Below are 60,122 nucleotides of genomic sequence, written 5' to 3' on the forward strand. Positions count from 1 at the left end.
TGGGATTCAGGTGACCATATATTCACAAGGCGGGTGGAAAGGAATCCCAACCTGAACATTATGACCAAACGGCCCGCTGCACAGAAAGGAATCCCAACCTGAGCACGACCTGCCGTGCGGATATGGTAAAGTGTCGGTCCAATGCACAACAACTGCACATTGTGATTCCATTTTCATTTAAAGGGGTATTTCACACAAAAAAACAATGCTGGTTTATTTTGCACACACATCCAAAAATTCTAAACAGTTTTGCACACATTCATTTAGTTTGACATTTAGTTATTGAGAGTAAATTAGTTTTAATATGGCCACTAGTGATGTCATCAGGGACATTGAATCCTTGTTGCATTATTTACCTTATATTACATTGAGCTATAATTAACACAACGCTGATGACATCACTGGTGGCCATATTCAAACTTATTTACTCCCAATAACTCAAACTAAATAAATTAATGTGTGCTAAACAGTTTTTGGTTTTGGGAAATTAGCATTGTTTTTTGGTGAATTTATTGGATTTGTGTTCGAGACAACAGGTTTAATACAGATGTATTACCATGACAATGCAGTAATTCACCAACACTAGCAGTGTAGTTGATAATAACTTTATTGAGTTAATAATTATCATCATTTATTATCATCATTTAGAAAGTGTAGGAGAAGCAAGATCATTGGCTAAAACACAGCTTGATTGTGCCTTAAGGAGAGGCGGACTTTGGCTTTAAAATAAAAAAGGCACTTGGCACAAATTAAGAGTACTTGACCGACACTGATCAGCAGTCAGTTCTGCGTTTGACACGACAACAGAAAACAAGTTAATATTTGGGTTTAACAGACTGATCAGTGACCAGTGTGTATAATCAACCTCTGAGATGCGGATACAAGGAAGGCACTTACAGACAGGTGGGATAAGGTACAGACTAGAGGCCTTGCACACAATGTTTGTGTCGTTCTCTTTCTTCCAGCATGGCCGCCTGTAACCATTGTTAACAACAACTTGTGGTAAAACACTGGGAAAGCACGGCATTCTACTGTGACTTGTTTACAAGATACAGTAACGACACACCAAATGATTATCTTTTTATTGATATATTTCTCACATATCAACGGTTGTTCTGCGCATAGCAACTGTCGTCTCTTCCATCGTCATGTACACAACAACGGTTGCCATGTTACGGGCAGTTGGAGAACTACAGACATCCCGTGGGGCGGGGCCTCGACTGGGGCCTTCTCATTGGATAAACAGCATGACACACAGGAAGTGCGTCTGTAGTCACAGATGCAAACACAGCAGGGGGGGGGGGATTTAAAACCCAACACCGCAGAAAGAAACACTTGGAATAAGAGTACAAAATTATATACGAATGACACCGATCGTTAGAACACCCTCCTGCGTCTTCTTAATTGATCATCTTTTGCAGATCTCAAGAGCCCGATTGCTTAATTCATTAGTAAACACCTTGGATCGCTCAACCGTCCTGAATTCAAGAAATGAGTTGTTGCCGTCTTTCCATCCCTAAGGCAACTGTTCCCATGCCAACCACAGATAAAGGGGATAGAAAAAAAAAAGGAGAATAAAGGGAATACAAAAAGAGTTTGGTCTTCAACCAATTGCATTAATTACCTTTAGGTTCTTGAGATTCAAAGTAACACAAACCATAACGTTACCATTTATATATAGTCACTGTGTGAATGGTGTGTGTGTGTGAGAATGGTGTGTGTGAGTGAGAATGGTGTGTGTGTGTGTGAGAATGGTGTGTGTGTGTGTGTGTGTCCACGTGAGCGAGAGAGTGTGAGACACCGGGTTGACGTCAGTCTGTCAAGTGGTCCTAAGTGCATCTTTCCAACGAGAGTGGAAAGTTTGAGACGTCAGTCTCGCACTGAATGCATCTTTATATCAAGCACATGTAAAATGGTGCGTTTATATAGAGAGCTTTTATCCAAAGCGCTTTACAATTTGTTCCTCACTTTTTTACACCTCACACACACCGACGGGCGGAGGCGACCACGCAAGGTGCCGGCCTGCTCATCGGGAGCAATTAGGGGTTAAGTGTCTTGCTCAAGGACACTTCGACGCGCTGCCCGGGAGGAGCGGGAATCGAACCGGGAACCTCCGGATTACCAGACGACTGCTCTACCTCCCGAGCCACTGTCGCCCCATGTCATGTGAAACACTATGCATGAGCCTGTGTATGTGTGTGTGTGTGTGTGTGCATGTGTGTGCATGTGTGTGCGCTCTTCGCCATCCTTTACCATAATAGACTAACTAGAAAAGCAGGCTATTGGCCGTCAGCCAAACACATGATTCTACCATATATGGGCGTCGCCAAATAGTGACTTTACACAGACAGACAGACGGAGAGAGAAACACATAATCAATGTAAATGTAATCAAGCAAACATCTTGCACAAAATTTTACCCGAGAAAAAGTGTAGACTAATATCAGTAATTACATAATGCATGCAAGCCGGCTGCTCAGGCTGGCGGTCTGGGACCCGTGTCACTGGCCTCTCGCACAGACGGGGAGACGAGCTCAGACATGACGTCAGGTGGAGAGGAGCGGGAAGAGTGCAGTTGTGGTAAATACAAACACATCAGCCGTCCCCTCCTCCCACCCACACCCACCCACTCACTCCACACTCACCAACTCACTCCACACTCACCAACTCACTCACTCACAACACACTCACACACGCTCTCTGGACTCACAACACACACACACACACGCTCTCAGGACTCACAACACACACACACACACACACACACACACAGATGGACTCACAACACACACACACACAGATGGACTCACAACACACACACACAGATGGACTCACAACACTCACACACACAGATGGACTCACAACACTCACACACACAGATGGACTCACAACACACACACACAGATGGACTCACAACACTCACACACACAGATGGACTCACAACACACACTCACACACACAGATGGACTCACAACACTCACACACACAGATGGACTCACAACACTCACACACACAGATGGACTCACAACACACACACACAGATGGACTCACAACACACACACAGATGGACTCACAACACTCACACACACACACAGATGGACTTTTATTCTGAACGTAACTCATACGGAATATTCTATGATTTTGGGCCGAGGAAGATTATGGAGATGGTGGGTGATGAAGAAAAAGGGGGGGGGGGGTCAGTCGGACCAATCGTCGTCATCGAACTCGGAGGAGTCGTCCTCACTGTCGCTGCACTCCACTGCGATGCGGCGCGACAAGATGGCCGCCACGTCGTTGCCGGAGTCGTCCCTCTTCTCCTGCTCTCGCTGCTCCTCTACCTTACGCAGGTTGAAGCCTGGGGGGGGGGGGGGGGAGAGAGAGGGGAGAGAGAGGGGGGAGAGGGGGATAGAGAGAGAGAGGGGGAGGGAGAGCGAGAGAGGGGGGGGAGGGAGAGGGGAGAGAGAGGGGGGGAGAGGGGGAGAGAGAGGGGGGGAGAGAGAGAGAGGGGGGAGAGAGAGGAGAGAGGGGGGGGGAGAGAGAGAGAGGGGAGAGAGAGAGGGGGGGAAGAGAGAGCAGGGAGGGAGAGAGAGAGAGCGAGGGGGGAGAGAGAGAGACAGAGAGAGAGACAGAGAAAGAGGGGGGAGAGAGACAGGGGGGACGAGACAGAGAGAGAGAGACAGAGAGAGGGGGGGAGAGAGAGACAGGGGGGAAGAGACAGAGAGAGAGAGCGAGAGGGAGAGAGGGGGGAGGGTGGGGGGAGAGAGAGAGACAGAGAGAGGCGTTAGTGGAGTTACATAGTCATTTATGAACGATCGCACTGGTGGTAACATGTGCACACACACTCACCAAATAAAAATGAACAAATAAAAAGAAACCAATCTTCTTACAGTCTTTTACTATTAGGTACTTTGTCTATACTACTAAGTAGCTACTATGTTACTATACCTATACTACTATACTAATATATATATACAACTATGTTACTATACCTATACTACTATACTAATATATATATACAACTATGTTACTATACCTATTCTACTATACTAATATATATATATACAACTATGTTACTATACCTATACTACTATGTAACTATACCTATACTACTACCTACTATACTAATATGTGTATACTACTATGTAACTATACCTATACTACTACCTACTATACTAATATGTCTATACTACTATGTAACTATACCTATACTACTACATACTATGCTAATATGTTTATACTACTATGTACTAATACTATGTTACTATACCTATATTACCTATACTACTACCAGGTGAACTCTGAACCCGGTGTGTACTCACAATATGTCTATACTACTATGTACTATGTTACTACTAATGTCTATACTACTATGTACTATGTTACTACTAATGTCTATACTACTATGCTACATAAGAAAGCTATTAAAAAGGTTATTACACTTCTGTCTATATATTTCTCACATTTGAATATTTCTCTTTTGTTTTTGCACATAGCAACCGTGGTCTCTTCCAACATGGAGGACGTATGAACAGTGCCTCACCTTGTCTGATGGCCTGCAGCAGGTCAGTCTATAGGGGTCGTGCTCACCTTGTCTGATGGCCTGCAGCAGGTCAGTCTATAGGGGTCGTGCTCACCTTGTCTGATGGCCTGCAGCAGGTCAGTCTATAGGGGTCGTGCTCACCTTGTCTGATGGCCTGCAGCAGGTCAGTCTATAGGGGTCGTGCTCACCTTGTCTGATGGCCTGCAGCAGGTCAGTCTATAGGGGTCGTGCTCACCTTGTCTGATGGCCTGCAGCAGGTCAGTCTTGGGGTCGTGCTCACCTTGTCTGATGGCCTGCAGCAGGTCAGTCTTGGGGTCGTGCTCACCTTGTCTGATGGCCTGCAGCAGGTCAGTCTTGGGGTCGTGCTCACCTTGTCTGATGGCCTGCAGCAGGTCAGTCTATAGGGGTCGTGCTCACCTTGTCTGATGGCCTGCAGCAGGTCAGTCTATAGGGGTCGTGCTCACCTTGTCTGATGGCCTGCAGCAGGTCAGTCTATAGGGGTCGTGCTCACCTTGTCTGATGGCCTGCAGCAGGTCAGTCTATAGGGGTCGTGCTCACCTTGTCTGATGGCCTGCAGCAGGTCAGTCTATAGGGGTCGTGCTCACCTTGTCTGATGGCCTGCAGCAGGTCAGTCTATAGGGGTCGTGCTCACCTTGTCTGATGGCCTGCAGCAGGTCAGTCTATAGGGGTCGTGCTCACCTTGTCTGATGGCCTGCAGCAGGTCAGTCTATAGGGGTCGTGCTCACCTTGTCTGATGGCCTGCAGCAGGTCAGTCTATAGCAGTGCATGTGAGCGGATCGGAGCGTGAGCGGCGCGGGGCGCGGAGCGGCCGGTTTTGACGTGAGCGAGGAGTGGGTTTTAAAATGAGTCGGCGCGACGTCCGGAGCGAGAGTTCTCCTCCGCTCCAATCCACTCCAGGCCGCTCACAGTGGTTTAACACTGTTGATGTAATATATACATGCAGTACAATGTCAAAGCAACAGATGGCGATGTACAAACATGAAGGCCATTTTCAACCAATGAGAAGGGTTCAGGCTTCGTCACTGTAGAGACGCCCACCATAGATATCTATGACGCCCACACTCACTCTCCTGTTAGAAAAGGTATCGACGCCATTGTTGTTGACGTTAGCTTACATGCTAACGTTAATGGCAGCGACCATAGCATTGTGGCTCGGCTAGCCTATCATCGCTTAATAGAACTAGTGAATGGATAAACAACGTTATTTAACATTGCAGAATGGCTACAATTACAATGCGGCTCAATACAAACAATTGTTAAGGGGCCCAGGGGGTGTAGACTGTTGTAGTTTGAGCTCATTTACACCATGCTCCAAAAAAGAAAAAGAAAAACTGCCGAGCGATCTGGCGCGGGGAGCGCTCGATTCAAGGTGAGTGGGGAGCGAGCGGAGAGCGACTTGGGGGCGGGGTCAACATGAGCGATTAGCGGAGCGGACCAAGCTTTAAAGAGCGAAGAGCGGATTTCTCGGCCGCGCCGATCCGCTCACGTGGTCTGGTCTATAGGGGTCGTGCTCACCTTGTCTGATGGCCTGCAGCAGGTCAGTCTATAGGGGTCGTGCTCACCTTGTCTGATGGCCTGCAGCAGGTCAGTCTTGGGGTCGTGCTCAGGCTCTGGCTGCACTTTGGGCACAGAGCTGGGAGCCGAGGAGGGGGGAGGGGGAGCCGGCGGGCCGGAGGCAGAGGGAGGAGGGCCGGGGGGAGGCGGCGGGGGAGGGGGAGGCGGAGGGCCGCCACCCTGGGGCGGGGCGGGGGGAGGCGGAGGACAGATGGACGTCATGGACGGCGGAGGAGGCGGTGCGGGGGGAGAGGGATAGGCACCTGGGGAGGAGGAGAGGGGAGGCGGGGAGGGGGGAGAGTCGTAGCCGGGGGGCGGCGGGGGGGCTCCGAAGCCAGAGGAGGGCGGAGGGGGAGGAGGGGCGGGGGGAGGGGCAGGGGGAGGGGCGGGAGGAGGAGCGACGTTAGGGCGGGGGCCGGCCACGAGGGAGGTCATGGGAGGGGCGGGAGGGGGGTGGGAGGGACTTAGCACGCTGACGCGCTTCTGGGTCGGTGCTCCGTACTGTCCGTCAGCATACCTGCCAATGAGAATACAGAAGTGAGACAGAGCGACATGTAACAACCTAACTATAGGGAGGTGGAGTCTGACGTCACTTTAGTTTCCAGCGCGGTCCACCTGTATAGGGATTTATCATTGGGAACATTTATTATCGGCTATTGTAATAATTCTGCCTCATGAACATTCAAGTTTCAAGTTTCTTTAATAGTTGTCATACAGAAGTACAGAATACTTTTATACAAAATGCTTCTTACTGTTACGCTCCAGAGACTGTGCAAGACAAGATAAGTATGAAATAAAATAACATAGTATAGCATGTAAATTAGAAGTAAAAAAAAATGAGGTCACAGTATAGACATATGTACAATGTTCGATGCAGAATAGACGTAACTGAGTTACCATATAATATACAATACTGTGCAGTGTACTAATACAATACTATATAGTGCAAGGCAGAAATGGGATGAGGTGCAATTTAGGTACAATTTACAGTGGGTGTACGAGTTGTAGTGCAAATCCTTTATCAATAAATATAAAGTGTGTTTGTGTGGTTTAAGTGAGTGTGTGCGTGTGGGTGTGTGTGCTGTGTGCATTTGATGGTTGTTGCATAGTGTTTATTGTTCGTTTATCAGCCTGATGGCCTGGGGATAGAAGCTTCTTCTGAGTCTTTCTGTGCTCGCCTTAAGACTCCGGTATCGCTTGCCTGACCGCAGCAGTTCAAAGAGGCAGTTGTTCGGGTGGCTCGAGTCCTTAATAATTCTCTTAGCCTTCCCCCTGCACCGCTTGTTGTAAATGTTCTGGAGGGTGGGAAGCCCCCCTCCAATTGTGCGTTCGGCTGAACGTGTCACTCTTTGTAGTCTGCTACGGTCTTGTGCAGTGCTATTCCCAAACCAGGAGGTGATGTTGCCAGTCAGGATGCTCTCTATTGTACATGAGTAGAAGTTCCTAAGGATCTTCTGACTGACTTGGAACTTCCTTAGGCGCCTGAGGAAGTAGAGGCGTTGTCGTGCCTTCTTCACAACACTGTCAATGTGTGTGGTCCATGTCAAGTCCTCGGATATGTGGGCTCCGAGGTACTTGAAACTGTTCACTCTCTCAACCGGTGCCCCGTTGATGCTGAGGGGGCTGTAGTCCTTGACCCCCGACCTCCTGAAGTCCACAATCATCTCTTTTGTTTTGCCGACGTTCAGGGAGAGGCAGTTCTCCTGACACCACTGTGACAGATTCTCTACCTCTTCCAGGTAGGCCCTCTCGTCGTTGGCAGAGATCAGGCCCACCACTACTGTGTCATCAGCAAATTTGATGATTGTGTTGTTGTTCCGCTGTGCCACGCAGTCATGTGTGTACAGGGAGTAGAGGAGGGGACTCAGAACACAGCCCTGGGGGGCCCCTATGTTGAGCGTGATGGATGAGGAGGTGCAGTTGCCTGCTCTTACCACCTGGGGTCTGCCCGTCAGGAAGTCCAGGACCCACTGGCAGAGGTCATAGTTCAAGCCCAGGTCCCTGAGCTTGGCTATGAGTTTGGAGGGGACTATGGTATTGAATGCTGAGCTGTATTCGATGAACAGCATTCTCACATAGTTCCCCTGCCTCTTGTCCAGGTGTGATGCTGCTGTGTGCAGCACATGGGCTATGGCGTCCTCCGTGGACCTGTTGGGGCGATATGCAAATTGCAGGGGGTCCAGGTTGATGGGGAGGGAGGAACAGATGTAGCCCTTCACTAGCTTCTCAAAGCACTTCATGGCTATGGAGGTGAGGGCTACAGGGCGGTAGTCGTTCAGGCAAGCGGGCGTAGATTTTTTGGGTACAGGGATGATGGTGGACTTCTTCAGACAGGTGGGGATGACAGCCTGTTCCAAGGACAGGTTGAAGATGTCAGTGAATACCGGGGCCAGTTGGTCGGCACAGACTTTTAGGACGCGGCCGGGGATGCCGTCCGGTCCTGCTGCCTTCCTGATATTCACTTTTTTAAAGATCCGTCTCACCTCATGCTCTGTTACCCTGAATACTGAGTCTCCATCAGCAGACCCCCCCCCCCCCCATTGCCGTGGTTTGTAGGCTGGTGTTGTTATTCACAGCCTCAAACCTTGCATAGAAGGAATTGAGATCATTTGCTAAGGAGATGTCACTGTTCAGTTTGAGGGGGGTGCCTTTGTAATCCGTCATTGTTCTGAGGCCCTGCCACATGCCTCTAGAGTCAGCCTGTTCAAACTGAAGTTCAACTTTATCCCTGTAACGCCGTTTTGCCTCTATTACTGCTCTCCTGACGTTGTATCTTGCCGTCTTGTGTTCTTCCATGTTGCCTGTCACCTGTCATTGGCATGCTTTCCATTTTTGCACAAAATGAGTTCCCTTCCATCACTAACATTATTGTTTAAGCATTTTTGGTTGAAATAAAATGTGTTATATGGTTGGTTTAATTTGTCCTTAAAAAAAGAACTACACTTACCAGTAGAACGCCTGTCGTTCAGTGCCGTCGCCTAATACACGTCACGGCCATTGACAGTTGCGCTGATACCGAGCTAACTAGTTATCAGTGAAATCTAAAATACCTAACGTTAGTTAACATTATCTGATCAGATTATTTTTCCAGCCTGGGGTTAAAGGAAAACTCCAACATTTTGGGAAATTAGCTTATTTAACATCTTCCCTGGAGTTTTCCGCTGCTATAAACGTCGCACTTTTATTTTGAAAACCCCAGAAAGGAAGTCATTATATTTGCTTTACCATCCTGTTCTGTGTTAGCTCCGGTTAGCTCCGAGCGTCCAGTAGTTAGTAGTATATTATCAATACCAGCCATTGGATTACTGTTTTCTAAATTGGGGAGGCTTTTAATCGTCAAGGTAAGAGGATTTTAAGTCATGGTATCCATAAACTTCAGTGGCGAATTCTCAGGGCCTTCAAGGTATTCAGAGAAGGCCCTGTGAGCCTCAGAAGAAAGAAAATATGAATTTTAAAAATTACTTTTTTTATTTTTATTTTTTTATTTTTTTTAATCAAATGTATTAAAATAGTTTGTGTTGCTAATCTGTTAAAACCGCACAGTTTCACTCGCCATAGTTGTTTTCGACCCATTCACTGCGCATTAGAGCGTTTTTGTACAGGAGAAAATAACAGCCAATCGGAGATTTCTTTTCACAAGTCTCTAGGCAGACTTTCCTCCATCGGGTATTCTAGCTCGACCTGCCCAATAAACCTTAACAGGAGCCCAGGTGTGGAGTGACAGTTTGATCAGCCAATCACATTTGGAGCTGTAGTCAATGGGCGTAGTCTTTTAGATGCCAAGGTATTCTAGAGTCTGGCTGCGTCGGCCAATCAGAGCGCAAAACGGCAAACGCGGACTACCTTAGTATCAAGCAAGACAACACGAGACAAACTGAAACATGGCAGCAGCAAATGATACCGTCGATGTTGTTGCGGATTTATTAACAGTTACCTTTTCAAGAAGAACATTCAATGAAAAGATGGACATTGTCAAAAAAGGCCGCCCAACCCCAGAAGGATGAAGCATGAAGCAGCTATATAAACTGACGTGTTTAGTTGTAACTATCCCTGTCACCACCTCAACCGTGGAAAGGACATTTTCTGCCCTCAAGCGCATTAAAACATATGCGAGGAATACAACCGGACAAGCCCGACTCTCTGCATTATCCTCCATGTCAATTGAAAAAGAAATGCTCCTGGATCTGAAAAGGACTGATCAGCTGTATGACCGGGTCATTGAAAAGTTCACCCAAACGGACAGGAGGATGGATTTCGTCTTCAGGTGAACCACGTCAAAATGGTGAGTGAAACAAATTAATTTATATTGATTATATTGATCTGCCGCTGCGCATTTTATTTCCACACAAATATATGTCTGTCTTGAAATATTGGCTGGGCTGCTGTGCGTTTCATTTGGTAATTCTTGACTTGATCTTTCTTTGCATACCGTAACTTCCCTCTAAGCACAATTTGAATTGTATTAAAATAGTTACATTTGTTTCATTGTTGAGTCACCATGCATGTCTAATAATGACAACTCGCTGGGAGGCGGAGATCGGCATTGGTTTCAGCGATCACGCAACGTGAACCACACGATAATGTTGCCGTCTCTCTCTGCTTTCTCAATTCTTCGCTTGATATAATTAATACAAATGTCCAATATAACGGAATTCGTTAGCTCATACAAATGTGATTATAACAGACTGCTGTTTAGTGTCGGGCCGACTGCCCACAGAACGGTCTATTTTATTTCAAGTCAGCAGCAGCAGCACGGAGTATCGAGGGACTTATTTTATTTGGAATATAATAATAATAATAATATATAATATTATGAAGGCCCGGTTAACTCCGGTACGCTTCGCCACTGATAAACTTCAATCGGTTTGGATCCTTTGAAGGAATGAGAATATCAACAAACCTGTAGGGAACGTCAGGCTACTGTCCTGCCTCACTTCCAGTGATGAAGCTAAGCTATGCTAACGGAGCGACTGTTCCCAAAGCTAAATGCACGCACAGAGACAAAAAAGGTATGTATCTTCTTGTCTAACTCCAGGGAAGATGTTAAATAAGCTAATTTCCCAAAATGTTGGAGTTTTCCTTTAATGTAAATAGTTAATATAAATGTAAATAGCGTGTTGCATCAAGCTAACAGTAACGTTAACTATACCCATAGCTAACGTTACCTAGCTAAACGTACTAGACGTTAACAATGTCTACTGCCGTGTCCATAAGTTCCCTGGCAGCATACTTTGTTGGCGAGGACAAAAGTATACAAAGAGGAGAGAACCATTTTAAACCCAACTATATTCTGAATATTGCATAAATATTTGTAACGTTAGTCAAGTTTGCAATTCATGTCTAGCTAAAGCACTAGTGTTGGGTGAAACAGACACTAGCCACAGATTCAGGGTCAGTTATTTTCCAACAAATTTTTGTACAAATTGTTAAGGTTATGGAATGTAAGGGAAATCTGATCCTAGGTCTGCGACTAAAGCCAGGAGTCTAACGCTGTTCTGTATCGTATGGCTCTCGCTCGGCGTCACTCTCTGCACTGTCCTCGCACACGTGCACGCGCACTGAATAAAGACCACAATGTACCTTTAATCCCAATATTTGTCTGACCACACCCCTATCAGCTTACCCATATAAGCAGGGGTGGGGCCACCCACTCGCCTCCTTCTCGCTTTCACCACAAGGAAGTGCCTCGGTAGATCCCCACTTGAAGTGATGTGATGGTAGGAGAAGAGTTGGAAAACAAGGATACGTTGACATCATATCTTTATTTTCTCTCACTATTTTCGAGAAAATACGGCGATATTGTCTTCGTACTGGAGTGTCTGGAAGATGATGATCATTCTAAAAATCCTCCACCGGTTTTCGTATTGGGAGTTCGCGCCGTTACATGCCTTTCCAACTGCAGTCCTTGCTGTGTGCTGGTTTGCGGTAAAGACACAGCTGGGCTGTAGGACGCGCCGCTGTTGTGAGAAGCGGTGGGTTCCAGGTTTGGTGAGTTATGTTTTTGCTGGCAAGCTCCACTTGTCTGTTAGTGCTATGGGGGCTAGTTGACAATGTTTATGAAAACCGGCCCCAGACTAGGGTCCTTTGTTCAGCCTCTTAGGCGACAGAAGACCTTGGTCTGAAGCCCATTATAGTTTAACTAGTGGGCCACGACCATTAACACTGGTGATCCCTGTGTTTTCTGGACGAGTGGATGTTTTCTCTGTCACCGTGAGCCCCATCTTTCATATCCAAATGAGAGTATTCCTCACGAGGAAATATGGGCATAGATGTTCGGTAGCGGAAGATCTGTGTTCAAGTCAGCTACAGGCCGTTTGGGTATTGTGCTGGCTCCGTCGGGTGTTGGTAAAATCACCGTTGTAAAACTGTGTTAACATCTTGTTTCTCTTTTCTCTTAAAAAGTGAGGAGGGTTTCAGAACGGCGGCCTGTCTGAGTGAGTGTTATATCATTGTGTACAAGTTCAGGTGATAGCTGTTTAGCTTACGTACTAGTGGTGGCCTACTGTTAGCCAGTCAGCTGTTAGCTGCGGCGCTAGCCTGCTGTGATCACTAGGTGGCCTACCTGGCTAGGCTAGGAAACGTTAGCTTGCTGCTATCGGCCGAGGCCCAGCGCGGGGTGGCTCCGGCCCCTCGCGCGCCGCCGCGGTTCCCAACTCCCCTCTCCCTCACGGGGAGAGGCGGGGGGGATTCGAAGCTCCCCTCTGGTTGCGTGCGCCGTTCGCTCGGCGTCTCGCGGGCAGGGGCGGTAGCGACCGACGGTTAGAGCGGCCGTTAGCTTAATGCTACTCTGTTGAACATGCTTTGATTATAACATGTTTTAAACACTCTTGACTACGACGTCATCTTTGACAGAGGATGTTCGTCGAACCTGCCCTGGGCCAGGACGGCAAGGACTGCGTCAACAAGAGGGACCGTAGCGACGGGATGGAGCGGCGACGCTGCCCAGATCGACAACACAGGACGGCTGTGTTTACTACGGTGCCTTGAGACTGCACTTCGCTTGATCTACGCTCCGGGTAGGCAAGGTTTGGCCAGACCTTGTACACTTCTTCTGGCTTTCCCTTCTAAATGTTTTGTAAATAACGATGTTTTCCAAAAACGAGTGTTGCTGCACTACATTTAGGATACGACGCGAGTTATGTGTGAATTGTCTTGTCACTGGTATTTAGCTTCTCCATGCAAATCGGGTTGTTGTTACAGATGTGAAAATGATCTGGTTTGTTGTGTTGAGAAACATCATGTGTGTTTATATGTACCGTGTACTCACAACTAAGGGGGTTAACTAACCTATAAAGCTATGCTTAGTGACAAATGAGTAAAGAATGATTCTTTTCTCAGCCTGTAATGACAATGAACAGTGTGTTCACATATTTACAGGTTTTCCTGTTTTAACTGGCCGTATTAAGGGTAAAGTAGGAGGATTGTGTTTCCCCCCGGTTCCCTGGGGACTTCTTCATCCTCCTCTCAGACATGTTGTTGCACTACATTGTGTCACTGTGTGGTAGGGATACGATGTAACCCTTAGCTTGATTGCTGAGGTTGTGCTAAAACTGCTGGAGAAACTTTATTTTCCTAAAAGAAAAGATTGTTTGGTCGCTTTCGTGTGTTTTTAGCAAGGCCTGTGGCCAATACTAATCGAGAATTATGTATTCTCTCATTATGAAAAACGGCGTTCCTCTGTAGAGTGTTTTTGCCATTTTTTGTAGGTGATGATGGGTTGTGTGTGTCATGTGACCTACAACTGGGTTGGACTGGCCACAGAAGCACATGTGTAAGTTTGGTACTCTTGGAGAGCCCTCTCTATTCTGTGTTTTTTCCTTAGTAAATATCAGATAGCAGGTTAGCTCATGCGCTGTGTGAAGCTGTCAGACGCTTCATAGAGCTGACTATGACTGTGTCACTTTTTTTTGTCATTACATCGTATCATGGGTGTGGGGTCGTAAAGGGGTGAACTGGTAACTTTTCCTTCCCCTTTTTTCTGTTGGTCAGGGGTAAACCCACCTGTCCTTCAAGGTTCCTGTCACGTTGCGGTTCGGCACGTTACAGGGTGAGGGGGGAGGGGGGGGGGGGGATATTGGGCGTGTGCACCGCAGAAATTCCCCCGCCATAGAGTACGTCACCGTTGGTAGGATTTCCGTGTGCTGTTCAGGTCCATGTGATGGATCTGTTTCGGGGGGTGGTCAGGGCTCCTCCTCACCAAGCTCCTATTCGGGCCTTCTGTGAGTTGGGACTCCTTCCGTGAGGAGGGAGCCTCCTCCTCAGATTGTCAAGGTGAGTGGACCCTCTAGAAGGAGTCCTACTCTATTGTGTATGTATTCGATTCAATTCGATTATTGAGTGTGTATGGGTTCAGTGCCTCCTCCCCGGAGAGCCCTAAAACCAATTTTTTACATGGCTCAAGGTGCAATATATATTCTTTTCAATCTGTACAGCTCGCGTGGGAAGTCTCTCTGGGGATTCCCGTCTCCTTCCTATGGGAGGGTGGTGGGATGTAAAAATGTGAAATTTTTTTACCCCCGGCTGTGTAGACTGCGATACATACTGTTGGTGCTTCCTTCTTTTCTACTAAAAAGAGTTGGAGTTAGGAAGTATCACACCCCTCTTGTCGTTCCCCTGGGCGCCTTGGGGATTCAATGACAGGTCTAAATAGCCTGTTCATTGATGTGGGTGTGTCCCGACGCACGTATAGTGCTAGCTCGGGGTGTTCTGTAAACAGGCGACTGACTGGCACGCCTTGGTTGCTTGAGGTTAAAACGGCGTTTTTATAAAGCAACTGGGATGGAGGTTTTTCCTCTTCCGACGACCAAATCCAACGACCTGGTTTGGTTATCGACGGATTCTCGTTCATATCTGGGGGATGATGACGGAATGGATCTGAACATATGTAGAGGGGTCTCACGCCCTGGGGGTGGGCCACCGGGCGCGGTTCGCCCGAACGTCTGGGTGACGCCTTCTTTTCATGTTTAAGATCAACACGCATATCTGCCCCTTCTCCTGGAGTAGGCATGTCGGCGTGGTTAGGGCACGGGACTGGTTCTGGTCACGCTGGTCCGGATCAGTTGAACCCGTTGTCCGCCAGGGATGCAGATCTGCTGTTCTGGTACCCTGAGGGACTTGGGCTTTTTTCAGGGGGAAAAATGCCAGGTCGGTCCGGGTGTCACAGGGTTAAGCGCTATGGAGACCCTGGTTGGGTAAATCTTTCACTCAGCACTGTCGTAATGGCTTACGGCCATGCCGACCTGTACACGCTCGATCTCGTCAGATCTCGGCCGCTACACAGGTTGGTCCTGGTTAGTACTTGGTTGGGAGACCGCCTGGGAATACCAAGTACGGTGTGCTTGGGGCTGGTTCTCCATTCTTTTTCGCTCCTCTCTCACGCATGGCGAAGAGGGGCCTGTTGGGGTGGTCTTTGACCTCCTCTGGTGACCCTGTGCTTCCCGTATCACCGGGCCCGGTCCGAAGTCATGTTTTGTCGACCCGTAGGCCTGGGTTAACCCTTTTCTGAAAACTGAAACACTTGTACTGCGGTATAGCCGGTGTATACCCGCAGGTGTGTTTGAGTTTTTTTCTTGAGGGGTTATAGGAACAACCACCGCATTGGGTAACACCAAGGTGGTTGATTCCCTGGTGTGTTGGAGCAGTGTCAACTCCCGGGTTCACCGGTTGAGGGTGCCCCTGCACGTTCATGACGTCTGCCAATCGTGTCAGCCTTCTCTGCCTCAACCCCTCTGGGTGGGGGCTTTTTAAATGGAGGCTTGGTCATGCAACAACGCCAGCTTACGCCCCTTCCGCCGGGGCGGCTGTGTTCAGCTGTCCCCTCTGGCGCCTGTCTCGTCCGCAGTCTCCAGGCTAGGGTTAACAGCCTGTTGCCTGGTTTTTCCCCGGTGCGCTGCCTGCTTCCGTTGGTTAACCTTTTTTGTGTGCTTACGGCCATGCTGACTGCCTGTTCTGCAGGGTCAGTGTGCCAGGCGGTGTACTATTGGGGGGACAGGGCCCGCTCGGCTGAGGAGCCTTTGTCCAAATACGCTGGCGATGTGGGGGGCGGGGTCACTAAGTGCCCACCTGGTGGGGTCTTGATGCTGGCATCATGGACTTCTCCGGGCCCCCGTTCCAGGGGGTCCAGTCCCTTTGGTGGGTCTGGGTCTTCCTTCGCGCTCCGCTGCTACGGCCTTGCCACGGGGTTGGGTTTGCCCTTGACCCCGTGATTCTGGGGGCAGTAACGAGGTTGTTCCCTCCGTTCGTTCCCGGGTGGCATGCGGGTTGTGCGTGTGTGTAGTCGTGGGGTCAAGCCACGGTCTGCTCACCCTGTGCGTTGAGTTGCTTGAGTGCCTCTTCGCACGGTCGGGTCCGTCGCCCTCCCGTGAAGCCCCCAATAGGGGGGGTGCCCTCCATTAGGGGGGGTCGGGGGGGCTCGGCCCTCCCTGTTCTGATGGTTGTGGGGGGCTTTCAGCGGGGTGTATTTGTCGGCCGATGGCTCTCGCTCAGCCTCCCTTGTGCAGAGAGTGACGCCGAGCGAGAGCCATACGATACAGAACGTTAGGTTATGACTATAACCAAGTTCTGTTAGTATGGTGACGCTCGGCGTCCGACGCCGCTGCAGCCCTTGATCTCGCCTTGTGGTGAAAGCTTGGGAAGGAGGCGAGTGGGTGGCCCCACCCCTGCTTATATGGGTAAGCTGATAGGGGTGTGGTCAGACAAATATTGGGATTAAAGGTACATTGTGGTCTTTATTCAGTGCGCATGCACGTGTGCGAGGACAGTGCAGAGAGTGACGCCGAGCGTCACCATACTAACAGAACTTGGTTATAGTCATAACCTAACGTTAGTCAGCAGCGCCAAAGTGAAGTGTAGTTCCTCAGTGAACGAAAATGTAAACAGTTATTTTGCTACTTTTACGATTAACACTATGATCGCCGTGGACGAGTTTACACGTCATTCCTAGCCATGCTCATTCTGCCGAAGACGCCGTAACTCGTCTTTGATGTCAATATTTCAGAAATCTGTCATCGAAATCATATTTCCTTTCCGGAGCCATGAGACACACTGCAAAGCTCCACTCAACTCTCTAGCGGTTCAAGAGCGCCATCTGGTGGCCGATCGCCAACCGGAAATTAACCTTTGAACCGGTAGTGCTCATCCATATGTGGTCCGGGCACTCGCTATCGTTAGAGAGACTCCGTATTGACACAGTGAACATCGATCGGTGCAAATAACTCGAAAAAACAACATGATTTGGACGTATATACTATTATACAACCTGGAAATGGATCTGGCATTTCTCCATCCCATAATAGAAAAAATTCTGTTCCACGCTCATCTGCCAGCGGCGCGAGGAAGCCACGGTAAGATTCAGCGTTATATTCTAACGTGTTCCATGTAAACTGCTATGATGAACATATGACCCACTCTGGATGAATCATCTAACGCTGCCCACGGAATTATAACCGATCCCCCGCACATCCGGTCATCATCAGATGATGCGTAGAAACTTCTAGAACCACGTCCAGTTGAAATTTTTTATCTCGCTGGTCCGGGTGTCACAGGGTTAAGCGCTATGGAGACCCTGGTTGGGTAAATCTTTTACTCAGCACTGTCGTAATGGCTTACGGCCATGCCGACCTGTACACGCTCGATCTCGTCAGATCTCGGCCGCTACACAGGTTGGTCCTGGTTAGTACTTGGTTGGGAGACCGCCTGGGAATACCAAGTACGGTGTGCTTGGGGCTGGTTCTCCATTCTTTTTCGCTCCTCTCTCACGCATGGCGAAGAGGGGCCTGTTGGGGTGGTCTTTGACCTCCTCTGGTGACCCTGTGCTTCCCGTATCACCGGGCCCGGTCCGAAGTCATGTTTTGTCGACCCGTAGGCCTGGGTTAACCCTTTTCTGAAAACTGAAACACTTGTACTGCGGTATAGCCGGTGTATACCCGCAGGTGTGTTTGAGTTTTTTTCTTGAGGGGTTATAGGAACAACCACCGCATTGGGTAACACCAAGGTGGTTGATTCCCTGGTGTGTTGGAGCAGTGTCAACTCCCGGGTTCACCGGTTGAGGGTGCCCCTGCACGTTCATGACGTCTGCCAATCGTGTCAGCCTTCTCTGCCTCAACCCCTCTGGGTGGGGGCTTTTTAAATGGAGGCTTGGTCATGCAACAACGCCAGCTTACGCCCCTTCCGCCGGGGCGGCTGTGTTCAGCTGTCCCCTCTGGCGCCTGTCTCGTCCGCAGTCTCCAGGCTAGGGTTAACAGCCTGTTGCCTGGTTTTTCCCCGGTGCGCTGCCTGCTTCCGTTGGTTAACCTTTTTTGTGTGCTTACGGCCATGCTGACTGCCTGTTCTGCAGGGTCAGTGTGCCAGGCGGTGTACTATTGGGGGGACAGGGCCCGCTCGGCTGAGGAGCCTTTGTCCAAATACGCTGGCGATGTGGGGGGCGGGGTCACTAAGTGCCCACCTGGTGGGGTCTTGATGCTGGCATCATGGACTTCTCCGGGCCCCCGTTCCAGGGGGTCCAGTCCCTTTGGTGGGTCTGGGTCTTCCTTCGCGCTCCGCTGCTACGGCCTTGCCACGGGGTTGGGTTTGCCCTTGACCCCGTGATTCTGGGGGCAGTAACGAGGTTGTTCCCTCCGTTCGTTCCCGGGTGGCATGCGGGTTGTGCGTGTGTGTAGTCGTGGGGTCAAGTCACGGTCTGCTCACCCTGTGCGTTGAGTTGCTTGAGTGCCTCTTCGCACGGTCGGGTCCGTCGCCCTCCCGTGAAGCCCCCAATAGGGGGGGTGCCCTCCATTAGGGGGGGTCGGGGGGGCTCGGCCCTCCCTGTTCTGATGGTTGTGGGGGGCTTTCAGCGGGGTGTATTTGTCGGCCGATGGCTCTCGCTCAGCCTCCCTTGTGCAGAGAGTGACGCCGAGCGAGAGCCATACGATACAGAACGTTAGGTTATGACTATAACCAAGTTCTGTTAGTATGGTGACGCTTGGCGTCCGACGCCGCTGCAGCCCTTGATCTCGCCTTGTGGTGAAAGCTTGGGAAGGAGGCGAGTGGGTGGCCCCACCCCTGCTTATATGGGTAAGCTGATAGGGGTGTGGTCAGACAAATATTGGGATTAAAGGTACATTGTGGTCTTTATTCAGTGCGCATGCACGTGTGCGAGGACAGTGCAGAGAGTGACGCCGAGCGTCACCATACTAACAGAACTTGGTTATAGTCATAACCTAACGTTAGTCAGCAGCGCCAAAGTGAAGTGTAGTTCCTCAGTGAACGAAAATGTAAACAGTTATTTTGCTACTTTTACGATTAACACTATGATCGCCGTGGACGAGTTTACACGTCATTCCTAGCCATGCTCATTCTGCCGAAGACGCCGTAACTCGTCTTTGATGTCAATATTTCAGAAATCTGTCATCGAAATCATATTTCCTTTCCGGAGCCCTGAGACACACTGCAAAGCTCCACTCAACTCTCTAGCGGTTCAAGAGCGCCATCTGGTGGCCGATCGCCAACCGGAAATTAACCTTTGAACCGGTAGTGCTCATCCATATGTGGTCCGGGCACTCGCTATCGTTAGAGAGACTCCGTATTGACACAGTGAACATCGATCGGTGCAAATAACTCGAAAAAACAACATGATTTGGACGTATATACTATTATACAACCTGGAAATGGATCTGGCATTTCTCCATCCCATAATAGAAAAAATTCTGTTCCACGCTCATCTGCCAGCGGCGCGAGGAAGCCACGGTAAGATTCAGCGTTATATTCTTTTTTTTTTTTGATCCACTTTTTCTCCCATTTTTCTATATTTTCTCCCATCCCAATTTCGTATCATCCAATTCAACCCTCCCCTGTCACAAACGCTGTTTCTTGCCTCCCACAAGCCGGCTGCAATGTGGACTAAGTCATACATAGCACAAGTCCCCTCCGGTACTTGAGGTAACAGCAGTCGCATCTTTTCACCTGCGCAGCTCGATCTCTCAGTGTCGAGGAGTAACGCGTGGGAGGCTCACGCTGCCCCCGACACTTCCTGATTCTACTGCGCAGGCGCACCAACCGACTTGTAGGAGTCGCTTGTTCACAACGTTCGATCCCCACCCTTCAGTTTTCCCTCCCCGTAATACGGCCAATGTGTATTACTGCGGACGACCAGCCAAACTGAAAAACAATGTGGAGAGCTGGATTCGAACACGCGAATCCTAGCGTCTCCACACTGGTGGCGAGTGCCTTAGACCACTACACCACCTAGCCGCCCGATTCAGCGTTATATTCTAACGTGTTCCATGTAAACTGCTATGATGAACATATGACCCACTCTGGATGAATCATCTAACGCTGCCCACGGAATTATGAACATATGACCCACTCTGGATGAATCATCTAACGCTGCCCACGGAATTATAACCGATCCCCCGCACATCCGGTCATCATCAGATGATGCGTAGAAACTTCTAGAACCACGTCCAGTTGAAATTTTTTATCTCGCACAGATTCCTACCAAACTGTATTTGATCATCAATATAATGCATTTAGGGCTATAAATCACGTTCTGAAGAAAGCTGCAGAAAACGATAAAAACATACTTATACTTTAGACCATATTTTAGTATGAATATGTGAATGAAAAAGTTTAACGTTGCTACACCCTGAACAATACATATAGGACATTGAATGGGCCATAATAATGGCAATTTAGCAATAGAATTTAAAAAGTTATAGCCCTGCAAAGAAGGGAAACTTCTCCATAGACAAATAGAGCTGGCGAGGGATGGTAAATTATGAATTTAACCCATGGCGATTAAAGTGTTAATTGCGAATTGTTTCATGTTGAGCTTTAGATTGTGGATGAATACACACAGAAAGGTACACCATGCCAATGTTCATGCTTTATTTGTTTTAAACGAGACAATTTAGAAATGTGTCCATTGGAAATACATTGCAATTTCAAGCGAGGTGGACCGCGCGGGAAACAACAATGACGTAACCACTACTACACCTCCCTATGGAGCTCCACACTGGAGTTTTCACTACAGCCATTAGGGCCGGACGATTAATCCAGATTTAATTGAAATGATATTATTATAGTTTCAGCTCTCGTTGAAAGGGAGGAGGGCGCCACGGCGCATTCCTCCAGTTATTTCAAAACGTCTTTGGTAACTTGTAGAACAGGGGTCGGGAACCTATGGCTCGCGAGCCATATATGGCTCTTCTGGTGACAGCATATGGCTCCCAGAATTTTTTGAGTAAAAAAAAAATAATAAACGTTTTTTTTGTTTTTTTTTAATACTTGTGATATTTCTTAATAATACTGTGTCATTTTAAAGTAAACAGAAATTAGTTTTGAAGATACAGCTAATAGTATCTGTAGCTGAAGATATAGCGAGCAGAGCTGGCGAGGGAACACAAGTGGACATAAATTAAAAATCTTCAACCTGAAGACTGATTCTTAAAACTTGGAACGAGCTTCCTGTGACATACCACACAATGCAGCGTGAGTATTGCCGTATTGACCATGTTTGGCTCTACATATGCATATGGGCAGTCATTCTCGCATATGAGGAACATTAAGACCAACCTACGCTCACGTTTAACTGATGGAAGCCTCAACGCCTGCATGAAGCTCAACCTCAGCACGTATGAACCAGATTACAAGGCCATCAGCAAAACCATGCAGCACCAGAAGTCGCATTAAAAGTAAGACATATTTAATTTATTATACGTTAAAAATACTATATGGCTCTCAATGAAATATATTTAGAAATATTTGGCTTTTATGGCTCTCCCTGTCAAAAAGGTTCCTGACCCCTGTTGTAGAAGATGACAGAAAGGTAAAGCAAATTCAGTTGTCGTCATATTATGTTCTCAAATCAACGAGTAATCGTGTTTAATAATTGCGATTTCAAAAAAAAATTATCGTGATTATGATCTATGCCATAATTGAGCAGCCCCAACGGTCATAGCTTCCGGTGAACATTAACATTAGCAACAACAGCTTTAGGGTGCAACAGTGAAATCCAGGGCACCCACGGTTCAAAACGGTGTGTACGATACCAAGAGTCACGGGTAACATGGCAAAGGAACTACATTTTCTAAATTCTAAATAGTTTTGAAAATGTACAAAAATATTAGATTTCTCCAATGTTTTTTTTTATATCATATCTCATATGCCGGTGAACTCTGACCCCCCGGTGTGTACACTCACGTCATGTCCGGCGGAGGAGGAGGCAGGAACTCGTCGGCAGAGAGCGGGGGGGAGCCCGCCTCAAAGGCGTAGGAGCCGGTGCTCTGGTCCAGGTAGTCGGAGAAGCCCTCCCCGGAGCCCATGCTGCCGTTCAGACCGTCGTCTCCCCTGGAACACATGTCGGGTCTCGTCAGTATCAGCTGCTCTCGTCACCGTTAACGTGCACTCCCTTTATTCCCCCCAGAACCTCCAAGCGCGGAATTGGCCCCCAAAATGGGAAATATCACCTTAAGTTTTGCAGTAACTTCACAGGATTTCAACTCCCCGTTCAGTTCATTTTAAAAATAAACACACAAACATTTGGGGAAATACACTTATTTAACATCCTCCCCAGAGTCAGACAAGAACATTGATATCAATTTCATCTCTGTGCATGGGTTTTGGGAGTTGTTGGAAGTTGTCATTGCCTCTTCTGCTCCTTACTCAGGGTGCCCCCACAGACATTGCAAAATGAAATTCAAGGACTTTTCCAGGCACTATTTTTCATTTTAAAAGGGCATTTCACAATTCACTTTTAACACTTTCTTTGCCACGCTTATGTACATCCTTATACCATCCTCTGCCAGCTCTATTTGTCTATGGAGAAGTTCCCCTTCTTTGCAGGGCTATAACTTTTTAAATTGTATTGCTAAATTGACATTACGATGGCCCATTCAATGTCAATGATCTATCGTTCAGGATGTAGGAACGTTATAATTTTTCATTCATACTAAAATACGGTCTAATGTATAAATATGTTTTTATCGTTTTCTGCAGCATTCTGCAGAACGTGATTTATAGCCCTAAATGCATTATATTGATGATCAAATACAGTTTGATAGCGATCGGCGCCAGATAGACGTGCTTCTAGAAGTTACTACTTATCATCTGATGTTGACCGGATGGGGGGGGGGGGGGTCGTTTATAATTCCGTGGCCAACGTTAGATGATTCATGTAGTGTAGGTGATATGATCATTAGAGCAGTTTGTATCGAACACGGTAAAAATAAACGCTGAAACTTACCCGAGTCTCCTTGGGCCGTTGGGCGATGAGCAAAAATATTCCTATTATGGGATGTTGAAATATGCGATCCATCTCCAGGTTGTATAATAGTATATACGTCCAAATCATGTTGTTTATCGAGTTATTGGTAACGGATCGCTATCCATTGTGTCGAGCTCGAGTCCCGGGACCTATAGCGAGTGATCGGACCGAATTTGGATGAGCACCAGTTTCCGTTTCCGGTTTCCGGTTTGGGCGATCCGCCGATCGGCCACCAGATGGCGCTCTTGAACCGTTGGAGAGTTGAGAGGGGATCAACAGTAGATCTCAAGTCTCCGCGGGAGAAATATGATTGCGATCACAGATTTTTGAAATATTGATCTCAATGACGTGTTACGGCGTCATTGGCAGAATTAGCATGGCGGGGAATGACGAGTTAAGGCGTCCTTGGCGATTAAAGTGTTAAATGCGTTTTTTTATTTTTTATTTTTTTTTTAAATATAGAAAAAATATTTCTGATCCAATATGTATGGCTTAAAACCAATTTCCGACAATTAGTTACACTTTAAATAATTTTTTATTATCTTTTTTCCCCCTCCTTTTTCCGAATTTTCTCCCATCCCACTGTTTTAGTCATTATGCCAATTCCCAACCCCCTTCCTGGTTGTTGCGCACTCCCCCCTACTGTTGGTCCGGGAGGCCGGAGACTGTCACATGTATCAGTAATATTGGCGGTCTTTCTTCCGACTACTCGAGTGACTGACGTCACACATACAGCTGCCCCGGCCTCGCTCGGACAGGTGACAGGCAGCGCAACTCGCGAGACTCGAGTGAGCTGCTCGGCAGCCTCGGCTGGAGATGCATCCAGCTGCAGGACCACAGCACCGACACTCTCAGGACCGCGACACTTTGCGGACCCACACTCTCCAGACCCTCGCTCCCATTGGCTGATTTGGGTCACGTGGCCGTCCCACTCCAATTCAGCCATTGGGTGGGACGGTCACGTAAACCAAATCAGCCAATGGGAGCGAGGGTCTGGAGAGTGTGGGTCCGCAAAGTGTCGCGGTCCTAAGTGTGTCGGTGCTGTGGTCCTGCAGCTGGATACTATTGCTCGGCTGTGCAATGCATTGGTTTGTGACGTCGCCCAATTTTTTTATTTTAAATATAAGAGGGTATTGGAACCAGGCATTAAATTAACAACATTTAAAACATTTTTTAAATAATAATCTTTGAAAGATAAAAAATACAAAATAAAAAATAAAAAGATTTTTTTTTATCTTTGAATTGCGGGACATTGTTTTGTTGTAGCGGGACGCGGGACAAACGTCCCAATATCGGGACTTGGTGGGCACCCTAGCCGGCAGCCAGCCTGGCAGCGCAGATTCTCACCGGGAGAGTGTAACGTGTGGAAGGTCACACTACCTCCCTCCAGATTCTACTCTCGCTGTGCAGGCGCCCCGACCGAACTGTAGGGGTCGCTGTCCACAACGCCCAGGACCCACCCATCAGCTTTCCCACCCCTAACACTGCCAATTGTGTTAGTATGAACGACCAGCCAAGCTGATAGCAACGCAGAGAGCTGGATTCGAACCCAGCGTATCCAGCGTTGATGGCGAGCGCCTTGCCCACTACACCACCTAGCCACCCTTCAATGACTTTTTAAGCACCTTGTTAAAAAATTTGCTGTTTTCAAGGAATTCCAGGCCTTGACTTTTTTTGGTAAAGAAATCAAGCACTTTAAGTACTTCAAGGACCTTGTGTGAACCCTGCTTACTGCTCCCAGTCCGTGTGCTCAGCTGGACTAACATGCACCTCTCTCCAGGGCTACCGACTCACAAAGAGATGAATCTGATAGAAATCTTCTCGTCTGATCCAGGGGAAGTTGGCAGATTATTGTATTTCCCCAAATGTTAAGAGTGTTCCTTTAATGGGGATGGAAATCTCCACAATTTAAACAGGATTCAAATTAAAATTATTATTTAAAAAGGGGTATGCTAACATCGTGGGAAATGTGCTCAACATCTTCTCCAGAGTCAGACAAGAAGATAAGATACCAATTTCCTCTTTGTGCGTTCAGTAGAAAGCTATCGGGCTGCAAGCTAGCCTAGCTTAGCACAAATCAATGGAAGAGGATACGGACCAGCTAGTCGAGCTGTTGGCTAAAAACAACTCTCCTGGAGTTTTAAGCTAGGCTAGTGGTCTGTATCCACTTCCATTCATTTGTGCTAAGCTAGGCTAGCTTGCAGCCAGATACTGTAGCCTTCTACTGAACGCACAGGTATCAATCTTCTCGTCTGACTCTGGAAAAGACATTTCCCATAATGTTAGATGTGTTAATGTGATTAAGTGGGAAATCACCAGTTCTTTGTAGGTAAACGGTTGCTGACTCAACGTCAGCAAGACAAAGGAGCTGGTGGTGGACTATCGGAGAGGTAGGATCTTCTCCCATAATCCTCGGAGGGGAGGAGGTAGAGATGGTAGACAAGTTCCTTGGAGTTCACCTAAACAAAAAACTGGACTGGTCGGACAACACTGAGGCCCTCTACAGGAAGGGACAGTGTAGGCTGTTCGTCCTGAGGAGACTCGGGTCATTCGACGTGTGCAACCGACTGCTGCTGTCTTTCTACCAGTCGGTTGTAGCCAGCGTCCTCTTTTTTGCTGTGGTGTGCTGGGGGGGGCAACATCAACTCGAGGGACTCCAGCAAGCTGAACAAGCTGGTTGAGAAGGCTAGCTCAGTAGTGGGCGGTGAGCTGGATAACCTAGAGGTGGTGGCTGAGAGGAGGATGAGGAAAAAGCTAGAAGCTATCCTGGATAACCCCTCTCACCCCCTCTATGAGGAGCTAGCCAGAATGAAGAGCACGTTCAGCCTAAGACTCACCCCCCCCGACACACCACAAACCGCCTGGGACGGTCCTTTATACCGGTAGCCATCAGGCTCTAAAACAAACGGTTCTGCTGCCAGAGCGATCATCACTGTCACAACTCGGGACTTGAGAACTAGAGACTCACATCACCGTACCGACTATCTTGTTTCTTTGCACTAGAGACTCATATCACTGGACTCTCACCACTGGACTATCTTGTGTTTGTACTTTTTATACTACTATATTGTATTTGTATCTATACCTTAAGTGTATCTATAGTGTATATAGATACTGGACTGTATAGGACTGTGAAGCTATGCATCCCCCACCCTGTATCCCCCCCCCCCCCCGCCCCATGCTGCTTTGACACCCGAATTTCCCCAAGGGGATCAATGAAGGATTATTTTATCTTACATGCCGTCGTTCTTCGGAACCACAAACTCTTCCCCCATTTTCCGGCGCTCCCATTCTTCCTTCCGGGTTTTGATCTTCCTGGGATTCAGGGTCCGTGGGTTCAGGTTGTCCTTTTTCTCCCGCTGCTCGGGGAGGGAGGGGGGGGGGGGGGGGGGGGGGGGGGGAGAAGATTTGAGTGCTTTCCTTTAACTCATTCAGCGCCCCAGCTATTATCCTCATCCTGTAGTCAATGGGCCACGCAAAAAAATTGGCATTTTCACTGTGTGTCATGATGTTCGCAGAGCTATATCTATATTCTATATTATAGCTATGAAGACAATACTATGGCTCATTTGACAGTCACTATCTCTCATCCAACATGTAAAAAAAGAGTAAACAATTTTTCATGTATACGTTTGCGTGTTATCCCGTGGTGAATATTGTATAGCTTCAGAGTGATCCGGGCTAATTCCTGGAAGCTGGGTTATGGAGCGCTATGTGAATTTTGCTGAAGGCATTCGCCTGGACACGTTACTACTTCCAAATCAATCATTTTTTGATGCTCTGATCGTCAGCAATGGCATACGTTTTGAATACTACATATTAGGGGTGGACGGTATAAACGGTATACGGTATAAACGGTATGAATTTGCTCTACGGTATGGATTTTGACTATACCTTGTAACCGGTAGAGCAGCTCTAAAATAGCAATGACGTCCTGTAACCACAGCGCGACTATTTCACTCGCATTTGCCCCTAAAAATAGATAGAATTAGTCATAGATAATAGATATGTGCAAACTGGAAAAAGTTATTTAGGAGGCTTCGCGCAGTGGGCGTGTCAACACGCAATTGTCATTTCATAATAAACCCATATCACCGCGGCGCACAGCAAGTTTCAATTTCAGTTCCTGGCATTTTTAACCAGTGGAGAAAGGTAAGAGATTTCCCTATCGTTTTTCTTATATGAATTATTCTACGTTAATAAAACATACCTGGTGATCAACTACAGTTTGCTGTGAACATTATGATATGTGTGTAGTGTTCTGATAACGACGGCTGGGCAGCGGGGCTGGATGCTGGATTTTGCGAGAAGCATATGCAGCTGCAGAGCCGCAGAATCCACCATAACCCACCCATCTGTACCGGCACAGTGCAGTACTCCAATTCAGCCATTGGCAATTCAGCCGTTGGGTGGGGGGCGCTGTTGAGCGGGCCTGTGACCGGACCTGAAAGCGTCCCTACTCTGCGGCTCTGCAGTTGCATACTATTGGGATTCGTTGGGACAGCACGGAGTCTCGACTCTGGACTTATTTTATTTGGAATATAATGACTGTATACGCAAAAGTAGCCTAGTTTTAAGTTAAAATATTATAAATCTACATGCCTTGAGGATGTCATTATTTATATAGCCTGCCTATCAGGCAAAAAAGATTATTCTAACGGAAACACTGATACCGTGATATATACCGTTACCGTCTATGCTTCAAATTATACCGTGATATACATTTTAGACCATACCGTCCACCCCTACTACATATGTTGATCGTTGCGATCGATGTGAAATCATTGTTGGATCAAAGTAGGATTGATGTCATGACCTTTACTAGGAGGTATCCCAAAAAGAATATTACAATTGTCTGATCGCGATTTCCAGTATTGATGTCCATCGGGTCCCCGACATGAACTGGCACAAAATATGCATGAAGTGTGCTGAACGCGTTTCAAAGTGCTCGAATGCAGCGATTAACTTGCCTGAGTCCAAATTATCTGCCCGGACTATATATAATTTAACACACAGTGTGAAATAAGGTTTCAAAGGGTGGGCAATACTCCAACCTAGCAGGATTCGGCCGACATTGCACTCTCAGCGTTTCAGAATGAGTCCCAATGATACACGAGGTCCGTGAGACTGTATAGAATAAAAAAATCGAATAAAAGAAAAAACTATGAAAATGATCGAAAACCCGACTATACTCTGTTTCTGGCGCTCAACGCATGGCGAGATAACCTGACTATAGTCGTAGTTGGCCGTGAATGAGTTAACGAGATATCCTTTTTTTATTATTATTATTATCCTAAACAGTCCCAAGGACCTTCCTGGCACATCTGATTAAGTTAGAATTGAAATGACGGGGGCGGTCAGGTGGCGTAGCTGAGATTGCGCTCGTCACCAATGCAAGAGGCTGCGGTCTCGACTCCCGGAGTCAGCATTGCCTCTGGCTTGGGCTGATCGCTATACTAACCCGTTTGGCTGGGTTAGGGGGAGGGAAGTCACGGGTGGGGATCTGCCGTTGTGGACAGCGTCTACAGGTCAGGTCTGGGCGCTTGCTCAGCGGCGGCAGAGTTGAGAGCTCCCCTGACTACAGCAGATCTACAGATCGGCAATGACGATCGCCTAGAGCGAACTATTTGATATTATTATGAAGAGGAAAAGGACAAACGGTGACGATCCATCCATAACATAAGGTGCGTTTTCACCAGACTATGTTGGATTCTAGTATTTTCAAACAGGCTGTTTGGATGTATGTTCCTGGATGTAACGTTAGCCTGGCGTTGCTAACAGACCAACTAACATTATATTTATTGATCCTGTTCTGACCTAAGACACTTGGAAGTTGGAACAAGAGTGGACAGGGTTTTGGTGGACCTGCTGACAAAAAGTAACGTCTATTTTACCGAACCCCATCATAAAACATGCCTCTGTAATTATCCCAGTGTCGTAAAACCGACATATAGTCGTGTTTACCTTTGACCTGGAAATAATATAGGTTTCAGGCGAGCAGCCGGCACGAAATTACGCATGCTGCACAAAACATGTCATAACTCGCTTTCCAGAAAAACTAGACTGGATTATTTTGAAACAGGAAAATGTTTTGCATCGGATAGCGAACGAACGAAGGCATGTAGAAATAAACGTTTTTTCCCCTGTTGGAGTATAAATAGTGCCTGTCAAATGAGCCATACTATTGTCTCCATAGCTATAATATAGAATACACGATGGGTCTGCAAACATTGTGAAATAAAAAAATTAAGCTGGCTCCAGGGAGTAAAGATGGAAAAACAGCGTGGCAGTCAAAGAGTTAATGTTAGTGAAACTAAATTAATGCTGCTTTCTGGAGCCAGAAATATGATGGTGTACACATATCTACCAAGTGGTTCTAGCATTGCTCATTTCTGTATGTATACTTGACGTGACTGTAAATGAGGGAAACCTAAATTAAATATATTTGTGTGTGTGTTAGGGCTGAGGCCAAACGTTCGGACCTTCGTTTGTTACGTTGGCATTCGAATTCTAAATCAACGTTCGAATTTTTTATAATTCTTTTTATTTTATTTTTTTTTAATGGGGTTTTTCTTCACAGTTGCAGATCAAGATTAGACTACACTAATATAAAAAAAAAAAAAACTGATGAGTTATATTAATTAAAGAAAGTTGATTTCATAAAAAAAATACTCATTTAATCAGATTAATCACTTTATTCAAATTGAGGATTTAGTTCGAGGATATTTATAAAAAAGAAATGTAAAGATTTATTTAGATTTTTTTTTGAAATTCTTTTTGAATAAAAAACGAAGGTTTGAACGTCCGTTCGAAAAACCTTGACGAAGTTCGAATCCCAAAAACAGGCTTTGGGGACAGCCCTAGTGTGCCTGTGTGTGTGTATGTGTGTGTGTGTGTATGTGTGTGTGTGTGCGTCTCACCCTGTGCTTGCGTTTCTCCTTCATGATGTCCTTGGTGTCCTGCAGCATCTTCTCCTTCCACAGCTCAAAGAAGTAGGAGGGGTCCGTGTAGAACTTCAATGCCTCCTTCTCATCGTCCCTGCAGACAACAACCACACGCCAGTTAGACAGGTGCTGCTTGTGTGTCTGAATGGGTCGTGTTCACAAGCTGGTGGTTAGGGGCCTTCAGATGGCCCACATCTCCAAGAGAAAAGGCTAAACAGTTAGCAAGGCATCGCTCTACATCTGCCATTATTAGTAGCCGCTCTATTTGGAGACGGCGTTGCTTTTTGTAGCCATGGAGTATATATAGTTTTACGGTAATGCTATTGTATCTGTTAACCCACATTTGAAACATCCTCTGTGTTAATACTGTATGTGTACGATGGTTGCTGCACGGTCACAAACGTAACTGAATGACTCCCAATGAGCTGACTGCACTGTTAGTGTTTGTCCTTAACACTTTGAGTGCCAGCCACGCGTTTTGTCGTTAGTTCATGCCGACCGTTGAGTGCCGCCAACGCTATATAGCGTTTGTTTGTCGTATTTCTTTTTATTGGCGATTTGAATTCATATTTCATCAATCGAGCCTCAGGTTAGTGTTGCAGACTCTCTCTGAGCTCAATTGGGAAGATACCGCCCCCTATCGTCTCTCCCTGTGTAACTGCACCCCATTACTTTACTTTTCCGTCAGGCCAACTGAAGAATGACAACGTTTTTGTGTATGCCAGAATATTCCAGTGAATGCCGATTATCACAGAATCTTTATATTTTCCTTGAAAACGAGGGCTTTTCAAAATGCTATAAAACGGAAATGAAGCGATTAAAAAACAATCCGTTTCGACAATGTTGACTGCAAACAAGTCATTGATAAGCGACGGGCAGATTAGACACATAGCCATAATTTAAGACCAAGATTATGCGTTCACAACGCTATCATTGAAGTGGGACATAAATAAAGCATGTCTATTACTTTCTGTTGTGAAGGATCAGATTAAACCGAATATATATATTTATTTATGGATATATATTTAATAGTATTTGTATATCGTTTGATATCCCTTGTATATTCTTTGTACATATACACTGAATATCCCTTTAGTCTACTACAGCCCATAATAGTTCATTCTCTCATTGGACAAGAACCTGGCGCCAGCAGACAGGCCCCTTGAGTCAAGTTCAATAGTGCCGACGAACATGTCCCAACTAGCCCCGGTTCCGCGTAGGAATACGGCTACCGAAATACGAATGGTACTATTTGTTCACCGTGCATATAAATAGGGCGCAAGTAAAGTAGAACTTTCTTTTAGTCCATTAGTCCTTTACCCTCCAACCTAGTAACAGACGTGAAGCCTCACCCACGACCCACGTGTGGTGCAGTATGGCCTATTTTGGCCCCAGAATAGGCATTGAGACCTCGTGTAAATTCATAGCTGAATTGTCATAGTTTGGCACTGTACCGTCGAGTGGGACGTATTTCTATTAAGTAATAATAGTCTATTATGTATGGTGCATCGTGCGGTATCGAGTTCTAAAGTGAGCAGCACCCCCATCGTTCCTCGCGTTATCTAGAGTCTTAACCAGGCTGGGCAGACCACACGTGGTGCTTTCATCCGAGGAGTTCTGGGCGAGGACGAGTGGACCTGCACATTGGATTACCTACCCGGACGACTGCTGAGCCTATACGGCATGGAATATCTATTTGCTTTGGGTGCTTTGATTTGTGGAGCGGATAACAGCCAACGCCAGTGAGTGTTGGAATTACCCCAGAGAGGAGCCCAGGTGAGACGGCGCTCAACCCAGACCGAGGCCGCCTCGCTTCTCCTTCGTTGTGGACCTACAGCTACCGTCTACAAGAGGGCCCAAGTGTATTCATCTGTGGATCAAGATCCTGCGGGCACTGTTTTCTGTACCTGAATTCTCCCCAGGAATCGTTGGCCAGATGGGATGCAGCTGACGGCTCTCCAAACCCCCCCCCCCCCTTACTGACTTACAACCAGCAGGACCCCTTTAGTATCCCGCTATAATCCTTAAGTACCATCGCTATAGTTTCCCTAAAGAACCAGGTTGTATACTTGCTTCCTGCGTAACCAGAGATTGGACATTCAGTGTTGATTTGCCTACGAATACTCATTTGCCTTACAAGTGCATTCAAATCATAAATGTAATTAAGTGAATGTTGTATATAGGCCTGCCGCGATAAGCAATAAATCGATTAATTGCTGCGATAATTAAAATGAATGCAATGATTTTGACGGGCGCGATTAATTGCTATTTGCGCGTTTGTTTTAATGAGGCGGAACCAGTGCCGCTTGTCAGTCACTGTCCGTGTTGGGAGGCGGGCCGCTGACGTTACTAGAGTACAGCACGGGAGCTCCGTGGGGCAACGCCACAGCTTAACTACATTTCTCAATAGTGTTGCTCCTTTTAACCAAGTAGCATTATTTGTAGTGTAACGTTAGCTATTTTTAGACCCAAGTAGTTACTCGCTACTGCCCGGAGAAACTGGACTGCTAAATAAAGATGAAAGATAGAGCGTTGATTCTCATTCCATGCTAACAACATTAGCTAAATAACTAACAAACGAAATACAACGTATAGCATAGCTACAAGTACAACACAGAATAACGTTAATACAATTACATGCATCATTGTTTACAATGAACGGGTGGGGCTAGTCAAAGGACTGGACACGGGGACAAGTTAAACATGAATTAATTTATTATAACACTCCGGTAGTTTCGAGTCGTGCTGCAGTGCTTACGCACCACAGCTATTCTATTATATACTGCTTTGACGCTTCCTCCTCATCGTTGATTGCCTGTAGTAGCTGCATCTAACGTTAGTAGCTAACGTTAAAACTAACCTAAAGTTAGTTGTTCACCAACAATCTCAACATTTGTTATTAGCTCAAAAACAACCGGACGAGACAAGTTGTCGGCTCATATGTTCTGCTTAGGATAATCACAACAATACTTCCGGTCCGGTCGGTGGGCTTCAAAATAAAAGTCTAAAACCGGAAAAGACGGAGCGGTGGGCTTCAAAATAAAAGTTTTGGGAAATAAATTTCTCAAAAAAAATTCTCTAACCGGTCGCAATAATATCGCTTATCGCGATATTTTCGGGGGCAATTAATCGCCCAGCAAAATGTGTTATCGTGGCAGGCCTAGTTGTATATACCTTTTGCTATATTAAACCTTCGACTGTTATATTTGTGTGGACCTGGTTTCATATGTGGGAAAGTGTTCATCATACTTAGATATCGTGTACTGGATGGCCAGAAGTTAAAGTACATCAAGCGGTAGTGGTTTAATGATACCATACTTATCAATACAGTCAGGGAATTGTACCCCTCAGTTACACTTTCTATTACAGGTTCAAAACTGTCAGGTATTAAACTGTGTGGGTATCAAACAAGAGACTGTTGGGCTTTAAAACTGTAGGACTCAGGCCTAGAACTGCACCCTGAGAGAGGGAGGTTTGCCCTGAGAGGGAGGTTCGAAGAAGGGTCAAAGTGGGTATCAAACAGGAGGGAATACTGTCAAGTTTTAAACTGTGGATACCAAACAGAGAAGGTAAAGAAGACTTTGAACTGTTGGAACAGTAATCCAGAACTATTTTATTGCACTGTAAAAAAAATATATATATATTTTATCCATTATATTCTACTATTTTATTGCACTGCACTATTTTACTCTGTCTATTTTATCTTACTCTTTTTATCATTGTCTATTTAAAACTGAATCAAACCATAAACTAGGTGGCCTGTTGGGATGTTAGATCCTAATGTGAAAAACTGATTTTATGTCTGCACTGTATGTGCTCATTTTATGCCTGTCTTTTTTCTGTTGTGAAGCACTTTGAGCTGCAGTTTCTGTATGAAAGGTGCTATTGTGGAATAAAGTAATAAAATAAAATAAATAAATAAAAAATTATACAGTGTAAATAAAGTGTATTATTATTATTTAAAATGTCTGTGTGCGTGTGTGTGTGTATACGTTTGAATTTATATTGCATGTTGTGTTTTTTTATACAGGAGAGATATATATGCAGTAAAGTTCATTCGAGGTACCCAATACTGGCAAGTGAAGAAACACCCCACAAGAAATGCATTTTATTTGATGTTTCACCAAAGAGGCCTCAAAGAGCTCAGAAGATAATGTAGAAATGTATTTAAATGTATTGCAGGAGAGTGAGATTATATTCTCCCTTTTTATTTGTAACCTTTATTTACCCAGGGTAAGTCCACCGAGCGCGATGTCCTGACTCAAGCGTCAGAATGAATTGAAGTGGACAGCCATTTTGGATAATCACGCTGTATTTTTACCGGTACACACATTACAAAAACCTTTCTCAAACACTTATTTACAGTGGGATTTTTATAAAATTTGGACCTGTACTACATACCGCTGTGTTTTCCAGCTCCTACCTCTATGCTGGAACTTAAAAACAGGCATCTGGCAACCACTAAACAGAGTACACACAACTTTTAGTTCAGTGTTACCTCTGTTACTCTATTTCATTAGCACTCAAAGTGTTTTTTCTTTATTGTGTTAGCAACTTCAGAATGTTACCTTTCAAGAGACCAGACTCATGCATACATAAGTATAAAGTATAAAGCTAAGCTTTGCAAAAAAGGTATGCAGTCGTCAAAAATGGCTCCCCACGTTCTCCCTGCTCCCCAAGTTCGCCCTGCTCCCCACGTTCTCCCTGCTCCTCTGCTCTCCACGCTCCCCACGTTCTCCCTGCTCCCCACGTTCTCCCTGCTCCTCTGCTCTCCACGCTCCCCACGTTCTCCCTGCTCCCCAAGTTCGCCCTGCTCCCCACGTTCTCCCTGCTCCCCAAGTTCGCCCTGCTCCCCACGTTCTCCCTGCTCCTCTGCTCTCCACGCTCTCCCTGCCCCCCTTCGACAGCCCCAGGTCTGTTCACAGCCGCAGGCGGCCCCGATTCACACCGAGGACAGATTCACGCAGACTGCCATCTTTCCAAAGGGTCCGATCTGCTGAGTGGGGGTGCACCCCACTGTTCACACGTTCCCAGAGTGATTATTTTTCTATAGACACATTCATTCAAACGAGCACAACCGATATAAACGCTGTGAGAAGGATATAAAGGTCGAGTTAATACCGAGTGTCGATTTGGAGGCAACTTGAGTATAGAATGAATACACAAAGAAAGTGCTGTGTGATTTCATGAGATGGGCCCTAATCAGCTTTTAGACAGCTGTCGTCACTGCAGACACTCGCTGGTCATCCTGCCATCGCTTGGAAATACAATTAGAGAGAGAGAGAGAGAGAAGAGAGAGGAAGGGAGAGGGAGAGTGAGGGAGAGAAGAGAGAGGGAGGGAGAGAGAGAAGAGATAGTAGAGAGAAGAGAGCGAGAGGAGAGGGATAGAGAGAGAGTGGGAGATAGAGAGAGTGAGAGAGAGAAAAGAGAGTGAGGGAGGGAGAGAAGAGAGAGGGAGAGAGAGAAAGAAAAGAGAGAGAGAAAAAAGAAAGAGAGAGAGAGAGTGGGGGAGAGAGAGAAGAGAGAAGAGATGGAGAGAAGAAAGAGAGCGAGAGAAAGAAAGAGATAGAGAGAAAGAGAGTGAGAGAGGGAGAGGGAAGAGAAAGCGTGAGAGAAATGGAGCGAGAAAGAAAGAGCAAGAGAGAGAAGAGAGAGGGAAAGAGAGCGAGAGAAAGAAAGAGAGCGAGAGAGAATAGAGGGAGAAAAGAAAGAGAAAAAAAGAGAGATGGAGAGCGATAAAGAAAGAGCGAGTGAGAGAAGAAGAGAGGGAGAGAGGGAAAGAGATGGAGAGAGTGAGGGAGAGGGAGAGAGAAGAGAGAAAGAAAGAGAGATGGAGCGAGAAAGAAAGAGCGAGGGATGGAGAGCGAGAAAGAAAAAGCGAGAGAGAGAAAGAGAGCAATAGAAAGAAAGAGAGATGGAGAGTGAGAGAAAGATAAAGAAATAGAGCGAGAGAAAGAGAGAGAGAAAGAGTGAGAGAGAGAAAGAGCGAGAGAGGGAAAGAAGGGAGAGAGAAGAGAGAGAGGGAAAGAAGGAAGAGAAGAGAGAGAGGGAGAGAGATGGAGAGGGGCATCAAGATGAACAGTGTGCATAATTAAGATGCTAACTGGCCAGTGGGTTATTATAGTGAAGCCCCTCTAGCCTCCCTGTCTGGAAGCCTCTGCTGTGTCGTCTCCACAGGGACATATAAATAAATTAAATTACTTGTAATGGAAACACTGCATGCTCTTTATATACATTACGAGTGTTTAATAATGTAGGCGCAGGCCAAAGTATTCGCATATCGAGGGGGGGGGGAAGCGAGATCCGATCACTGGAGTGGTCACTGGAGACACACACGTTCTGATGCAGGGTGTGAACTCACGTCCATCTCCGCTGCATCTGAACACAATCTGGGTATAAAATACAGGTCTGAACAGGGCCACTCACACACACAGGGTTCCCACAGACGTTGCAAAATGAAATTCAAGGACTTGTAAGTACTTTTCCAAGCACTATTTTTCATTTTAAAAAGGGCATTTTAAAAGGATACAATTCACTTGTATTATGCAGTTTAAATATAAAAAAGAAACGATCAGATCCAATATTCATGGCTTAAAAAACAATTTCCGACAAAATAAATAAATTATTTCTTGATTCAGAACTATTTTATCATGGATGAACAAAACGTTCAATGCGAATGGTTGATTTGAATTTCAAGGACGTTTTAAGCACCTTGTTAAAATAATGGGCTGTTTTCAAGGCATTGACTTTTTTTTGTAAAAAAATCAAGCACTTTAAGCACTTCAAGGAACTTGTGCGAATCCTGCACAGTGTGTGTGTGTGTGAGTGTGTGTGTGTGTGTGTGTGTGTGTGTGTGTGTGTGTGTGTGTGTGTGTGTGTGTGTGTGTGTGTGTGTGTGTGTGTGTGTGTGTGTGTGTGTGTGTGTGTGTGTGTGTGTGTGTGTGTGTGTGTGTGTGTGTGTGTGTGTGTGTGTGTGTGTGTGTGTATTCTAGAGGTTGGCTGTAGCACAGCCTGGAGGAAGCCCTTTTTAACCAAGTTGCTGAAATATCAGCAGCTCAAGCTGAACATCTCTCACAACTAGGCTACAACAAGTGTCAACTTTTAGTTTTCATTTTAGGCAGCCTGGGTCATGTTCACAAGCTGGTGGTTAGGGGCCTTCAGATGGCCCACATCTCCAAGAGAAAAGGCTAAACAGTTAGCAAGGTATCGCTCTATATCTGCCATTATTAGTAGCCGCTCTATTTGGAGACGACGTTGCTTTTTGTCCCCATATAGAGTAGATATAGTTTTACGTTAATGCTATTGTATCTGTTAACCCACATTTGAAACATCCTCTGTGTTAATACTGTATGTGTACGATGGTTGCTGCACGGTCACAAACGTAACTGAATGACTCCCAATGAGCTGACTGCACCGTTAGTGTTTATGTCCTTAACCCTTTCACTACCACACTACAGACGGTTAACCCTCTCACTACCACACTACAGACGGTAACCGAAAAAGGGTTAACCCTTTGTCGTGTGGCAGTGAAAGGGTTAACCGTCTGTATTGTCGCAGTGAAAGGGTTAACCCTTTGGTAGTGTGGTAGTGAAAGGATTAATGTACTTTGTATTTATGTGGACACTGGACATAAATAAAGCTATTTAAAGTGTGTTCAAAAGAAGATTATTAATCAATTTAAAAAAAATACTCTAACCCTAACTAACCTTACTGTCATGCACTTGTCCTAATAAACTAACCTACACTGTAGCACTCAACACTTTGATGGACATCGTTACTCAGCTGATAGAGTTGTGCCCTTCCTGATGTCTTGTTTTACAAAACTTGTAAGTCGCTTTGGATAAAAGCCTCAGCTAAATGACTAAATGTAAATGTTCCTACCGGTACTGGCTGAGGTTGTTGAGTGGGGGAGGCCCATCGCAGGTCAGGTAGGTGTCATGTACAGGTAAAGGCAGTGAGCTCCTCTTGAACAGCTGCTGGTCCTGGGTCAGATTACTGCGGAAGGCCTTCCTGGTGGTGATGGCCTGCAGGGAGACTGGCAGAGGGAGAGAAGGATGTTAGCTTCCGGCTTACGCTGCAACTAATCCATCAGTTGTTCATGAACCGAACCCTTACCTTAACACTACCCTTATAGGGGCTGCTACCTTATCATTTCATTGAGCTCTTATTAACATAACACAAGGATTCAATGTCCCCGATGACATCACTGGGGGGGGGCATATTTAAGCACATTTACTCTAAATAACTTGTGTGCAAAACAGTTTTTGGGTGTGTGAGATTATGTGCAAAATAAATCGGCATTGTTTTTTTTGGTCAAATGCCCCTTTAAAAACTTAGCGGAAACCTTACGCCTAATATCCACCTCAAAGCAGGGTGGATTATTTTCCTTTTTGGTTGTCGACTTTCAAAGACTATTTTTGACCTTTTGACTGGTAGAGAGATCCACTGGATCATTCCAACATTCACCAGGACACTTTTTCCATTTTTACCAGCCAAACCGATTCAGGATGAAAAAATAATATTCATTTAGCACCAAAACTAATAAACGCCAATGTCAACACACATTTTTTATTCTTTATACAGAGCACAAGCCTAAATAAATGTTGCGACAAAAGGTGGGAAATTCTCTCTCTCTCTCTCTCTCTGGTGTGTCGTTGCTGTAGATTGTTACACTCTTGTTTCACAGTTCTTTTAGTTGCTTCAACAGGTTTCGGCTTCCTGTCTAAACGGCTGACGGAGTGTGTGGCTGGTGTGTGAGCCACACATCAGGCTGGACTGGAGGAAGTCACTTTAACACACGGCACGCTGTCTTCCTGTCGTCATTAGGAGCAGCCTCCGCTCATTGGCTGTCATTGTTTCGTTTTTTTTAAGGTCTGGATTGTTGATGTTGGCGAGAGATAAGACCACTACTAAAGCGTAGTAAAGAGAGAAAACAAGCCATACTGTGTTTATATTAGGGATGTCCGATATTATCGGCCTACCGATATTATCAGCATCAAAATGTGATATCGGAAAATATCTGTATCGGTTTTCAATTTTTTTTTAGCATTTATTTAACCTTTATTTACCCAGGCAAGCAAGTAAGAACAAATTATTATTTTATTTATTGTCAAAGTATGCATAATGTTGTGTTAATTACACAACAAGATATATGTAATGTTAATTACCTGAAATTATTCAGTTTTTGGGGTTGGGGGGGGGGGGGGGACCCTGCATATATCGGTATCGGAAATTAAGAGTTGGACAATATCGGTATAAAAGCCAAAATATCGAGCATCCCTAGTTTATATATATATATATATATATAAGGCCTGTCCCCGACTAAGGATTTGTATAGTCGACTTTGAGTGGCCGAAATGTGCAGATCCCCCTGAATGCAAAAAAATTATAATAATTAAATTTATTTTTCTTTGGGGGGAGGGGGATCATTCCATTTGGGCTGTGGCCGTGGGGGTGCTTAATGTCTGAAGAAGTCGACTGAAGGCTTCGAATCTTGTCCTCTGCGAAAGCATGCAATTGGTCCACTGATGGATACATCTTGATATTTGTCTAGTGCAGGGGTGGCCAACCCGCGGCTCGCGAGCCGCATGCGGCTCTTTGCCCGTCAATGTGCGGCTCTTCCATCCATAAAAAAATAATAATAATAAAATATTAAATATTTTTCTTAATTTTTTTTATGTTATAAGGACGTAGAATAAACATTTAAAAAAAATGTAATGGTCCATTTGCATGTTCTTGGTATCTGAATCTAGGGACATAATATGGATCAGTGTCAGAAAAATATTGTGTCTGTTACTAGGCTTGAGTAAATTGTAATGAACCAAAGGAGAATATCAATTCTATTTAAAAAACAATTATCTTTGACTGAATAACACCAAAATTTACCAGACCTGAAAAATCTAAGCAAATGAATAAAGGGAAGATGATTAAACAGAAGGTTTTGTAGATACAGTACTGAATTCTGCCATCTTTTTTATAATGTAAATTTCTCCACCATTTTTCATCGTATTGCAACACCGTTTTTTACAAGACGTTCACAGAAAGGTAGAGAAACTAACTGTGTTCTGTTTTATGACAATAACGTTCAGGTTTGTGGGAGATAATCCCAAAAAATAAGAGAAATAAAAAAGTAAATCCAGAAGTAAGGTAAGCTGGGTAAGGTAGTTTTTCGAAATTCGAAAGCCCTGAGTCTCTTCCTTCAAAAGACTACACTCACTTTTGGCTGTGCCACTTCCTCCTGTCAATATGCGCCGGTTTCCGACTCAATGCCCTGAGATTTCTATAATCTTATATTTCACTAATAACAGTTAAAATAATTGGTAAACAAACGTAATGCTGAAAATATACACTTTTACTGTATATCTCGGGATTAAGAGGTTAACCCTGTGAGGCCCAAATTAAAAAGACATTAGCAACTTCAGAGGCCAGAGGGTGGGACATATAAACACATTTACTATCAAATAGCATTGTGAGGCTGAACAACAGGACCAATTGATTTAAATGGCTAAAAGTGATTTTGTAATTTTAACAACCGTGGGTCTCACAGGGTACTTTTAACCCTGTGAGGCCCAAATAAAAAAGACATTAGCAACTTCAGAGGCCAGAGGGTGAGACCTATAAACACATGATTGGGTGCAGTGACTGAAAAAAAAGGTTGAGAAACGCTGGTATATGGTGTGGCTCTTTGTGATACCACAGTCATTTTTGTGGCTCTTAGTCTCTGACTGGTTGGCCACCCCTGGTCTAGTGTGTGAAATCCTCTTTCAGTGCCTCTTTGCCCATTTTCTTAGGCAGTTAGCCTCACTGGTATGCGCGCCATTAGCGTTAGCCACGCTTCTAGGCCTCTTTGCTTTTGGAAAGAATGATACAAAAAAATATATATATAATTTTTTTTTTTTTTTTTTTTGCATTCGACTAAGAGGTTGGCAGTTGACTACGGCTCCTTTCGATCGATTAGTCGACTATTCAAGGTCAGCCCTAATATATATATATATATTTGAACGTTTATTTTAGCACAAATGACACATTCAAGAGTTCTACTGTATACATTGTGTTCAGTACAGACTCTACAGACATCAGACTGACGCCACTGATTTCAGGTGTGGAGACTTTGCTCTACGTTTTTCTTGTCCTCAGGCTACTGGATTCTACTGGTAACATTTCCATTGGCTGAGCAGGTTGATTGACGTTTAGGTGTACCAATTAAATAATTTTTATAAACTGGTCAACACGGCTTTATGTTTTGAGCAGTGTTGACCAGTTTATAAAAAATATATTAAAACATTTTATTAGCAACGCCGAGCTTTCAAACCCTAGCGTTTGTCTGTCCGAAACCCTTGTGCAACTGCGAGTACCTTTGAAATGTCTCTGCGATACTTGTACGACGAGTGTTTTGATAGAGAAAAGCGAGACAGAGTTAATTATGGGATTTTTCTATGAAGGTATAAGGGACGGTGTATTCACTCGGTGCATCACAGTCCCCAAAGGGGCTAGCAATTGGTCCACTGATGGGATACATCTTGATATTTGTCTAGTGTGTGAAATCCTCTTTCAGTGCCTCTGTGCCCGTTTCCTTAGGCAGTTAGCCTCACTGGTATGCATGCCATTAGCATTAGCCACGCGCCGGTATATATATTTTTTTTTGCATTAGACTAAGAGGTTGGCAGTCGACTACGGCCCCTTTCGATCGATTAGTCGACTATTCCAGGTCAGCCCTAATATACTCTATATGTCTGTGTGTGTGTGTGTGTGTGTGTGTGTGTGCGTGCGTGCGTGCATGCGAGCGTGTGTGTGTGTGTGTGCATGCTCACCCTCCTCCTCTTTGGGGTCGAGCTGGGTGACTTTGACCTGCAGACGGTCCACTCTCTCTCCCAGAGTGTTGACCCTGATAGCGAACGCTTTAGCCTGGACAAACAGCTCCCCAAACATGTCCTCTGCATACTTACCTACACACACACACACAAATACACACACACACACACAATACGTTCAGAATACAAATGCACACATGTTTTATTGTTTTTAAGTGTGTGTGATACACCACTAATTGTCTGTAAATGAAAATAAACAGACTTAAAAAAGAAGAAGAAAAAATAATACAAAATATACATTTCAAAATATCATTCTCACATGTGTTTGTTTATGTGACATACGGGAACATTACATAGACTTACATGCATTCTGTAACTAACCCTAAACTTATCCCTAACCTAATCATAACCATAGCCTAACCTAATCATAACCTAATCATAACCATAACCTAATGTGTTATGGGGACACCCAAATGTGTCCCCATAATGTTGTTGGTACCCATTGCATGAGTGTTGTAAACAGTAGGGTTGGGCATCGTTTGGATCTGAACGATTCCGGTTCCGATTCTCCGTTTTGATTCCTGTTCTAAACGATTCTCGATTCAGATTCTTTGAGGTGCAGGTCAAAACAGGTCCCAGCTTATTTCGCAGGAGATTTTAAATTTTTTTGTGAAAATTCTTAATTTTTTTTCATACTATTCACATTGTCAGTCGACTAGATACAGTTTTATTTGGTTGCTGTACTGTAACTAGGGTATTAATTAACAATTTTTTAAGAATCGAAATTAAGAATCGAAATGCAAATATGTTACTTCCGGTTCCAGAACCGGAAGTTAGGAACCGGCTCCTATTAGAACCGGTTCTCGGTGCCCAACCCTAGTAAACAGGTCATTGTCCCCTGTTATGGTTAGGGTTAGGTTATGGTTATGATTAGGGATATGTTTAGCGTTACAGAATGCATGCAAGTCTATGTAATGTCCCCATATGTCACATAAACAAACAAACACACACACGCACGCACACACACTCACACACACACACACACACACACTCACTGAGGCTCCCCAGCTGGCGGATGATGTTGGCCAGGCTGATGTTGGTGACACACTCCAGCTCGCTGCGGATGGTGGGCGGCAGTGTCTGGCGACACACATACCGCGGCTCGATGTTCCGCGTCACCAGGGGCATGGTCGGGGCGTGGCGGACGGGGCACAGCCCTGTTGTTGTGGGGGGGGGGGTTTGATTAACATTGTTACTCAGCTGATAAGAGTTGTACCCTTCCTGCTGACTCGTCACTGCTCTGTTGTTCTATTAAGTGTTATGAGCGATGCTCCGTTGTAAATGTTATTGTATATTTTTTATTGAACCATTTTATCACACTTTTTACTCCGTCTGTTCTATTTTATAATTTTTAGTATTGCCTATTTTTAAACTGAATCAAACTGCATTTTTTTTTTACTCTCGTCTATTCTATTTTATTACTGAATGAAACCGTAAACAGAGGCCTATTGGGATGCTAGATCCTAATGTGAAGAACTGTGATTTACCTTAACTTGCTTGCTACCTCTCTATCTTTTTTTATGCTCGCTTATGCCTGTATTTATCTTACTGCTGTGAAGCACTTTGAACTGCAATTTCTGTATGAAAAGTGCTATACAAATAAAGTTATTATTATTATTGTTATTGTCGTACAAAACTTGTAAGTCGCTTTGGATAAAAGCGTTCAGCTAAATTACTAAATGTAAATGGAGGCATACATGAGTCCAATAGTATAGTGTGGGAGATGAGACCCCCTTCCCCCTCCCTTTGATGATCTCCCTCTACCCATCTTTCCTTCCTACCCCCATCCCTTCCTACCCCCCTTCCCATAATATGTCCCCAAAGATGCCACACCCCTATGTTCGTGTATTCCTGTGGCCCCACCCACCCCTTCCAGTTTTGTATAAAGATGTCCCAAGATCCAGTGGGGGGGGGTCTCTATTCCCTGGTGTCCTAGCTGCGTGTTGCTTCTTCCCAATCCAACAGTGCAAAAATGCGGAAGCATTCGTCACCGCACGCCACTACGGTAAAGCGCCTTTCTTTTCAGGCCCGCTTAGACAAATGCTATGGCATTTCCGCGTACATTGCAACGAATCACTTGAAACCTCGGCTGGCTGTCTATTGCCATTCTCTAAGTCAAACTCTAACCTTAACCAGCTCCTTAACAGCGCCTAAACTTAACCCTTCTAACCTTAAGCAACTCCGAAACAATGCCTAACCTTAACCAACTCCGAAACAATGCCTAAACTTAACCGGCGAAATGAACGCACGTTAAAAAATATTGCCATTATCTAAGTCAAACTCTAACCTTAACCAGCTCCTTAACAGCGCCTAAACTTAACCCTTCTAACCTTAAGCAACTCCGAAACAATGCCTAACCTTAACCAACTCCGAAACAATGCCTAAACTTAACCGGCGAAATGAAACGGCGAAAGAATGCCGAATGCACGTTAAAAAAAATTAAATAAAAAGAAATTGAAGGGAATCGAACTCGCCAGCAACGAGCCGTAGGATCCACAGCCATGCAGTCTTGCCAATTGAGCTATATTTCTGGATACTGAATAAGGGGCGGTTACTGGGATATAATGAGCTCCGCTCGTGTCGAACCAAGGCGGGATCTCATGCGCATGCGCGGGCACCTCGCGAGCACGCCGGCGCACGCACCTGAGCGAGCACGCCGCCGCACGCACCTGGGCGCTGGGCGAAGGAAAATGAAAGGCGCATTACCGCACGTCACTACGGTACCTGCGGTGACGAATGCGGAAGCATTTTTGCACTGTTGGATTGGGAAGAAGCAACAGGCGTCCTAGCTAGCCACCTCGTTGAAAGTCATCCAGCCTGACTCTTACTATTTTGTATTGATACTTTGATTGAGTTAATAAATCTTATTAACCAGGTCTCTTTGGACTGAGTAAGTTATTAGCTTCGGCTATATTTTCCACCACAATAGTATTAGTGGTCAGCCAGGCACAGAGAATCTTACAGGACCCTTCTCATATTCTATATCCTGAATACCAAGTTCTTCCCTCAGGGAGACGGTTCAGTTCAGTTCAGTTCAGTTCAGAGTTTTTATTTGCCATATGGAATCATACAATCAGAGTTTCTTCATTACACAATCATAAATATCATTCCATGGACAAAAGGAGCAGGAAGAAGAATAAATCTTATAGTTACCTGCCCCTTAAATCTTATAGTTACCTGCCCCTTCTTCAGAGCAAGTAGAAACAAGAGCGACCGCAATAAGCTCTCCTTCCTACATCCATCGCTCTCCTAAATAAATTGTCTAGAACAGGGGTTCTCAAACTTTTTTATACCACGACCCCATTAAATGTTCGATTTTTTTTGGCGACCCCACACTTAACACTTTGATTGCCAGCGTGGCGTGTACTATTTATCGTTGGATGCCACGACCCACTTCAATGATAGTGCTCTAAACTAGAGCTGCCGCGATTACCGCATTACCGCGGTATCGCTGTTACATCACGGCCACCGCAGAGTAGGCTGAATACCGCGTCACCGCTGTTTTTTATAATAATAATAATAAATTACCCTCCTCTCGTTGGGCTTGCGGCTCTGCAGATATACCCTACTCCTCTATCGAGGTTCCAAGCGACCCTATTGGGTACCAGAAAAGTCACGTGAAACATTGCAGACCACTGATTGGTCAGAAGAGAGACGCGTCACACGTTGTAGCGTCATGCAGTGTGTTACCACCAATCGGCAAGCGCGTATTAGTTTTTTACGTCCTGAATGTCAGCTCATCACAACACGGCTAATAACGTTAGCTTTAACTCTCCGCCGGAGTGGACTACCATCGCTCGTCAGGAGTACTAAACGAGACATAATGATTTTACTGTCTGCAACGAATGTTATAATAAAAGCCCTTCGTTCTATACACTTGTCTGATTGAAAACTTTATTAACAGACCGCAGAATGGGACAACTCAGCACGCTCTGAGCAAAGAAAGGAACTGAGATATGAATAGAGTATTGCTTGCTTTGCTATGGTCCGGTAAATACGCTGATGTTATTGAACGTATAACTATATAATGTCAATGCCACAAAACGAATGCCTTTATTATAAAGTAGTAACTTTATAGTAATAATAATAAGAAAGGGTCGGGGGGGTTAGGGGTAACCACCCCTGCCCGCGACACCGAGTGAACTGCGCACGACCAGAGGGGAAACTTCGAATCCGTGTTTCACTTTCAATAACTAATGCGTGCTTGCCGAATCCCAAACAATATTCATGCTGCAAAGTCATCCTCTAAAGATAGACATTTAGACTAGAGGCAGGCTATATGCTATAAAGAGTAGACTACTACTAAAAAAAAATGCATTCAAACTTTTTTTTTTTTTTTTTTTTTTGTGCGTGCAGTAATAACCGCGGCGGTAGAAAATATTTAGCAAATTTGTGCGGTAAGGAAATAATCAATACCGCGGCAGCTCTACTCTAAACGCATAATCTCGGTCTTAAATTATGGCTATGTGTCAAGTGTCAACATTGTCGAAACGGATTGTTTTTTTATCGGTTCATTTTCGTTTTATAGCATTTTGAAAAGCCCTTATTTTCAAGGAAAATATAAAGATTACGTGATAAAATACATTTACTGGAATATTCTAGAATACACAAAAACTTTGTAATTTTTCAGCCTATTTATGAATAGTTTTCAAATAAACGCTAGATTATTAGATTATCGATAGTATATGTGTACGTATGCACGCTATAGATGCAAGCTGAAAAATCGATTCTCTTATTTCCTCATCAGCGATCACAGCCAAACAGCCACATCACACATAGGGGACACGCTGTTATCTCAGCGAATACAGCTCCGATTACCCCAAGACTGGTAACATAGATTCCTTACCTTAGATCAGATGTTCTCCAAAAAGATTATTCCAATTCCTGATCGCCATTCCAAATATCGATCACGCTTATTGATTGATTATTGGCTGCTGTAAATATATATTCCAGGCTGATTTCCGTCCCGCGATCAGATCCCTCTTGAGCAGACTGCTCGCCAGCACAAGGAGCCAGTTGGCTCCACCTCTACAGATCTACAGACTCCAGGTCAGTCTAAGCGACTGACCTGCAGTTACACAGGGATAGACGATAGGGGGCGCTTTTTTCCAATCTGAGCTCCTGTAGGGGCTGGTGTACCAACGGGAGACTCGGTTGATGAAATATGAATTCAGATCGCTAATAAAAAAATAAAACGATAATAATCGTCGTCGGCACTCAGTGGGGGGGCTAATAAAACGAGATATGTCGTCCGTGGCACTGTATCGCGTAATTTCAATGTGGAATTAAGGAATATTAAAAAAAAAAGCACACGTTGTTGAACTTGATCATGCATATTTATTAGAACATTTAATAACAGCACTATGTTATTAATACACATTTATAAAACAAGGCATATTTAGCCAAAATATGTTGCCAGAACATTAAAAAAAATATTGATTTTTAAAGTTTTTTATTTACAAGTAGTTTGAGAACCGCTGGTCTGGAACACGGTAACACTTGAGGTTTTGTTCTATTCCTTTGAGGTGCCACTTGGGTTGTCACCTCCTTCTTGTCCAAATCTTGTTGCAATATAATTAGGGCATGGTGCAACACTGAGGGCAAGGTGCAATCTAAAGGGAAAGGTGCAATATGAAGCTTTTGAAATGAGTTTACCTACTTTTTTTTTTTTTTTTTTTTTTTTACATTCAAAGCTTCTATTGACATTTTCGAATGAAGCTTCAAATGTCTGACGTCATATTTTATGACGTAATCATTTTTAAGAAATTAAAAATAAATCCTCAAACTAAATCCTCAATTTGAATAAAGTGATGAAATTAGTCTTTTTTAATTTTTTATTAAATCAACTTTCTTTAATGAATATAACTCGTCAGTTTCGTCAACATAAATAATCCAATAAGGGCACGGTTGGTACGAAAGTGATGGTGACGTCTTGATGGGAGAGCAGAGCGCCAAGCGGATGCAGACAGGCTACATACTAGTACATCATTTATGATAAATGTTTTATTTATTTTAAATGTTTATGACGAGTCATATACTATAATAGTATAATATTAGTGTAGCCTAATCTTTATCTGCAACTGTGAAGAAAAACCCCATTGGTTTAAACAGAATGAATACACAGATGGAATATTTTTTAATTTTTTAATTTCAAATGTTGATTTTTCGAACGTCACCGTTATGAATGAAGCTTAGAACCTTCGTTGGAACTATTCGGTACAGTACAGCCCTACTCTATGCATTGTCATATTTGTCTGATGTCCTTTTTACTAACTGTATGAATGATTGTATAATATATATTTTTTTCTTTTTTGTTTACACCGTTATCGGGGACAATAAAGTTTATTCCTTTACTTTAGATACTGAAGTACATTTAATTGCAAAATACATCTCTACTTTTACTTAAGTAGAATTTGAATGGAGGACATTTACCAGAGTACTCATTTATTATAGTATTCCTAGTTTTACTTTTAAAGGAACTGTGTACTTCTTCCACCACCGCTGTTCCGCTGCGACCGCTTCACAAGACCCAGTAATAAAAGACACCAATTTATTACAGTTCCATTTATCTCTCTTATATCGACACACATAGAAACCACTGTTTCCCTTGACATGGAAGGAAAATGGGCATTACAGTTGTTTTCCCCCATGCTGGATGAGTCGTTTCCTGAAAGATTATCTATTATCTCACAGTCACATCTCAAAAAGAGGCCCTTCTACATGTTTACATGTGGGGTAAAATTTTTTTTTTTAACTTTATTTTTTAGCGTTTATCGCTTTTTCTGGTCAAGCATGACCGACAGAAACAGGTTGAAATGGGATGTAGAGCAGGGGAAGACATTCTGAGAAATGACGGCGGGTCCGGGAATCGAACTCGTGTCCCCCAGATCCGTGACGAGCACGGTTTTCCCCGACGCAGAAATAGCGCCGAGATATGCGGTGAGCTACGGGAGCTCCCCCTGTGGGGTAAATCTTTACACGCGTGTCGATTACGTCAACTAGCCAAGCCTAATCAATTAGTTGATAAAGCCCTGTGTGTGTATTTCACTCAGAGGTGAATAAACTGAGCTCAAAGTGTAGGTGAGAGAGAGAGAGAGAGAGAGAGAGAGAGAGAGACATATTTTGAATAGAGGACGTTTATATTTAATAAAGGTTTATTACCTTACAAACATGTGCTCCAGTATTCTTCCACTTTGGATCAAGTCTCTCTGAAGACTGCCCTACTCTACTGACAGAGATCACATCCCCAACACAGACAGACATCGCCAACACAGACAGACATCACACAGTGACATCACATCCCCAACACAGACATCACATCCCCAACACAGACAGACATCACATCACATCCCCAACACAGACTGAGATCACATCCCCAACACAGACTCTACTGACAGAGATCACATCCCCAACAGGCTCTACTGACAGAGATCACATCCCCAACAGGCTCTACTGACAGAGATCACATCCCCAACACAGACTCTACAGACAGAGATCACATCCCCAACACAGACTCTACTGACAGAGAGCACATCCCCAACACAGACTCTACTGACAGACATCCCCAACACAGACTCTACTGACAGACATCCCCAACACAGACTCTACTGACAGAGATCACATCCCCAACACAGACATCACATCACATCCCCAACACAGACATCACATCACATCCCCAACACAGACATCACATCACATCCCCAACACAGACTGAGATCACATCCCCAACACAGACTCTACTGACAGAGATCACATCCCCAACACAGACTCTACAGACAGAGATCACATCCCCAACACAGACTCTACTGACAGACATCACATCCCCAACACAGACTCTACTGACAGAGATCACATCCCCAACACAGACTCTACAGACAGAGATCACATCCCCAACACAGACTCTACAGACAGAGATCACATCCCCAACACAGACTCTACTGACAGAGATCACATCCCCAACACTGACTCTACAGACAGAGATCACATCCCCAACAGTGACTCTACAGACAGAGATCACATCCCCAACACAGACAGACATCACATCCCCAACACAGACAGACATCACATCCCCAACACAGACAGACATCACATCCCCAACACAGACAGACATCCCCAACACAGACAGACATCACATCCCCAACACAGAGATCACATCCCCAACACAGAGATCACATCCCCAACACAGACTGACATCATCACATCCCCAACACAGAGATCACATCCCCAACACAGACTGACATCACATCCCCAACACAGACTGACATCACATCCCCAACACAGAGATCACATCCCCAACACAGACTGACATCACATCCCCAACACAGAGATCACATCCCCAACACAGACTGACATCACATCCCCAACACAGACTGACATCACATCCCCAACACAGAGATCACATCCCCAACACAGACTGACATCATCCCCAACACAGACTGACATCACATCCCCAACACAGAGATCACATCCCCAACACAGACTGACATCACATCCCCAACACAGAGATCACATCCCCAACACAGACTGCCTCTCATCACGTGACCCGCCTCATACACATTGATATAAATAAGCACAGACAGCCTGTCTGGTCTAAAGCAGAAGCAGAACTAAAAGGCTACCCTTCTCCTCTCAGACTCCATTATGCTGTGTGTCAAGAGAACAAAGCACTGTGCTACTAAGTAGGCTGTAGGCTATATGTATTATTATTATTATTATTATTATTATTATTATTATTATTATTATTATTATTATTATTATTATTATTAGCCTAGTGAGTGAGTGTATGTCCCCCATTAATGATCCCTGTGTTTGGTTCATCATACCATGGTATTGAAGAACAGAATTGGTACAATGACTTACTATGGGGGCAGCAGTACCATGGTTAATTATTTATACAATGACCACCACCAGTAGTACCATGGGGGGAAACTGACACTACCATTCTCTCCACGACCAGATGGGGTCTGCTTTGAGGGGGGGGGGGAGAAACAGGACAACTCCCTTATATCTGCCAGACAGAGCTGCTGCTTGACAGAGAGAGACGGCACTGATTGCAGGCCCTCGCTGCCACCATGGGCATGGGGGCAACTTGACAGCGAGCATGCTGCTGTACTAGTGTAGCTTACTGTAAGTATACTGTAAGTTGTGGTCTCTGGCTAATTACAAGTGTTTAACGTCTAGTGAGGTCATACTGCTGGCCTCTACTAGTAGGGGTTGCTTGTACTTTGTCTCCCCCGCATCATCATCATGACACAAAGTAGCATTCAAATCGCCACGTTACATTAGATCAAAGAATGTCCCCTGGTTCAAAATGGAAATGGTTAAAAAAAAAATCCTGTTGGACGAAGCAGCTGCCAATCAACCATATCGTCCTAGCAACATTTGGTTGAATTACATTTTTTTTATTTTATTAAATGTTGTTTTGAGAGTCAAGAAATAATAATAATAATAATAATAATAACACAAAGCCACCTACGACATTTAGGGTTTTAGAGAATTGTTGACATTATTATTAAACGACAGGGTTGTTTTCTCGGCCTCGTCAGAGCAGGAAGTAAGTTGAAAGCGCCCCTCATTATAATGTCCGAGAGAACAGAGAACAGAGAACAGGCATCATCATAATAAACACATACTTGTCTTTTTTCTCTTCGCTAAATGACACAGATTAAACGTAGCCGGCCCGTTGTACTTACCGTCGAAACTGCCGACTGGTGTTTATATATCAAAGCGGCCCACTTGTTGTCTTGGTTCTATAAAGATTTCAGCAACACAGTCGGTAAGAAGCGCTGTACAGTCTATGCGGGAGGGACGGAGTGGAACGTATGTCCCGGATTTCCCAACTTCCAATTGGTCGAGACGCTGCGGTTCTTCGAGGCCATTGGCTCGCGCGCCTGTCAATCCGCCCACGGTGAGACACAGGATGTGGACGTTTTAACGTAAAAAGCGCAACTCCACCCCAAACATCTGTCCGTCATTTGCGTAGCGGAGGGCGGAGCGCATTCCAGTCAGTCTGCGCACCGAGCGAGTTGGAACGCGTCCCGTGGAATGACGAGCATTTATTATTATGCCATTAATAAGCTCTTGTTATTATATATATATATATATATATAGAATGAACGCTTTGTGAGATCAATAACCCTATTGTGATCCTCCCTATATATGCACGAGCTGAATCTTTCCACATAAACATTATTTAATTACCCTAATAATCAGATAACAAACGGTTGTATGATGCAGGGTATCAGTATCCTTTCTGCGTGATAATTGTTTTTTATTGCACATCAAATAATGTATTGTACATAATAATGTACATAGATAATTGTCTTCGATAGATATGCACATTACAGTTAAAAAACAATACAAGAAAACGTGTGTTACTGTTTGCCCAGACACAATCCAATTGATGTAAAATACAACAGGTGGAATATAAAATAATACAATAGAATATAATAGAACATTGTTTTAGAATATAATTATAGAAGGCGATAGGCATAGGTACAACATTAGTGTGTCTGGCTGGCACGGTGTTACCCACGGTGTGACCGAAACCGTTGGACCTCTGACGCGACAACGAGGAGGGGGGGGGGGGGATAAACCGGTCTGAATCATCATAATACTGAACCGGTAAAGCGGCCTGGCTGATGTGTGTGTGTTCTCACTTCTCAGTGACCGAGTCCTTATTTGGAAAAATGTGATTGTGTTGTCAGTCACTGTTGTGTGTAGCACGAGTGCATAGTAGTTCCCTATAAAATCAGCAGTTTATTTAATGTCCACAAGAGGGCAGCAACAGCTAAATAAACCGGACTTTCAGTACAGGTTGTGTGTGTGTGTTTAAGTTTAAGTTTATTTGGATCCCCATTAGCCACATTATTATTATTATTATTATTATTATTATTATTATTATTATTATTATTATTATTATTATTATTATTATTATTATTATTATTATTATTATTATTATTATTATTATTATTATTATTATTATTATTATTATTATTATATTATTCTTCCTGGGGTCCATAACACATAAAATACAGTTACATACTTTGTGTGTGTGACTGTGTGTGGGGGGGGGAGGGGTGCTAGAATGCAGTGGTTCTCAAACCTTTGGGGTCATGACCCCTAAAAACAGAGGAGTGCTTGTTTGTGCCCCCCCCCCCCCCCCCCCCTTCATAATCAAGCGCAGACATAATGGTTGAGTTTGACACTAAATAATTCTCCAATTTGTGTGTCAGACAGACTGCCCAGCACCACCGGGGTCCTGCTCCGCAGGGGGCAGTCCTCTCCCCCTTCCCCTTTAGACTCTACACAACAACGACTTCCACTATCGGTCAGAGTCCTGCCGCCTTCAGAGGTTTTCTGATGACTCAGCGATGGTGGGATGTATTAAGGACGGTGATGAGGAGGAATACCGGGCACTGGTGGTGGACTTCGTCACATGGTGCGAAAAGAACCACCTTCAGCTCGATGTGACGAAGACCAGGGAGCTGGCTGTGGATCTGGGGAGGAGGAGGAGTACACCTGTGACCTGTGACCCCCGTTTCCATCGGGGGGGGGGGGGGGGGGTCGACGTGGACACGGTTGAGGATTATAAATACCTCGGTGTGCACACTCACCACACTGACAACAAACTAAACGGGTCAAAACACGCAGAGGCACTCTAGAAGAAGGGCCAGAGCCGACTCTACTTCCTCAGAAGGCTAAGATCCTTCAACGTCTGTACAAGGATGTTAAGGATGTTCTATGACTCGGTGGTGGCGGGCGCCTTCTTGTACGCTGTGACCTGCTGGGGCAGCGGGCTGAGAGCAGGGGACGCAAACAGGCTGGATAAGCTGGTCAGGAAGGCCAGTAGTGTGATAGGGGTGGAGCTGGACTCTCTGGCGCTGGTGTCAGAGCACGTTCCGTGTTAGACTACGACTCCCAAGATGCAACACTGAACGGCACAGGAAGTCCTTCATTCCAACCGCCATCAGACTATGTAACGCCTCACTGAGCAGAGTGACGGTACAAACTGTATATCTTCCTGGACTTTTTACATCAACATTTTACATTTTTACTGTATATTTTTGGCTGTATATTTTTGAATGTATATCCCTGACTGTATTTCTTATTCTTATTTGTGATTTGTGATTTTTGCAACGTCCCTTCCACAATGATCCTCCAATCTTATTTGACTAAATCTGCCCTTGTGGGCCTCGCCAATTCTCTCCATCTCCCCCACCTCTCATCCAACCTCTCTGGAGTCCCAATGGATACGTCAATCTTTCCATCACAAAGATCTAATGCAGGGGTTCCCAAAGTGTGAGCCGCGACCCCCTAGTGGGACGTGGAGGTACTGTAGGTGGGGCGCCTACCAAAACTGACAAATGTCAACAAAAATGAACTGACTGTCATGTGTTATTCTTATTCTATAAATAGAGCACATTCAGAAGCCTAAATACGTTTTGCCACACATTAATTTTTTTTTAATTAGGCCTAATTATTTTACAGTGGCACAGGATTATTTGCCAAGCTTTTGTTCATTTTCAAATACAATTTTAAACTATAATTGTGTCTTGTTTCTTTTTGTGTCTTTGTGTATTCTAATTATTTTTGGGCTTTCTGTATTTTTCACCCATCCCAATTTGAGTCATTATGCCAATTCCCTTCCTGGTCGTTGTGCGCATTGCCCTTTGGCCTTTGCCCTTGTCGGCCTGGGGAGGGTGTAGAACTACCACATACCTCCTCCGATACATGTGGAGTCGCCAGCCGCTTCTTTCCCCCTGACAGCGAGGACTCTCACTGGGGGAACGTAACGCGTGCAGAGGTTCACACAGGCGCCCCGACCGACCAGTAGGAGTCGCAGTTTACAATGACCAGGACAAATACCCACCGGCTTCCCACCCACTAACACTGCCAATTGTGTTAGTAGGGACGACTGACCAAGCCGGAGGTACCGCTGACAGCTGGATTCGATCCCAGAGTCTCTGCAGCAGTGGTCGGCGAGTGCTTAGTCCACTGCGCTACCCAGCGCACCTCCTTGTGTCTTGTTATGTCAATCTTGTCTTGTTAGTAGTAGAGGAAATGGCTTGTTTGTTTGTAGCCTAAAAGTAATTCTAGCCGACATCAAGATGGGGCTCAGAAATATTTCCAACTACCCAAGTGGGGCCCAATTGAAAAATGTTGGGAACCACTGATGAATCACGTCCATCCATTCTCCTTATATATGTTCATCATTTCACAAGAAAATAAGCATATATATACCATATTATAAACACAATCATATATTTAATATCATTTTGCGACCCCCCCCCCCCCCCAGAATCATCTTGTGACCAGTGGTGGAAGAAGTACACAGTTCCTTTACTTAAGTAAAAGTAGAAGTATTCAGATAAATGAGTACTCTGGTCAAAGTAAAAGTCCTCCATTCAAATTCTACTTAAGTAAAAGTAGAGAAGTATTTGCTATTGAATGTACTTAAGTATCTAAAGTAAAAGTACACATCCTACATGACGTTTGTGTATCCATTGACCTCTATAGGTTATGTTAAAGTGGTATGTGGTCCAGTTATGCTGCTCTGATTAAAGGTTATGTTAAAGTGGTATGTGGTCCAGTTATGTTGCTCTGATTACGTCCTCTTGAAGTTGACAGGCTTTTATTTTGTATATATTATGTTTTCTATGTAAAATCCTTTTCTTCAAAGTAACTGATGGGTTCAGATAAATGTAGTGGAGTAAAAAGTACAATATTTCCCTTGAAATGTAGTGGAGTAAAAGTATAAAGTACAGTACCCCTACTTGAGTAAAAATACTTAGTTACTTTCCACCACTGCTTGTGATCTCCTTCGCAGTCCTGAGCCCCAGGTTGAGAACCACTGCCCGTAGTGGCAGGTGATGGGTACGCGTATCTGTAATCTCATTTTACCAGTATAACCAGTGATGCAGTGGTAACATGATAGTGGGTGAACTATGACCCCCACGTCGACACCCACAGTAATAACCAGTATACGAAATAAAATACAGATACAATTTTCATTTAATAAGGGTGTTATTTTGCTTTATTTCTTCAAAAAGGCTTTAGGTTCATGTAATTTGCAACAATCTGATGTTACTTACGATCATCTATACTGTGGACCTCAATCACCAAGATTTGTATTTGCCCCGAAACGGAGTGTAAACTCTATTTCACTGATAGAGAGGGAGTGTAAACTCTATTTCACTGATAGAAAGGAGTGTAAACTCTATTTCACTGATAGAAAGGAGTGTAAATAAACTCTATTTCACTAATAGAAAGGAGTGTAAATAAACTCTATTTCACTGATAGAAAGGAGTGTAAATAAACTATTTCTATTTCACTGATAGAAAGGAGTGTAAACTCTATTTCACTGATAGAAAGGAGTGTAAATAAACTATTTCTATTTCACTGATAGAAAGGAGTGTAAACACTATTTCACGGATAGAAAGGAGTGTAAATAAACAATTTCTATTTCACGGATAGAAAGGAGTGTAAATAAACTCTATTTCACGGATAGAAAGGAGTGTAAATAAACTCTATTTCACTGATAGAAAGGAGGGTAAACTGGGGTTAAGTGTGTTGTCCACTACATCCCATAATATAATACTGCTTTTTCCGTCGATACTTCCAACACCTGGAATGCCGTCCGACTGAGTCTGAAGCTGTTGTTTCCGGCCGGTCCACCTCACTTGAAATTGCAACGTATTTCCAATGGACACATTTCTAAATGGTATCGTTTAAAACAAATAAAGCATGAACATTGGCATGGTGTACCTTTCTGTGTGTATTCATCCACAATCTATAGCTCAACATGAAACAATTAGCAATTAATCGTAAAATAATTAGGTATTATTTTATTTCAACCAAAAATGCTTAAACAATAATGTTAGTGATAGAAGGGACCTAATTTTGTGCAAAAATGGAAAGCTTGCCAATGTTCATGAGGCAGAATTATTACAATAGACAATAGTACATTTTCCTAATCCCTATACGGGTGGACCACGCGGGAAGCTAAAGTGACGCCAGACTACACCTCCCTATTATGTATGAATCTGCTGACAACCGTGTCTTTGTTTTGTAAACTCGTCGTCACTGTGTGACCTCACTGAGGGTGACCTCAGTGTTCTCACGAGTTGAAATAGAGGTTTCCAAATGAATTAAATGAAATAAGTCGGTGGTAATTACCCTGATAGGTGGGTCTACTCTGTGACACTCAGATAAAGTGGTGGGTGTACCGAAACCTGTCAAAAGGAGAAAGTCTGTTTGTTCTGTTGCCATTTTGATAACGAGTGCTTACAACACTAGGCAATCAAGACTAGGGTTTGGTACCGTTCACATTTGAACCGATACCGGTACCCGGCAGTACCTGTTTTCGGTACTTTAGTGTCTAAACATTTTATCTACCTACCTCAGTTGTCAAATTATTTATTATCATTATAATTTATTTAGAACAATTTGTTAATATATATAATAATATATAATATTGCACCGAGCGTTGTCTGCATCTAGCTTTGTAAAGTGTAACCACACTTGCGACCGTTTTCGGCTTGCCATCGCCCCGACTGCTTTGTTGTTGTTGAATCAAGTCAAATCCTAGGTAAGCGTGTATTGTGCGCGTGAACGTTGACGTGAGCGTGCGGCACACTTCATAGTTTTCGTTTTGCGGTAAACGAAACGTTGACGTCATTGGACTTTTAACAGTACAGAAATGTGTCACCGGTGGATCTCACGTGAATCGGTACTCGGTAGTACCGACGTGATTCGGTCGATACCCTTAAAAGTGCCGGATTCGGTCCCCATCCCTAATCAAGACCCAGACCCCCATTGAACGGGGAGCCATCTGTATAAAACAATCTGTCACACATCTTCATTTTCTCTCATATCTGAAGTCACTGGTAAATTACTGACAACACACAAAATGGTTTATTTTGCCCAAAAGGAACGTTTTGTGATCAACTAATACCTTTTATTTTTTCCACTTAAACCAGCTTCTATGCATCCAGTGGGTTTCAGCCACAGAGTTCTTGGTTACCATGGCAACCACTCACCGCACGATTCCCCAGCCTTTTGGCAAGAGATTGTGATTAATTTAAAACATCTTTTCAAAACTCAAAACACTTCACCTCCGAATGCTCTAAATTATAATATCATTCAACATAGGGCGGCTGGGTGACGCAGCGGACATTGCGCTCGTCACCAACGCACGAGACACCGGTATCGAATCCGGCTGTCGGCGTTGCCTCCGGCTTGGGCCGGCCGTCATACTAACTCAATTGGCAGAGTTAGCGGGTGGGAAGTCGATGGGTGGTAATCTGGACGTTGTAAACAGCGACTCCTACAGGTCGGTTGGGGCGCCTGCACAGCAGAGACAGGAAAATGGCGGGGGCAGTGTGAGCCTCCTACACGTTACACCTCGCCAAATGAGAGTCCGCGCTGGCAAGTGAAAAGATGCGACTGGCTGCCTGCACATGTATCGGAGGGGACATGTGACAGGCTTCTATCCTCCCTACAACCGGCCAGTGGGGGGCACATGCGAGCAACGTTCAAGACAGGGGAGGGGAGAATTGGCACGGCTAAATTGGGATGGGAAAAAAATATCATTCAACATACATCACATTTAACAATTTTGTTTGTTTCATAGCAAGTAGTTTTGTTATAGCCGCCATGTTTAGTGTTACAGATGTCCTCGTTCAAACCTACCACAGTTCTCTGTCTCCTCATTGCACTGCGTGTGTGTGCGTGTGTATGCGTGTGCGTGTGTATGCGTGTGCTAGTGCATCACATTGACCCAACTAAGCGTGAAGGAGCTGTGTGCATTCGCCACCGTCCGTTTCAGAACGACATGCCCCTCCCCCGGGGAGCTGTGGACCAATTGAAGTCCGGCGGCGTGGAGTCCCCGTAGAACACTGAACCAGTAGCGGGCCACCTCCTCGTCGGTCCCGCCCACTTCGAACCCGGCCCACTGCAGGTGCACCGTGGCCACCAGGTGGCGTATGTTCTGGAGAGTTCCGTGTTCCAGCCAGTTCTGGAAAACTCTCCACTCTGCGCTCAGCAGGTCGGCGTACAGGAAGTCGATCTAAACGAACGAGAGAGAGAGAGGTAGAGAGAGAGAAGGAGAGAGAGAGAGAGGCAGAGAGAAGGAAAGAGAGATATATAGAGAAAGAGATGCAGATATAGGGAGAGCTAGAGAGAAATAGAGAAATGGAGAGAGAAAGAGAGAGAGGCAGAGAGAGAAAGAGAGAAAGAGAGAGGCAGATATAGGGAGAGAGAGAGAGAGAGAGAGAGAGAGAGAGAGAGAGAGAGAGAGAGAGAGAGAGAAAAGAGGAAGAAGAAAAGAACAATTGATTGAGTGCTTCACTTTGTATTTATTAGTGATTGGACAGTGTGTGTGTGTGTGTGTGTGTGTGTGTGTGTGTGTGTGTGTGTGTGTGTGTGTGTGTGTGTGTGTGTGTGTGTGTGTGTGTGTGTGTGTGTGTGCATGTGTGTGTGTGTGTGTGTGTGTGTGTGGGGTGGGAGGTTGAGGAATGTATTTTTCTATTATCCCTCAGAACATGTTTACTTGTTGCTTCCTGATCTTAGTCACGCTGGATTGGAGCGAGCAGCACTCGCTACACTGCAGCTATGGTTCCCATTCCTTTCATAATATGCAACCTTAGACAAACATGCACAGGGTTCCCTCCAGTGGTTCCAGGATGCAACTGCACCAAGGTGTGATCCACTGACTCAAACTGTTGCCATGGCAGCAATGGATGGCTCAGAGCTCTGTTGCTATGGAAACGTACAAGTAAGAGTGCTTTGTGTGTATGGTGGGGTGAGGGGGCTTCAAGGTATGTTTGTTTGACTCTGTGTGAGTGCAGATACCGCTTGTATCTCTAAATAAGTGTGTGTGTGTGTGTGCGTGCGTGTGTGTGTGCGTATGTGTGTGTGTGTGTGTGTTACCGTGTGATGTCCCAGTGCATCCAT

General features: G+C 44.9%; 1 protein-coding gene across 1 annotated transcript; it reads right to left on the reverse strand.

The window, feature by feature from the left end:
• Nucleotides 1-589: 589 nt before the first annotated feature.
• On the reverse strand, nucleotides 590-51,979 carry wasf2 (WASP family member 2). Its single transcript, XM_084339129.1, has 9 exons — nucleotides 51,860-51,979; nucleotides 43,163-43,324; nucleotides 42,108-42,242; nucleotides 38,179-38,332; nucleotides 30,274-30,391; nucleotides 26,591-26,712; nucleotides 22,291-22,437; nucleotides 6,123-6,631; nucleotides 590-3,354 (listed from the first exon to the last, which is right to left on the reverse strand). Exons 2-9 carry the CDS (start codon nucleotides 43,293-43,295, stop codon nucleotides 3,197-3,199), a joined length of 1,476 nt encoding a protein of 491 aa, XP_084195255.1. The 5' UTR covers nucleotides 43,296-43,324; nucleotides 51,860-51,979; the 3' UTR covers nucleotides 590-3,196.
• Between the last annotated feature and the right edge of the window lie 8,143 nt (nucleotides 51,980-60,122).

The sequence above is a fragment of the Notolepis coatsorum genome (assembly GCF_963971535.1).
Source record: "Notolepis coatsorum genome assembly, contig: SCAFFOLD_1257, whole genome shotgun sequence".
Lineage (NCBI taxonomy): Eukaryota > Metazoa > Chordata > Actinopteri > Aulopiformes > Paralepididae > Notolepis > Notolepis coatsorum.

Excerpts from the sequence above, each read along its gene's own strand:
- wasf2 (XM_084339129.1), bottom strand. The coding sequence starts at position 43,295 with ATGCCCCTGGTGACGCGGAACATCGAGCCGCGGTATGTGTGTCGCCAG. Across the intron at positions 38,333-42,107 it reads CGACCCCAAAGAGGAGGAGG|TCTCCCTGCAGGCCATCACC; the intron begins GTGAGCATGCAC and ends TCCCTCTGCCAG. Across the intron at positions 22,438-26,590 it reads GTTCCGAAGAACGACGGCAT|GGGAGACGACGGTCTGAACG; the intron begins GTAAGATAAAAT and ends CATGTGTTCCAG.